Source organism: Bubalus bubalis, chromosome 2, assembly GCF_019923935.1.
Source record: "Bubalus bubalis isolate 160015118507 breed Murrah chromosome 2, NDDB_SH_1, whole genome shotgun sequence".
Taxonomy (NCBI): Eukaryota; Metazoa; Chordata; class Mammalia; order Artiodactyla; family Bovidae; genus Bubalus; species Bubalus bubalis.
The window spans coordinates 72,177,311-72,249,399 of NC_059158.1; the positions used below are offsets into that span (position 1 = coordinate 72,177,311).

General features: G+C 41.4%; 1 pseudogene; it reads left to right on the forward strand.

Moving 5' to 3' along the window:
- The first annotated feature begins 14,101 nt into the window (after positions 1 to 14,101).
- LOC123328107 lies at positions 14,102 to 44,021 on the forward strand (annotated as a pseudogene).
- The last annotated feature ends 28,068 nt before the right edge of the window (positions 44,022 to 72,089 follow it).

Consider the following 72,089-nt stretch of genomic DNA (forward strand, 5'->3'; position numbering starts at 1 on the left):
TTTGTTATCTGAGTGATATTAAGTCCTTGGAAAACTTTGGTATAAAAGGGATCATACCATGTTGTCGGTGGATGGCATGACCTCTGGGTGTGTGCACGCACGCAAGTGTATACACCCATGTGTATGCATTCCAGAAACTTCAAAAAGCACCTCCTGCTGCTTTCAAAACCAGGCAAATATGTTTGAGGCCTGGTGGTAATTTAAAATAGGAAGATATACACAGAACTGAAGGTGGCTACACAGGAAATGAAAAAAGTCGCGGACCTCTGAGCAACATCAATGTGCCATTGTATCACTAAATAATTGGAAGGGTGGGTCTGTGTGGTTGATGCTAAGCAGGTGTCCATAAATCATGTTTGTAATTAATTGTTACTAGTGCTAATAACAAAAGGTTTTAAGTACACTAACTTGCTTTTCCTCAGTTCAATCTTTTATTTACCACTTGTCATTTCAATCCTAGATGGATTGAGAAGCTAAAGTATTCTTGAAGATTTTGTGCTAGATCAGTCAAATATGATAATCTAGTATCTATTATCTTCTCTTTTCCCTCAATAGAGATCCTAACTTCATAGATTCCTGGTCTGAGCTAAGGAGTCCCACCTGCTGTTGGAACATCCACTTCAAAGGAGAAGCTTTTTAAAAAAGGAAACATCCAGTTTGTCCATCCTTGGGGGGAGTTTTGGGTCACGTTGTTATGTCATGTCTGCCTGATGCTCTGTTGGGCCTTCTGACTCCACACCTGATTCAGTGAAATAACTGTTAGGTGGACTCAGAACATCTGTTCTCTCTGCAAGCTCTTTCCCTCCAAAGACAGCTGTTAAAAGAACAGCAGAACACTCTAGATTCATTTCTCAGATTTGTGGGTAAGCCTGAGTCAGGCACTTTACACCCCCTCCCCTCCCTCACACACCTCGCCAAGCCCTCTGATGAGGAGTGTTATTGTTTAATCCATATACATTCCTGTGAAGCAGAATCTTAGAGGAAAAGATGGGCTACACATTCGCCAAAGGACAGGGAAGAGAGATCACAGAGAATAAATAGCCTAGCATTTATCCTGTGGCTGTAACCTGGAGCAGGAAGACAAGGGGAAGGAGGAGTCTTGAATCATGTGCAGATGAAACCGAGATATAGAATTTGTGGTGAGACTGCTTCATAAGTGACTATCTAAGGCTAATTGCCACAGACGGAGTTCAGAGATCTAGCAAATGCAAGGAGGCACTGATTCTAACTCAGCAAAGTCATAGCAAATTATTTTTGAGAATAGGGTGGCAGTCAGAAAGTGTTTCATTAGCTAGCCTGGATCAACGCCCATGAGGTGGGCCTGATGGGTTGAAAGGAAGCAGATTACATACTTTGTTTTCTGTTGTGCTCTGTTTTTTTTCTTGTTTGTTTGTTTTGTTTTAATGTGCTCCTGAATACCGTAGATATCAGTCATCTGGAGAAAGATGCTGTGTAGACCACACTACTGTTAGATGGGTGTTCGACCAGCTAACAGAATATAACCAGAGTGGTGATCCCAAGACCAGGTCAATATGACCCAGAAGGCAGAAAAAGGCAAGGTTTATGAGTATTGGGCTGAGTCCATTCTTGCTTAAATGCTTCAGGAATGATTTTCATGATGGAAAATAGAGATAGGAGAGGAAACTCATTTAACTTGCCAAACATGAGATGTAGCTGGGCTGGCTGCATGGAAGCAGGGCAGAAAAACATTTAGGGATTGTGATGCACTTAAAAACTGAGCTAGCAGCATAGCCCTAAAGTGAAGAAAACATGTGTTCTGTTAAAATATTGAAAAGACTTTTGCTGGGAAAGAAAATAAGGTTTAAGCTAGTAGCTTTAAGCTCATGCCCACGAGTTGTATGGGTTAACAGAACATAAAGGGCATGCAGAGAGGACCCCCTATTTCTCTACTCCTGATCTGATTTCACCAAGTTTATGTCAGAATGTTCTGAAGCTTCCTTCTCAGAATATTCTGATGGGCCAATTAGGCACTGGCCATCTCCCTCAGCCTGCGTCAGGGTGAGGATCTACACAGTGGCTCAGTGTTGCTTTGTACTGAAGATATTCCTGCAATAAAAATTACCTTTCTGGAAACATTTGGAAGAGTGAAATGCCGCATCTCCAATTTCTAGCAATATATTCGCCTGCCATCATTTGGCTTGGAAGCTTAAGTAGGAAGACCACTTGGAGCCAGACTTCAGAGTGATCTGTCTCTAAGGAATAACTTTCATACTGGACTGTTTAGCTTCGCAATTCTTGTTAAGCTACTGTGAATTCTCAGCATTAATCTGCAAAAAGACTTTATTGTCTACATCAAACCCTTATAAGGCTCTGTTTCTGCTCTTATTTCAGAATCTCCTTTCCAAAAGCTAGACGCAAACAGAGGCAAACCAAGAAGTCCAGACAGTGCACCAATGGGTTAAATCCTATGTTAAGGGTACAACCATAAGGTATTTTAAGCTTTTCATCACATAATACATCACTCAGGGAAAAAAAAAAATTTGGAGCAGCTTCTCTAATTCATCTTCCTGGTGTGAAATGAACACATCTCTGGTATTCGTGTCTTTCTGCTTCAATTAAAGTGGTCATGCTTACTCCTTTGGGAAGCTATTAAGGATTTCTTTAACCTTGTTGTTTCACTGCTCAAATTCAGTTTCTCTTCTTGATCTCCCCTTTGCAATACATCTTTAAATTTTTTAAAAAATTCTCTATTTAGTTTTGCTTCTCAGCACAAAATATAGTTTAAGCTGCTCTTTGATGAGATGGCTGCTGATAAGATATAACTTGTTTAGTGAACATCAACAAATGTTTATTGTCTCCTGTGTGCTAGATACATTGGGTGGGTGGGAGTGGGCAAAAGAAATATGAGGCAGCTCATGTTCCTAGTGGGGCTTTCTAGGTGGCCCAGCAGTAAAGAATCTGCCTGCCAATGGAGGAGACAAAAGAGATGTAGGTTCAACCCCTGGGTCAGGAAGATCCCCTGGTGAAGGAAATGGCAACTCATTCCAGTATTCTTGCCTGGAAAATTCTATGGATAGAGGAACCTTGGCGGGCTATATTTCATGGGGTTGCAAAGATTTGGACATGACTGAGCAACTATGCTTGCATACATGCTCACATGCATACATATTCCTAGTAGGAAGAGAAAATGTCAATACTGCAAACGGCTAGGAAATAATTCATATCACTACAGAGCCAGACACTTGATTTCTGTCTGGCCAAGTAATCAAGAAGTCTAAAATAAAAAGAGCAGCCTTCTTAGTTAAGAAAGTCTTCCTAGTATAAAACATTTCTTAGCAGAAGAGAGGGGAAAGAATTTGGGGTCTTAAAAAATGGCCTGAGCATAGAGGAAGAGTCAAGAAACATGGGTGGAAATGTAGATGGAGCCCATTTGACAAAAGGGAGGGACTTCTCTGCTGGGAAAGTCAGCTTCCGTCACTTACCCATGGGATCCCTGGACTGCAGAGCTGAAGGGCACGTATTTTAGGCAAGGATGCTGGAGTTTCTCTAACGGAGAAAAGTGCAAATGGAAGGAAGAATGTGTGGCTTTATCCAGCAGTGGTGTGCAGGACTCCCTGGAAGAGGAGACAGCAGGGGGACAGATGTCCATTAGCATTCTTTTCAATCCTGAAATCCTCTCAATCCTTTTCAAGCCTGGAGAAAACAATTATTTGATTCTATGATGAGAGAGGTAGAGAGACATACCTAACTTGAGGTATTTGTAAAGGTGTCATAGAAGAGATGTCATTTAAGTTGGTTTCATGGAGATGGTAGAGGAGACAATTCAGGCAGCAAGAATGGCATAAACAAAAACACAGAGGGATTGGAAAGCGTGGGGCCATGTGGAGAATAGCTAGAACTTCAGTTGATGTTCACCCTGGAGGAAGTGAGGCAGGTTTCTGGGTCTGGGGCTCTCCATGTTCTTTCCTTGTTGCAAGAACACTTCTTTCTCATCTGAGAGCTGATCAGTACATTCTCTGCCGCACCCCTCCCACATCTTCGAGATTGCTCAAGCAGGAAGTATCTGATGAGTTAATAGTTCTCTTTGAGGCACTGGAATCTACTATGTTTAGTAGTTGTCAAGACAGTAAATAACAAGAGTCCTGTGACTTGGGGCTTGACCCTCTCCCACTTCTGGGACCTCTTATTCTTAATCTATAAACCAAAGGCGTGCATGTTTACCTTCACCTGCCTCCTGAATTCATGAACTCGCTCTCTGTTTCTCTCTACCCACATGTGTGGATAAGGATGGAGGAAAAGAGGAAGAAAGGGTAAAATCCTCTGTGATCTGAGAAGACACTGTGAAAGTACTGTACTTGTGGAAGAACTACATGAAACCTTTACAAAGTAAATCTAGCTTTTAAATGTGATCTTTCAGCACAACATGGATTCCTACCTCAATTCTAACAACCTGTAAAATGTCACTATCCCCCTAAACCAAAATCCATCATTTTTTTTTAAATATGAAGGATCTGATTAGTCTCATTTCATTGTACATTAAAAAAATTTGAAACCAGATTTGTCCTAACAATAGCCTGTCATATTACAAAGCTATAGTCATTAAATAGTGAGATACTGGCGTCAAATCAGATAAATAGATCAATCAAAAAGACAGAGCCTATAAGCCGAGCCATGCATTGCATTAGAGTGTGCTGTGTGTTTAGTTACTCAGTTGTGTCCGACTCTTTGTGACTACATGGACTGTAGCCTGCCAGGCTCTTCTGTTCATGGGGATTCTCCAGGCAAGAATACTGGAGTAGCTTGCCATGTCCTCCTCCAGCAGATCTTCCCAACCCAGGGATTGAACCCAGGTCTCCCGCATTGCAGGTGGATTCTTTACCATCTTAGCACCAGGGAAGTCCATTGTATTGGAGATAACATTGCAAATCAATTAAGAAAGGGTACAGAATGGACCCACCCCATGGGGAAAAAAAAATGAGATCTCTACTTTATACCATATGCATAATTTGCATATGGTATAAAGTACAAGATTAAAGGCTTAAAATGTAAATCACATAGCTTTAAGCCTATGTGGAAAACAATTTTTTTCCTGGATTAGGAAAGATTTTCTTTAACAAGATACAAAAAACACACACTATAGAGAAAAATGTACTTAAATTTGATTATAGCAAAATTCCATATAAAATACTTTTATATGGCAACAAACAACTAAAACCCACTATAAATAAAGTTAAAATACAATTGAACAGAACAAATGACACTTTTTATTGAGATATAATTAATGTATTAATATAACATTATATTAGTTTCAGGTGTTCAACCTTTTAAGCTTGTATATAAACGATCATCATAATAAGTCTAGTTAGCATCCATTAGCGCATTTAGTTACAATTTTTTTTCTTGAGATGGGAATTTTAAGATCTACTGTATTAGCACCTTTCAAATATACCATACAGCATTGTAACTATAGACAGCATGCTGTATGTTATAGCAGTATGACTTATTTGTTTTATAACTAGAAGTTTGTAACTTTTGACCACCTTGACACTCTTTTCTTAAATAAATGGTGAGAAAACAAGAGGGAGAAGGGCTGTTAGAAACTAAGAGATTTAAGAGATGTAGCAACCAAATGAAATGTGTGGACCTTGTTTGAATTCTGATTCAAAGAAACCAAATGTATTATAGAAAGATATTAGTGGGTCGGTTGGGGGAAACTGTATCCTGACTGGTGATTAAATGATCATAAAAAATTATTGTAAATGTTTACAGCATGATAATGACGCTGTGGTTACTTTTTTAAAAATCCATATATCTTAGAGATGCTACTGAAATATTCATGAATGAAATGATACAGTGCTGACATTCACTTTAAAATAATCCAACAGGTATGAGAAAGAGAATGGGGGTGGGTGTATAGATAAAAGATTTGCCATATGTTCTTTTCTCATAGTTTTATTGAGACATAATTGACATATAGCACTGTGGATATGTTCTTAATTACTAAAGCTGGATGAAGGGTATATGAGAGCTCATTACATTCTTTTCTTTTATTCACATTTGACATTTTCCATAAAGATTTCTTAAAAATACAAGCAATGGATTTGGAACCATGCCTAGCCTATAAAAACACTCGATAAGTGTTATCTGTTATTATTCTAATAATCTTTAAACAAGATGAGTGACACATTGCTGGTAGAAGTGTGATTTGGCATGGCCTCTACAGAGGATAATTTGGTAATACCTATTAAAAATTTTAAAACACTTAGCTTTAAATAATGCTTCACTTCTGACAATTTGTACACGTGCATGCTCAGTTTCTCAGTCATGTCCAGCTCTGCGACCTCATGAACTGTAGCCCACCACGCTCCTCTGTCCATGGAATTTTCCAGGCAAGAATATTAGGGTGGGTTGCCATTTCCTACTCCAGAGGATCTTCCCAACCCAGGGATGAACCCACATCTCTTGTGTCGCCTACATTGGCAGGCAGATTCTTTACCACTGTTCCATCTATCTGTACATATATGAAATATGTACATATATAAGAGTAGCCATTGAAACACAATTTTTAATAATAAAAATGGGAAGAAACATAAAGGTCAATCAGTAGGAAACTAGTTAAATAAATTTTGGTCCATCAATAAAATAAAAGACTGCAGCCAAAAATAAATAAATAGAAAAGAGAAGAAATATAAACTGATTTAGGATGATCTCTAAGATAGCTTTAAGTGAAAAAAAGCAAGATACAGAATGAATGTATAGTATACTATTTTATGAATTTATAAAAAGTAATTGTAGAGGAAACTATAAACTATTATTTTTGCATATGCATAGAACTCTTTGGAAGGGTACACTAGAACATTACTTTTCTTCAAGGAAGTAAAATGAATGGAGAGAGGGTAATAGACCTAGAAAAATGCTTTTCATTATATACTCTTGTAACTCTTTAGGTTTTACCATGTATATGCATTCAGATCAGATTGTAACTCTTTAGGTTTTACCATGTATATGCATTACCAATTCAAAAATGAGAAATGAAGATTTTTTAAAAGATGTATATAATTTGCAAAAGATTACTATCCAAGGTACATGTAAACCCTTACAAACTATTAATAATAATAAAAATACAATAATCTAATAAAAATAAGTAAAGAATATGATAAAGGAAAACTGCTATTGCCAATAAACCTGTGAAAAGATAATTTAATTTACTAATAGTCATGGAAATGAGAAATAAAACCAATACTTAGCCATTATTTTTTAACCATTCAATTGGAAAACTATTAAATGTCCTATAATATTATGTATTGTCCAGTATGTATTGGTCCAATCACCTTCTGCTGGTGGAAATAAATGTAAATCAGTGGTCTCTTTCAGAGTCTTTTGGCAGAACCTAAGTAAAATAGAAATCATGCATATACTAGGAGCATAGATTCTGCTACTGAGTATATTTCCTACGAAAACTGTTGTTTGTGCACAAAGGGACTTGCACAAAAATTTTTGTTGCAGCCTGGCAGAAAATAGTGAAAAATTGGAAAGAATTTAAATATCCATCAGTGGTGAACTAGAAATGTGATATATACATAATGGAAAGAGTGAAACAGGTCTATGTACCTCAACATGGGTAGATGGCCAAAAACCTAATGCTACATAGTAGGGCAGGGGTGGGAAGCAAGTTTCAGAAACTAAAAATAATGATGTCATTCATTTAAATAGCAAAATACATATAGGAAGTAATACTATATATTGTTGCATGCAAAAACGTATCAGTTCAGTTCAGTTAGGTGGCTCAGTTGTGTCCAACTCTGTGCAACCCCAGGGACTGTAACACGCCAGACTTCCCTGTCCATCACCAACTCCCGGAGCTTGCTCAAACTCATGTCCAGCGAGTTGGTGATGCCATCCAACCATCTCATCCTCTGTCGTCCCCTTCTCCTCCTGCCTTCAATCTTTCCCAGCCTAAGGGTCTTTTCCAATGAGTCAGTTCTTCATATCAGGTGGCCAAAGGATTGGAGTTTCAACTGTAACATCAGTCCTTTCAATTAATATTCAGGACCGATTTCCTTTAGGATGGACTGGTTGGATCTCCTTGCAGTCCAAGGGACTCTCAAGAGTCTTCTCCACACCACAGTTCAAAAGAATCAATTCTTTGGTACTCAGCTTTCTTTATAGTCCAACTCTCATATCCATACAAGACTACTGGAAAAACCATAGCTTTGACTAGATGACCTTTGTCAGCAAAGTAACGTCTCTGCTTTTTAATATGCTGTCTAAGTTGGTCATAGCTTTTCTTCCAAGGAGTAAGCATCTTTTAATTTCATGGCTGCAGTCACCATCTGCAGTGATTTTGGAGCCCAAGAAGATAAAGTCTGTCACTGTTTCCATGTTTCTCCATCTATTTGCCATGGAATGATAGACAAGATGCCATGGACTAGATGCCATGATCTTTGTTTTTTGAATGTTGAGGTTTAAGCCAACTTTTTCACTCTACTCTTTCACTTTCATCAAGAGGATCTTTAGTTCCTCTTCACTTTCTGCCATAAGGGTGGTGTCATATGCATATCTGAAATTATTGATATTTCTCCCAGAAATCTTGATTCCAGTTTGTGCTTCATGCAGTCCAGCATTTCTCATGATGTACTCTGCATATAAATTAAATAAGCAGGGTGAAATGTACAGTCTTGACATACTCCTTTCCCAATTTGGAACCAGTCTGTTGTTCCATGTCCAGTTATAACTGTTGTTTCTTGACCTGCATATAGATTTCACAGAAGGCAGGTCAGGTGGTCTGGTATTCCCATCTCTTGAAGAATTTGTGGTCATCCACACAGTCAAAGGCTTTGGTGTAATCAATAAAACAGAAGTAGATGTTTTTCTGGAATTCTTTTGCCTTTTCTATGATCCAACAGATGTTGGCAATTTGATCTCTGGTTCCTCTGGCTTTTCTAAATCCAGTTTGAACATCTGGAAGTTCACAGTTCACATACTGTTGAAGCCTGGCTTGGAGAATTTTGAGCATTACTTTGCTAGTGTGTGAGATGAGTGCAATAATTGTATGGTAGTTTGAGCATTCTTTGGCATTGACCTTTTTGGGGATTGAAATGAAAACTGACCTTGTCCAGTCCTGTGGCCACTGCTGAGTTTTCCAGATTTGCTGGCATATTGAGTGCAGCACTTTCACAGCATCATCTTTCAGGATTTGAAAAAGCTCAATTGGAATTCCATCACCTCCACTAGCTTTGTTCATAGTGATGCTTCCTAAAGCCTATTTGACTGCATTCCAGGATGTTGGGCTTCCCTGATAGCTCAGTTGGTAAAGAATCCACCTGTAATGCAGGAGACCCTGGTTTGATTTCTGGGTTGGGAAGATCTCCTGGAGAAGGGATAGGCTACCCACTTCAGTATTCTGGTCTGGAGAATTCCATGGACTGTATAGTCCATGGGGTCACAAAGAGTCAGACATGACCGAGCAATTTTCACTTTTCACTTCACTTTCCAGAATGTCAGGCTCTAGGAAAGTGATCACACCATCTTGGTTATCTAGGTCATGAAGGTCTTTTTTTGTATAGTTCTTCTATGTATTATTGGCACCTCTTCTTAATATCTTCTGCTTCTGTTAGGTTCATGCCATTTCTGTCCTTTATTGAACCCATCTTTGCATGAAATATTCCCTTGGTATCTCTAATTTTCCTGAAGAGATCTCTAGTCTTTCCCATTCCATTGTTTTCCTTTCTTTGCAATGATCACTGAGGGAGATTTTCTTATCTCTCCTTGCTATTCTTTGGAACTCTGTATTCAAATGGGTATATCTTTCCTTTTCTCCTTTGCCTTTAGCTTCTCTTCTTTTCTCAGCTATTCGTAAGGCCTCCTCAGACAACCATTTTGCCTTTTTGCATTTCTTTTTCTTGGGGATGCTCTTGATCACTGCCTCCTGAACAATGTCACAAACCTCCATCCATAGTTCTTCAGGCACTCTGTCCATCAGATATAATCCATTGAATCTATTTCTCACTTCTACTTTATAATCATAAGGGATTTGATTTAGGTCATACCCTAATGGTCTAGTGCTTTTCCCTACTTTCTTCAATTTAAGTCTGAATTTGGCAATAAGGAGTTCATGATCTGAGCCATAGTCAGCTCCCGGTCTTGTTTTTGCTGACTGTATAGAGCTTCTTCATCTTTGTCTGCAGAGAATATAATCAATTTGATTTTGGTATTGACCATCTGGTGATGTCCATGTGTACAGTCTTCTCTTGTGTTGTTGGAAGAGGGTGTTTGCTATGACCAGTGCGTTCTCTTGGCACAATTCTGCTAGCCTTTGCCCTGCTTAATTTTGCACTCTAAGGCCAAGTTTGCCTATTACTCCAGGTATCTCTTGACTTCTTACATTTGCTTTCCAGTCCCCTATGGTGAAAAAGACTTCTCTTTTGGATGTTAGTTCTAGAAGGTCTTGTAGGTCTTCTTGCTGCTAAATCACTTCAGTCATGTCCGACTCTGTACGACCCCATAGACAGCAGCCCACCAGGCTCCCCCATCCCTGGGATTCTCCAAGCAAGAACATTGGAGTGGGTTGCCATTTCCTTCTCCAATGCATGAAAGTAAAAAATGAAAGTGAAGTCGCTCAGTCATGTCCGACTCTTAGTGACACCATGGACTGCAGCCTACCAGGCTCCTCTGTCCATGGGATTTTCCAGGCAAGAGTACTGGAGTGGGGTGCCATTGCCTTCTCCTAAGAGAAGTCTTCATAGAACCATTCAATTTCAGCTTCTTCAGCATTACTGATAGGGCCATCAGTTCAGTTCAGTTCAGTCACTCAGTCGTGTGTGACTCTTTGCAACCCCATGAATCGCAGCACGCCAGGCCTCCCTGTCCATCACCAACTCCCGGAGTTCACTGAGACTCACGTCCATTGAGTCAGTGATGCCATCCAGCCATCTCATCCTCTGTCGTGCCCTTCTCCTCCTGCCCCCAATCCCTCCCAGCATCAGAGTCTTTTCCAATGAGTCAACTCTTCGCATGAGGTGGCCAAAGTACTGGAGTTTCAGCTTTAGCATCATTCCTTCCAAAGAAATCCCAGGGCTGATCTCCTTTAGAAGGTACTGGTTGGATCTCTTTGCAGTCCAAGGGACTCTCAAGAGTCTTCTCCAACACCACAGTTCAAAAGCATCAATTCTTCGGCTCTCAGCTTTCTTCACAGTCCAACTCTCACATCCATACATGACCACTGGAAAAACCATAGCCTTGACTAGACGGACCTTTGTTGGCAAAGTAATGTCTCTGCTTTTCAATATGCTATCTAGGTTGGTCATAACTTTTCTTCCGAGGAGTAAGCATCTTAATTTCATGGCTGCAGTCACCATCTGCAGTGATTTTGGATAGGGGCATAGACTTGGACTATTGTGATATTGAATAGTCCTTAGAAACGAACAGAGATCATTCTGTCATTTTGAGACTGCACCCAAGTACTGCATTTCAGACTCTTTTGTTGACCATGATGGCTACTCCATTTCTTCTAAGGGATTCTTGACCACCGTAGTAGATAAAACAGTCATCTGAATTAAATTCGCCCATTCCAGTCCATTGTAGTTCACTGATTCCTAAAATGTTTATGTTCACTCTTGCCATCTCCTGTTTGACCACTTCTAATTTACCTTGATTCATGGACCTAACATTCCAGGTTCCTATGCAATATTGTTCTTTATAGCATCAGACTTTACTTCCATCACCGTCACATCCACAACTGGGTGTTGTTTTCACTTTGGCTCCATCCCTTCATTCTTTCTGGAGTTATTTCTCCACTGATCTCCAGTAGCATATTGGAGATCAACCAATATCAACCTACCAACCAACCTACCAACCTGGGGAGTTTATCTTTCAGTGTCATATCTTTTTGCCTTTTCATACTGTTCATGGGGTTCTCAAGGGAAGAGTACTGAAGTGGTTTGCCATTCCCTTCTTCAGTGGCCCACATTTTGTCAGAACTCTCCACCATGACCCGTCCATCTTGGGTGGCCTCACACGGCCTGGCTCATAGTTTCATTGAGTGAGGCAAGGCTGTGGTCCATGTGATCAGTTAGATTAGTTTTTTGTGGTTGTGGTTTTCATTCTGTCAGCCCTCTGATGGATGAGGATGTATATGTTTTATTTATATAAAACATATATTTTTAATAGACTGTAAAGATCCACACCCAACTCATGAAAGTGGTTTTGTTTCTATGGATGCTGGTATGGGAGGAGCAGACTGGCTAAAGAGGATGGAATTTGGAATCTGAAACATATTATTTCTTAAAAAAAAAAAAAAACCTGGAGGAAAGTATGACCAGATGTTAACAGTTGTTAACTCTGGGAAGGGTGAGTGTGAGAGTTTAACTTTTCTGTGTCTTTTAAATTTCCCAAGAAAAGGCGTTGGGGTGGGAGAAAAGTCTGTCAGGGGAAAAGAATTGTATAGATTTCCCTTTGAGCTTTGGCGGACCATAGCAATGTGCACTTCCCTTTGTGAAAGGAAGAAAAACTAAGTGGATGCTGGACTTTCCCTGGAAAAAGCTCTTTCTGATGACAGGCGATTTCCCTTCTCTTGACTTCTCACTGCACCCTGCACCACAGAGCACTCCCAGGAGACAGGCAGCTACTTTTAACATGGAGAGGTGAAGGCTCAGTTTGCCCACATGGAATAGTGTTTGTGAAGAACAAGTAATTTCCATGAACATGATTTGTGGGTTTCAAATTCAACTCAACAACTCTGTTGTGTGTATTATCATTTAGTATATAGTACTGGAAAACTCACTGTGTCATGGGGAATAAATAACAGAAAATGGCTGAAGATGTGAAACCCCAATCCCCAAAGATCATATACATTTTAAGTGAGGTTCTGAGAGAGTGAGAAATTGTCCCAGGTTTTCCAAAACAGAAAATTGCCAAAGATCATTCAGAAATTTTTCATAAAAGAAGACATTTCAGACAATGTGATATTGACAGATCAGTAGACATAGTTGATGTAAAAAGGTCTTCTATTTACATGGGTTCCTTGTATTGTACCTCTAAATAGGGCTGACTTTGAACATGGGGAAAATGACACCCCCAGCAATGTGGATGGGGAGTGGGTACAATTTGGGTGTCAGGATAGAAAGGCTATTGTCTGGACCCATCACTGATGTTATGCTTGAGCCCAGGTGTGAACATGAAAAGTATAGAGCCTTCTTGAAAGAGGATATTTTGAGGTTAGTAGGCAACAAATAACACCTTTTAAAAAAAAGATTTTAATAAAAATAGTAGTAGTTTATTGCACCAGTTGGTGGCCACTATACCCTGCTATGCTCTTCCCAGTTGGCCCAGTTGGTAAAGAATCCGCCTACCAATGCAGGAGACACAGGTTCGATCCCTGAGTTGGGAAGATCCCTTGGAGAAGGAAATGGCAACCCACTCCAGTATTCCTGCCTGGGAAATTCCATGGACAGAGGAGCCCAGGAAACTACAGTTCGTGGAATAGCAAAGAGTCGGACACAACTGAACAAGCACAGGCATAATACTGTGCTGTCCTTCCGTCAATGACAACGGCAGAGCTGTACATCAGTTCAGTAGGCAGGAATGAGACGTACTTGTTTTGACACCATTGTTTCTGTGAAAGAGAAAGGAACCAGACTGGCGAAGATAGTCATCAATTGGCAGAATTGGTTAAAAATAACAGCAGCCCCAGTGTGGCTCATTCGGGAGAGGTAAAAGCTTGACTAAGCACTGGGACTCATCAGGAAATGTTAGCCCAGCTCTTCCTCCTTTAGCTTGGACAACATCTGGTCTCATTTCCATGCCTTCTGTGTACCCAGTTGAAGGGAAACTCACTCCCGTCCACAAATCACTTAACCTCTTATGATGTCTGATACTAAAAAAATAGTATGTTAGCAACCATGGGGATTCCAATTTGTGGAGATAAGTATTTGTTTTTTTACTTAAGCCCTGATTTATTGTCTTTGGTTGTTTAGGGTAGGGGGTGGCTGATTTTTAACAGGAAGATAAACTTGCAGATGGAAATTCTTTTAAGCCATAAATACCACTAACTTGCCTGGTCCAGGGAAGTTCAAATAAAGACACTGGCATTTAGCGGCTCCTGAAATGTTTTCCTTCTTTGCTCATTGGCCAAGAGAAAGACATGTCCCACCATCAGCAGTATAGGCGCCAGACCCTGACCCAGGCCTGGATACTAAACCGTTCAGAGCTCGTCTTGCTAAGAAAGGAGGCAGAAGGTGACAAATTAGCCTATGCCAGTTAACCTCCAAAGAGGAAGCCTAACTTTACACAGCAATCTCTGATGGTTTCCTTATCTGCTTTCTTTAGTATAAACAGTCCTTCTTGAGTCCCCCCCTATTCTCCTAGCAGGCTCTAGGGTTTAATTCTGAGTCATTAGCTAAATTCACCTTCTTTGCTCTGCTCCCTAATACTGTTTGTATCTTCCCCCTTGGTCTTTTGCAGATCCTGGAAGATATCCACTCCTAGGGCTGGTGCAGTGTCTTATTCATTCCTGGAGTCTACCACTATGTGGAGCAGAGTCCCTACCACTGAGTAGGTAAGCAGTAGGCTTGTCCATTGGCCAATTCAGTGCTGTGTACACACTGAACCCCTGGGGGAGCTACAAACAACACACAAGAAATGCGGCTCTGGCCTCACAGACCAACTGAATCCTGATCTCTGGGTGTGCAGTCCCATCACTGGCACATTTGGAAGGCTCCACGGGTGATTCTGGTGTCTGAAGAAGGTTGACAATTACTGAGTTAATTAACTTGGCTTCACTCCGTATGTTTTGTTTGCTTCCAAGTTTGGAAGAAACCTGCTTGAATTCTTTCAAGGAAGAAAGGGGGCTCCTCTTTACTGCAGCGCACAGGCTTCTCACTGCAGTTGCTCCTCTTGTTGCAGAGCACCGGCTCTAGGCGCTCAGGCTTTAGTATGTTGCGGCATGTAGGCTCACTAGTTACAGTGCACGGGCTTAGTTGCTCAGCGGCGTGTGGGAACTTCCCAGGACCAGGGATCAAACCCATGTCCCTTGCTTTGGCACGAGGATTCTTAAGCACTGGATCACCAGAGAAGTCCCAACATTAATATGTTATGATTGAAAGTTACCAGCAACTCTGCAGCCATCCTAGGTGTAGCAATATGGAAATCCTTATTATTTCCAGACCACCTCCCTGGATCAGGCCTCTGCTCCCTTCCCTTCACCTTTGGAATGCTTGTTACCTGTCTCCAGGTGTCTGAATCCTATGAGTCCCAAAGGGCCATCTCCAAAAGCACTTCCTCTCTGACTTGGCATAAAAATCTCCCTTTAAGGCAGGGGCTCTCAAACTTTAGCAGCTATCTCATTCACCTGGAGGACTTCTTAAAATACTGATTTCTGGGCCCAGGCCTAAGATCCTAATTCAGTAGATCTAGGGTGGGAGTCAAGAATTTACACTTCCAACCAGTTCCGAGGTACTACAGATGTCAGTTGTTCACACCTTAAGTGGTGCTGTTTTAGGGCCCTGAACATCTTACAACTTCTATTGTAGTTATTTGAGTATAAATTTCTTTTTCAAGAGAACCAAGTTCTCAGCGGAAAGGCCAGCATCTATTAATACTTTCCCTTCTATCCAGAGAAGGAGCCCTTGGACTGGGCCTTGAAGGAGCTCAGGGTTGGGAGCCCTACAGCAAGGAACCTGGGACCAGGAACAGGAACAGTGGCATGGTCACGAGACAGCGAGTGGGTGGGACATGAAGGCACAGGGGAAGCCTTCAGCGATGTGTTAGGTTGCATTTTGAGAGGTGGGTATGACGGAGATCCTTGAAAAGCAGGCAGAAGACAGTTCATTTGAGCCTCTAACCTGCAAGAGCCAAGGGCTGAACTGCATGGTGTCATGACATGATCCCATCCCATTACCAGAGCTGTGTGGGGCTCTGACTTACTCTTGGCATTCCCAACTGTAGGTGCATATCCTAGATGTGCCGTAGGCATTTTGCTCTTCTAGCCCCCAGAGTCTGTTGTTCTGCTAATGACTCTTGTCCACGAGAACCCGACTGTAGCTCTGGGTATGTGAGCTGATCCTGGAAACCTGGACCGAACCAGAGCCTTGAAGTCACCGAGCCTGGTTCCTCCTCCCGCAAATTCTGGCTCATTCCTTCTCTGAACACTGCTTGTGCTGCTTTGTTTGAAAGTGGCTTGACCAAGAAGCCAGAAGCTTCATTGCCTCTAGAGATTGTCTTTTTTTTTTCACTTTCAGCATACACTTGGTTTAAGGAGATAATCATGAGAGACAGGAGGAGATGGAAGCCTGGAGGCAACAAGTCTGGTCTCAGTGAGAAGTCCTTGGTGCCATTCTGCAGGTTTTCTACTCTGCCTGCTTCACAGAGTACTGATGAGGTTAAATAATTAATGTCTGTGAATGTACTTTGTAAGCTTTAAAGCGCTGCAGGAATATAATTAATTATGTTTATAATTGCAGGTAATGTAATTATAATTATAATTACTTTGTGGGTAGACGTGGAATAGGTCTATCCCATACCCATTCTCTAGTAAAATATCCTTGGTGGATATCCTTGGTGAGGTCATCTAGTTGTAGATTTGAGCTTGACTCACTCCCTCTGACTATATTTTCAATATTGGGGATATATGTAAGACCTTGGCTCAAGGACTGTTGGCTGTGCTTTAGAAAATGGGAACAAATGCATGGAGTGAAGCTGGGAGACCTAATATATTGGTAGTAATATTCGTTGGCACTTATCTGTCAGGTAGATAAGGTTAAGGCAAATTATTTATGAATTTACATACATATAGGTGTATGTGAAGTAAAAGTCACTAAGTCGTGTCCGATTCTTTGTGACCCCAGTGGACTGTAGCTTGCCAGGCTTCTCTGTCCATGGAATTCTCCAGGCCAGAATACTAGAGTGGGTAGCCGTTCCCTTCTCTAGGGTATCTTCCCAACTCAGGGATCGAACCCAGGTCTCCTGCATTGCAGATGATTCTTCACCATCCAAGCCATGAGGGAAGCCCTTGTGTATATAGGTATAGATATATAAAATGATGCTCACCAGGATCCTATAGCTAAATATAAAAACACACATGTAATTTGTATAACTGATATACATTAATAATTACTCTAAGTGGCAGTTATTTCCAGAAATCCACTGGAATCCAATACATTCTAAAATGATCCCACTACTGCTAAATTGTAAGTCTGCTCTATCAAGCAATGTTTATCAATACTAAGCTGAAAAATGTCCTATGTTATAGTATTTTTTTTTTGTTCAGCAAAACCAGTATGCTTGATAGAAGTGCCAAGTAATTTACTTCCTTCTGTTAACATCATAATCTTAAAAAATAATGGTGTTTGAGCCCATGTTCTGGAGCAATGGGTGTATTTGTGCCCCAGAGATATATACCAAAGCTAGGAATTCTCAGAGTTTATTAGAGAAATCTGTACTGTTACAAGTGAGACTACTAGAAACTATTGTCTGTATTTCCCCCATTTGAAAGATCAGTATAATGGCAACATATTTAACACGGAAAATGCTTCTCTTTCATGAGAAGTGTGTCACTTCTTGACATGGCAAGATTCTACCCAAGAAGCTAAATTGTATTTCTTTGGAGTCTCTGACCTTCTGCCTTTGTTCCTATGCACTGTTAATTGTTGTTAATTTCTAACACCTCATTAATTATTTCCATTAAAGATGTGGGAGAGGGAAATGCCCTTCATTCATGGATGGTCACACAACTAAACCATTAATAATTTTTAAAAGTGTGTTACTTTAAAAGTGAAGAGTGAATTTGAGGCATTTGCGTTAGAGTTGGTGTGCTTCTGATGGCTGGACAATGACACTCTTAAATTCTGGCGCTGGCTGTGTGGGTGGGGACACCGAAAGGATGCAGTTCTGGCTGAAGAAGACGCCGAGTCTCCTTTCGCTTCCTTAATGACTGTGACATTATCCTCTAGTGCAGAATGTACTTTTCAGAGAACGTCTCTTTACAACTTTTTCTTGCTTTGCGAAAGAAGCCTAGAGGTGAAACAGCTTCCTCCAATGTCACAGCCCAAGTCAGTCGCACAGTTAGTACTTTACGTGGAGTTGCTGACTCCCACTCGTCTTCAGCCCACCAGACCATGCCGGGAGGTCAGCACTGGGGCTGTGATGACTTTCACTCCCACTTAAGGCTTTCACAGAGATGGATCCAAGGCCATTTCGCTGACCTTGGGCTGCCAATCTTAGAAAAACTCCTGGGACTGACGTTTAGTGTTGAGATTTTTATTTAGCACCTATCTTGAAAGCCCAGACAGAAGATCCTTCCCACTCCCACTAGTTTTTAGGAATGTTGAGAATCAAACATTATAAATGGAAAAGAAGGATTGAATATGGTCTGTAGGTTTCACCAACCAGTGGAAAATTGTAGGGCATGGACAAAAGATTTGGGAAAGTGGATAAAACACTGCCTTATAGGTGGAGATCTCAACAGTGAAATCTGGGCAGCTGGATTTTATAGCTAAAAGTGGATTCATTGCAGGGATAATATTTTGAACTTAAGGGTAGATATAATTCTTCTAGCTGAACTCTTTGTTTTGCTAATAAGACAATGGAGATCTGGAGAGGACCTGGAAACCCCTTACTATGAATGAGGGAAATGTGAGAACAGGTTATTTAGGGCTTTTTATGGCTTCCAATTTTGATTCTGCTTTTCATCTGGACTGTGACCGTAAGAGCAAGGGGAGGCAGCATTCTCCTCATTTTCCTTCCCTCTCCCTTTCTTTTCTTCTTCTGTGCTAGCATACTGGGGAGATGGGAAGGAACAACTTTCTGCTTCCTGGAATAGACTTAAAACTATACCAGACAACTTAGAGTATCAGATGACATCATGGACAAAAGGTGAGGTTGGAAGTCTAAACAACGGGCTGTTCTGTAAATGAGAAACCGTCTAACTTCAGGCCCCCTCTTCCTTCTCATCCATAAAATGAGGCACTTATATTTCAAGTCTTAAGGTTTATTGGGCAACTGGATTCTAAGGGCTGTTGCTCTTCAGTTGTCCAGTCATGTCCGACTCTTTGCAGCTCCTTGGACTGCAGGACACCAGACCTCCCTGTCCCTCACCATCTCCCAGGCTTTGCTCAAGTTCATGTCCATTGCATCAGTGATGCCATCCAGCCATCTCATCCTCTGACACCTTCTACTCCTTCTGCCCTCACTTATATTTCAAGTCTTAAAGCTTATCAGGCAGTTGGATTCTAAGGTCTAAATTCCCCTACCATTTCTTCCTGTTGTTCAGACAGTATCTTTTAATTGCTCTACAATAGTCTATGGATGCCACAAAATCCCACATTTAATTTATCCCTTCTTCTGTAAATGGCCATGTAAGTTGTCAGAAATTTTTTTTTCTCTTCAGAAGTCATGCTGCGATAAACATTTTTGTACAAATATCTTTACAGATATGTATAAAAATTTCTCCACAGTTTCAATTTTTTTTCAAATACTTCCAAATTAACCTCCAAAGTAACTATTATAATTTTCCAGTTTCACTCCTCCTACCTCTATTCCCAAAAACAACTACATGGTTTTTACCATCTTACCATCTGCAGTCAGCTGACAGGATCCAAGTTCTTATTCTAAGGGATGTAATTCCCCCCATCTCTGTTCCCTCAAAATCTTTGCTTCCCTTGCTTCCCTCCAATCTTCCTCCTCCATCAATAGTGGTGGTCTCTCCTTGGTTAGAGGTGAAGAGGAAGAGCCTAGCTTATACTCATGTTTGTGCCCTACTCTTTGGCTTCTGCCCTAATAATAATGTCATTATCCCCCCAAGAGGGTGACTTTTTGAAATCTGCAAGTTAGGAAGAAAATGCTGCTTCTCTTTAATGCTGTTTCAGCCCTTCCTTGAGCTAATGAGCAAGAGACATGGCCAACTGCTTGAATAGGAGAAAGGTCAAAGGGGAGACAAAGAAGTGCAAAAATAATCAGATAATATTTAAATTTTCTTGTCTTTAATCATGTATGTGCCTTTAACAAATTGCCTTTATTGAAAATAATAAGACTACATGAAACTGAATTATCTGGGAAATCTAGTACAGAGGGCCACTGTTACTAAAACACTCACCATTTCTGTTTTGGATTATAAGATAGTATTTCATTATTTGCATGTGGGTCTTATATTTCGAATAGGAAGAGAGATGATCCAGAATTAGGTAGACAAGCTAAGTATGTGCCCAGGCAGGAAGACGAAAAGAGGGAATCCAAGAAACATTTTAAAGGGGAAGAGATTGAATGAAGGGAAGAGCGAGGAGAAGAAGCTCATGATTTTGAGCCAAGGAAAGAAAAATGCTTGTGTCTTTGATAAGAAATGGGAGACAAGTGTAGCTCAAGATGGCAGGTAGAAGTTGATGAATTAGAATTTGGGTATACAGAATGTGTTCATCTCCAGGAGAAATTTCATCCCAACAGAACTTCCTTTTCTTTAAAGCTGCAGCCAACATGCTAACAGCCCTTTTGCGGCATTTTCCATGTGATTCACAGGATACCCTTTTACTGTGCGGAATGTTCTCTTGCCCACACCAGTCATCCTCCTGGAGCCTGCCATCTAGCAGCTTTCTGCTTCTTCAGCGCTTTCCATTCCTATCACAATTCCTAGACTTCTGAACTGTGCATGAGTGTGTGTGAGCCTGTGTGCATGCACAACACATACAACATGCACACACATGCACACAGATAAGCCCACAGACTGGAGACACTGGATTCATACTCCCCCCGAGGAAGGACTAACTTCCTTTCATGTCCTCAGAATGGGCTTCCTTGAATTTACCAGAGAACATCCTTGAATGGGGGCGGCCCTGCCACAGTCCTTGCACGCATCTCTGGAAAGCAAATTACTCCCAATTAGGTGAATATTCTACTGGAGGTTCCCACTTGGCAGTCAAGTGCCCCCCAGATCCACCTTCTTATTAACCCTCTGGTAATATTGCTATTCCTTGCCCCCTTTGAAGTTTTCTCAAAAATATTCAGCAAATTGTATTCCGTTTCCCTCCTGTCACCTTCCTTCCACAACATCAAGGCCATAGATACCTCAGTGCTGACTGTACCCTCAGTTCAGCTCAGCCAGAGGCAAGCAAAACAAGGACATTTCTAGCCAGTTTATTTGAAACACTTTGTGAAACAGACTGTTCTGAGTCATCAGTGATGTCCTGTTTCTAGGACAAAGAATAATTGCTCTGACCTCATAGTTGCTCTTTTCAAGGACTCAGGTTTAAAGGTTATAAAGAGCTATTCAAACTCAATTATTTCTAGTTCCTCTCTCACGTTTTCCACTGCCTTTCAATATATGATGGGAGGCTCATTCATAGTCATAGACCAGTTCAAGTAATACATGCTCCCAAGATTATAAAATGAAAATTCGTTCACTCCTTTATTTATGATTTCAACCAACATTTCTGGAGGACCCTGACATGCTAGGCACATACACGAGGTACCAAAGGTCAAAGATATCCTACGCGATACATTCTGGAGTGGAACACAACTATAGCAACTGGCTATAGCTAAAGTGAAATAAGTTGCCCATCTTTTGTGTTGTTGTCTTCTCTACTTTTCTTTTTTGTCTTTTCTATATTTCTTTACTTTTCATTCTTTATCTCTCTAGTTCTCTTTTTTCTCTATTTCCCCCTTCTTTTTCACCACCTCATTCTGCCATGGTATTTTCAAAAGGTGATCTTGTGTTCTGTCTCTCCCACTTGTTTCACAGTACTGATATTTATCAATGGACAAAAGACAAACCACCATTCTTTCCAAATATGGTCATTTTGCAATCTTAGTCATCTGAGATTTTTCCAAAAGGATGGGAAAAAAAAAATGTGTAAACCACTGAATCAGTGGATAAAGCTATTGGAAAAAAATTAAAGATCTTAAGACTTGGAAAGAAAGGCCACATTTTCTGAACAAAAAGTCAGCTCCTGAATTTTTCAGGATTGCCTTGGTTTTATTGTGGTAATAAACAGCTTCCAAATGTCAGTGACTTAATCTAAAGAGTTTGCTTCTTGCTGATGTCTACCATGGGCCTGTGGAGGACTCATCTCCACCAAGTCATTTAGGAATCCAGGATACTGGGCCTCCTGTCATCTCAACACAGGCTTCCAAGCTCACTTCTGCCCAGGAGGAGAGAGCTGGGGAGTCTTCTGAAAATAAAAAGCTTTGGCCCAGAAGTGACATGTAGTACCTCTGCTCACAACAAGAGAGCAGGCACACAGCAGTATCCACTGCTAAGGAGCCGAGCTGTGGCAGCCTCCATATGCCTGAGAGCAGAGGAGGCCTGCCTCTTTGTGACCCTAGTGGTGTCCAGCACAGCACTCGGTCAGCAAGTTTGAAATGAAGACCACGGGAGATCCCAAATGTCTGGCTGCTGTGCCTGAAAGGCAAGTAGAGAACAAAGAGCCAAGCTGTGTCCTTCAGCAACAGACCTCAGGCCTGTTCCTCTGGTTGCTGTTTTACAAGCACGTATCTCTGGCTACACAAACTCCTCACCACCTTAGGTAACCTCCTCCATAGATCCTTGTACCTGAAGGCAGAATAATAAACCCATGTGTGTCTTTTTATCCAATAAAGCATCCACCTCAAATTACTAAGAGAGTTCATCCCTGAGGTTGAATATTCCTTTTAATTTACCTCTTTAATTAAGGTGGGGTTTGTGAGACTTGAACCACTAAGAAGCGTAACCATTCTAAGACTGGGAGGCCGTCCCTTGCCTGTGACCATGTGATGGAGTGAGGCTGCCAGGGAGCCAGGCTTTCAAGAATGATGAGACAGCTCCATCTATTGTGGCCACCAACCTGAGTACGTAACTGAGTGTATCACTTCCCTCAGATACATTCTCTCAAAGTGAAATTAACTTTACGGTATACGCAATTGTAAAATCTTTTTGGATGGTTTTATGTAATGATCCAGGAGTTTGCAGATAAGTGACTGTTGAGTAGCTATAAACTAGAGTTTGCATATACTTCTGAACTTCCTGGAACACCAAAGATCGAGGTCCTTAAAATCATCCATGTAAGAGTGGGTACATGCTGATCCCTTAACAGAGCTCAGCCTAAAAGAGACAAAAGCTGAGAAAACCAACTCAACATGTGGCAAATAAGAGCTGAAACTCCAAACTAGGCTGATTCTTTGCATCCTGGGTGCCCAGTTATGAGCTTGTGTGACCTTGATCAAGTTACAGAATGTCTTTAAACTTCAGTTTCCCATAAAATGAGGATGAAAATAGTACTTGTCTAAGAGACTTGTAAGAATTAAATGAGGTGATGATACTTATTAGCAGAGTGCCTGGCACATACCAAGAGCTCAGATAATGTTACTAGTAGCTATTATATTATTAATATTGTTCTGTGTTGCAAGCATGTATGGAGTGTGACCTTAAGCAAAACACATGCTAGACACTGAAAGAAATGCTTGAATGAACAAGTCAGAGCCTCTGCCTTTCAGGGATTTGCAAACGTGTGTGTGTGTGTGTGTGTGAGAGAGAGAGAGAGAGAGAGAGAGAGGGAGGGAGAGATAATTGGAAGATATAAAGGTAGAATGAAGAGAGAAGAACCAGGAAAGGAAAATTACAAGATAAATAAATCTTTTAGTTGCGGGCTTACTCTGTACTTTTAAATAACTAATTTCATGTAATGTTCACACAACCCTCTGGGTAGGCATTACTAACATCCTCATCTTATTCTGAAATAAAGAAGCTTTAGAAGGAGGTCCGTAGCATCAGGTGACACATGGGGTTGGGGAAGCAGAGGGGCACAGGGCTGTGTGGTTGGCTTGACTGGAGCACAGGAGAGGGCCGGTCGAGTGGAACGTGAGGTACCTGGTGTCCCAGGGACGTCCTGCTCACAGGCACCGGCGGTCATTGCTCACACGGAGTCCAAGGCCATCTCTGATTTTGTCCAGACAATCATTAGTGTCTTGCTGTTCGACGCAGAAACAGTAGAGTGCCTTGGCGCAGTCACCACGTCTTTGAGAGGCTGGAAAACTAAAACATGTATTCGGGCCGTGCTTATCCTCAACTTCAAATCTTGCAACAAACCCAGGACATGCCAAAAGGGCCGCCAATGGCAAAATAGCCCCACGTGAGAGACATTCAGGCAAAAACTTCATGGTGATCCAAGGTTGACCACTAGATGTCGCCTGGCTGGGCTTGGTGATATACCTGAAGATGGTGGTTAGAACCGAAACCAGTCTCTGTATTTCTCCACCTCCTCCTGTTTGTCTTTCCAGCACTACAAGACCAAGACTATTATCAGTATCAGACTCTTTACTCCACCCACCCACCCCCACTAGTATGTTTTATTATGAATTAAGAGATAAAATATAAAGGTATAAAGAAACTTGGGAACTTCTGGATTCTTCTAGACTTCTGCCCCATTAAACACTTTGGAAAGAAAGGTAATCTCCATGCAAAACCTCCATTAAAATAACTTTGTGGGCTTCTCTGCAATTAGCACCTCCAGAATCTTGCTCTGACTCTTGGTTTAGTTGACTTACTTATGTCCTGATCTTATACTTGATAAGTTTCTCTAATCAGATGAGAAAACAGTTGAGCATTTCTGGACTATAGACCAACCGTAATGTTATTTGAAAATAGAAGCTGGGCTTGGGGGTTTAGGCTTTTCCCTTTTTATTTGTATATGATTTAGTGTTCATCCTACACTAGACACTAAAATGCATTGTTTAATTATCTGAGCTCAACACACCATTTTATAATTCATTAGTCAGTTGCTCTTTGCAAAAGCTTATTTCTTATGAAACAAAAGTGGGAATCATGCAACTGGACTATTTATCTCTCTTTAGGGGTTGGGGGTTAATATCTGATAGCTCATAACATCTTTATTATAATGCATTTATAATGATTTACTGAAATCATTCTATGGCTAAGTATCTAATGTCAAAACCGGGATCTGGCATGAAATAAAATGCTGTATCCTTGGGTAGCTCTAGGGAAAAAAAGGCCTCAGCCAATATTTTCTATGTAATTCTACAAACTGTAATAAGGGTAAGGGTAATTGCCTTAATGTCAATTAAGCTATTAATAATGCCCATCCTGTCATTTCTAAATATAGCAGTGTCTCAATCATACATTACTGTCCCCTGTAATTTCTGTCTACACAGAAATGAGATCACAGCTTCTGCAGGTCGGGAAGTCTGTCTTGCAGCCAGCCTTTCCTCCTTTACATACAAGAAAGTTTGGAGGTTGATTTACTTGTTTTCTTTTTTTTTTTTTTTGGCTTTTTAAAGCAACACAATTTTATTTTAGAGTTCTTTTTTTTTTTATTTTATTTTATTTTTAAACTTTACATAACTGTATTAGTTTTGCCAAATATCAAAATGAATCTGCCACAGGTATACATTGGGGAACACATTTTCTTTTATGAGATCTTTCTACTTAGACACACATATATAAATATTTGTAAGGGCAAGGCAATCCTGTGAACAGAGACAATCCAGCCTCAACATCTCTCTGTTTTCATTCTGCTTCTAGATGACTAGTGTGGTGTGCTCCTTATCAGGACCAATGATCCAGGGTCCAGGCCCCCAAATGATGGTCCAGATTGTCCCGTAATAGCCAGCTGGGCACTTTAGAGTTGGGAGCACTCACGCCAGCTGCCTGATGCTCTGCTGTGTGCGTGTTGTCCTCAGACAACCTGGATGCACACAAGTTCCTCAAGGATAGACAGACAGCAGGGTGAAACACAGTAGACTGAGACACTCGCAGAGTAGAGGGGCCCGTGGGCCCTTGGTGAATTTCAGCAGACACAGGGAAACGCGTATTCAGAATCGGGACTAGGAAGTGAACTGTAGGCTCTTGGTGAATAGAGATAATGTTGCCAACTCTCCCAGATGAGCTCTAAATCAGAGCCACTTATCTCACAGCGAAGAAGGACCTGGACAAGACCTCTTTCTGTAGTTGGCACTTATATTTCTCCTGGGCTAGGATTTCTGAGCAGTCACTTCCTCTTGCCCCCCTTGTTGGCCATCTTGGTGAAGTGAACTTCTACTTGATGATATTTAGAGCTCATTAATTTGTCCCAAGGAAGCTTACTGTATGGCAGTTTAATGACAGAAACCTGTTTTAATGCAAATGGACATGTAATCCCACTAAGGCACTCTGAGGGTGTAAATTTAAAACAATTGCTAGGAGCTGACACTGGAGTTTAATAAGATGGAGGGCTAGTTCCCAGATCCTGGTACGCCCCGGGGACCCTGCCTGGACACCCAGCCGTGGCAGTTTTAGTGCAGCTGGCGGTTTCCATGGCAATCAGAAGAGCGGGGCACTTCGGCAAGTCTCTCTGAGGTGATGGGGATCCAAGTTCTGGAAGGGTGGGTGGGAGTGCAGGGAGCAGGCAAGCTCTGTGCAGGGAGGAAATGAAGGGTGAGCAGGTGTGCTCTGCACATTATTCCTCAGGGCACAGGCTTGGGGAAGATGCCACTGAGACCCAGGAGGTGGCTTCTGCCCTGGCGTATTGTCAATGCCTGACCCGGGCAGATCACCACAGAAAGAGCACTGCCTGGGACCCCACTTCTGCCAGCAGGTAAAGGGGGAAGGCCGCCTCTTGAAAGGGGACAGAAATGAGGCTGAGGAAGGAATTGTTTGTGAATGTCTGCTAGATTATAATGCTGTTGGGTGCTACATCATTCTCCTGAGAGCCCTGAATAAGGTTATTCTGGGTGAAGTCATTTTTGTAATAAAGTTGGCTCTAACTCTGGGTCATAAATCATGGGTTCTGGTACTAAAAGAAATCACTAAACATGCCTCTGTTACCACATACTGTCCTCCTTTGAAATACTCTGGTTTTACTACAAATCCTCCATTGACTGAGATGGGGGAAATACACACAATGAGCAAACGATTCCTTCCGTCCCAGGCTGCAGCCCCGCAGGCATGTGGGCCTCCCGGAATGATTTCCTGAGGTGTGATGTTATTTATGGCGGGCTTTCTCTATCAAAAAGGCAAACAGCATCCTGAGTGACCCTGAAGTGTTTGCATCATTGCTTCTCTTGCTAATTGATTCATCCCCTGGCAGGGCCTGAGTCACGGGCTGTTAGCTGGACACTCTCTCCCCACTGCAGATCCTGTGGACTAAGGCGCACAACAAGCAAAGATGTTAATAAAATTGTTAAATGTCAAAACTGCAAAACCCACACCCATTCAGAGTCCATCAGCTCTCCTGGAATGATTCCGTAAAATACCATCTCCTCCCCTTGTCCTTTTCTCAGCCTAAACTTCATCACCTTCATTAAGGAAGAAGATTAAGAACTGTTATTAGCAACACATTGTTTGATTTCTTTCTTCACTTCCTCCTTTCAGAGAAGAGTCCAGCACAGAATGAAAAGGAATGTTATCATAGGAAGTGCATTTCAGACGTAGTAAAGCAGAAAGGAGAGGGTGGCCCCAGTGGCAGTTGTAAGAGGGACAGAGTGTGGATCTCTATAGCTCAGTGGCTGCAAAGCAGAAAATGAAGATTGTAAAAACGTCACATAAAGAAAAAATGCACAGTGGATTCGTTTTGCGATGCCCATAATTCAGTAATGCCTTTAAGTAGCTAGAAGAAATATAATAAATGTTTTTCCACAACATTGATCATACTGTATCAGAGGAAATATTAGCGTGCAGGGAGCCATGATTATACTGGTAGTAATTCTCGGTGCAGAAAACTAGTAGAAGATGGGACCCTTTATAGGCCCAACTTTTATTGGCTGCAGTTATTTACCTTTAAGAATACGCCTAATACATTGTCCTATAGCTAAATATTTTTGTGAAAATTCAAACCAGTAGTATCAGTAAATCAGAAATCTTGCCACCATTTTATAGAATTTATGTATATATTTTCCTGTAGATGCTCTGATACGTTCCAGAATACAAAACCAGCCAATTGACCATGTAAAAATTCTAGAATGTCTGTAAAACAGATTCTTCTGTATTCTGAACCTGGATAGGAGCAGACAGGTTTATGGCATGTGATTCCACCCAAATGCCACCTGTATATATATAACATCTCTCTAAAGAAATTAAATGGATTATTAGATTATATACTGCAGTAAAACTATACCGGAAGCTGTAAGCCAGGAGAGGATATGCATGTTGGCAACTGCCTTTTTTAGGGAATCTTGAAACATCAAAGGAAGCTTTGCAAGACAGGATTTTTCTTGAGGAAGAAAAGAAGGGAACGGATCCCTCATGCCAGCCTCTTGCTCTTCATACTGGCAGGACCTGGTAATGTGGTGGCCATGGCCACCTTGATGTAGGAGGTTCCAGCCTGTCAAGGGAAGGTTCTACCCTTGCTCTCGAGGGACCCTGGGGTTTGATTCTAGAAATAAATTATCAAATGGGAGTTACAGGGTGCTCTGGATAAGAACCACCTGGCCAGACTCCTGCGGAACTAAAAGGAGAGGTGACACCTGGGTGTGCCAATTCTCCATATATTCCCCACAAAGAAGCAATAAGCCAGAGGGATCTCTGAGTGAAGATCCTGAGAGAGCAGTGCTAGGAATGTGTTCTTTTGCTTTAGAATCTGGATAATCCCTCTTGCAGTTCAAAGGCCTTGTAAAAGCAAACAAAGCTGGCTAAAACCTGTGGATTCACCTGCTCTGTGTCAACACACGTCTCCCAGAACTCTCACTGCCACAGGTCGTTCCCCAGGCACTCCTGGGACCCTCCCCATGTCTCTGGCTGGCGCTCTCTGCAGAGTGCTCACTGCAGGCCTCCTGTGCACCCGCTCCTTTCAATCCAACCGCTTCTGAGCAGTGCTTTCTCCTCCATTAGGGCACAACAGAGAGGTACGTGAGCTGAATGGTATTTGGAGCTTTTTATGGAATTATGTCTTGATTATCTTGTTGGATAGATGTGAAACTTGTTTATTTCTCTCTTCTAACAAGCAGGTTTTGAGAGGGTGCCTGTAAATTCTTCCCAACTTGAGAAATTTAAAGAGGCAGACAGATGAAGGGAAAGAACCCCAATAGGAGGGGTACATCTAAAATTGAGAAAAGCTTGGCACACGATGATGGTTTTTCCGGGAGTGCCACCCAGGAAGTTGGTAAGCTGTCACCTGACATACTCAGCGTTGACATGGACATACATAATTTACAGGTCAGGTGACTTAACAGGCTTCTGTTGAGAGTTCTTTCCCAGGGTCACTGAGGGGGCCACCTTGCCAGCATCCTCCTACAACTGGCAGTGGTCTAGGTACAGCAGCAGCAGCTGTTTTCAGATTTTTTTTTTAATGAAAATTATTATTTTTTAACTTAGTTAATTGGTTGGTTATTGAAGGAATGCAATTTAAAACAAGAAGTTGAGGGGGGAGCTAATTATCCGTTTGAATTCCCTCTTCAGATATATTATCCTACATGGACTTATTACCAAAACTTGTTGAAGATTAATGAGTAGTCCTGTTCTTTCTTCTCTCGCCTCCCTTCCCTCTCCCTCCCTTCCCCCATTTATCCCTTCTTCCCTCCCTCCTTCCCTCCCAATCTTCCTTCCTTTTTTCTTTCCTTCCTTCTCTCCTTTATTTTCCATTCCTTTTCTTCTCTTACCCTTCTTCTTTCTCTTCATCTTAAATGACTTGGTAAAAATCATAATGAACTTCTTAGAGCAATTCCACAACCATGAAAATGTTCAGGGTCACGGATGTTTTCCCTGGAGTATTTAACAGAGGAGTCAAGTATAGCTTTCATTTCTGCTGTGTCTGCAGCATGCACGCAGTCTCATTTGTCCTTGCAAAAATGTCTAAGTGTGCTTAGGAGGGTCAGGGAGACCCTTGGAACACTATAATTTTAGTAAATTAAAAAACATCAAAATAACACTTAACAAAACAGATTTTCGAAACTACTTAGGAAGTAGAGTGAACTTTGTTTCACTTGGCATCCAGCCTGAATTATTGACTTACATTGTGGCCAGATGAAGAATCTAGACAACATTTGACCATACAGAATATTTTATTATAATTTAAAACATTTTATATTTTAAAATGAGATTCACTTGTAATTATCTCCACAACCGCTGGATGTCACTGTTGCATACGCCTGGGCAGTAAAAGCTTCCCGCTTGGGCAAGCAGAAACTGGTATTTTAAGGGCTTTCATGCTTCCTTCTTGGCACTCTACCTTTTGGTTGAACACATGCTATCATGCTAAGACGACTGTCTTCTCCACTCAGTGCACTCAGCCCTATTCTCAATTATGGCACTCTACTGGGAATTCTAATTTATACAGGATGAGATTTCTCAAACACAATTATCTTCCTCACTATTTAAAAAGAGTATGGTACATTTATAATAGTTCCCAACATTGTGTATTAATTATAACTAGCACATTCTGGATACCAAATGGAGTGAACACATAACCATAAAATATCCTGGATTTATAAAGTGGCTTCCCGCCGCCCCCCCTCCAAAGTGCTTACGACAGTTTCATATCTATTTGCTCATCTGTCTTCCCAACACCCCTAGGGGGTTACCTGCTTTAATGCTTTTATGAGTCAAAGTTGACCTGTGAAATAAATTGAATGAAGTAATTATTTGCACTGGGATCCCAGGAGTAAAGCAAAAGCAAACACTGAAAACTGTTCCAGACAGCTAATTATAGTTTGCAAAAGTAACTCGTTGAAATTTGGGTAGTTTTGGGTTTTTTCAATTACTTTAAAAATTTCTTAATCCCTGGACCCCTTTACCTCTTCTTTTAAATATGCATTTAAAAAAAAAATCTAGGCCATCTTGTATAGCTGACGTTATACAGAAATTAGATATTTTTTTAAATTTTATTTTATTTTTAAACTTTACATAATTGTATTAGTTTTGCCAAATATAAACCTGAAAAAATCCTGGCCCCTAGAAGTGCTAGACTAGAATATGACCCATGGGAAGAAATGGGAGGACCAACTGGAACCGTTGTTAGCTTTCCCTACAGTTAGAAATGACCATGAGCTTCACTTCAGCTGTTTAGTTGAGTCTCTTTTTTCCTAAAACCTTGGACTTGTTTTCTTTAGCTTCCTCTCGTGCCTTTGCACTAGGGAAGTCAGAGCTGTTCCTGGAGGGACTACAGGCCTAGATCTTAGCCGGGGGAGGTGGGGAGGGGAGATCCCCTCTGTTCTAGTGAATAATCAGAGAGTTGTGTTGCCTGTCATCTATAAGATGCTTTGATCCAAAATTTCAGTCATTGTTTCCACATTTAGGGGCTGGAATGAACATCAAAGAAGTGGGTGTACGGAATTTACTGAATGCCAAAAAGTACAATAACATACAGAGGATATAAGCAAACCCCAGTGGCAAAATTTGCTGCCAAATGTCACACATAATAAAGGCCCCTGAAGTGAGAGTCTGCCTTTGACAAATGCATAATGATATCAATGCCAAGGGAAGGAACTAGCATGCTGAAAGGTGAATAAAAGAGCCGGGAACAGTTCACTGGACTTAACAAATTTCCTTCGTGCATTTTCACACAACAGGGAAAGCAGGTGGCACAAATGCATTAGGTGATCACTGGACAGGGCTGCAAACTCACCAGCAGTTTTAAATTGATCTGGCTTTTTTGGGGTGCAGCTCTAAAGATGAAAATAAAATGTGATTAGTAATTACTCATCTTCTGGAGGGAAAAAAGGGGGGGAACAAGGAAAGTGAAAATAGCTTTCTTGTTCTGTCTTGGATAGTTCCAGATTTGAAAGCCCATATGTTGTTTGCTATAACTTCTTCTCCTCCCAGGGCCAATGCATTCCAAACATTTCAGCTAGCGTAGTACACCGAGGAGCTAGGAAGTTAGGGCTCGTTTGTATCCACAGTCTTTGTTCAAATATGGATTAATTTTGGTTAATTTCAGTGGGTGCACATAAAGTAAAATGCACAGAACTGAAACCACTGAAATCAGGCCATCATGTGATCATCTAAAAACCTACTTTTCAAGCTCCTTTAAGTTTTATTTTTGAAATAAAAACAATAAAATGACTGTAAAAAGTTTCCAAAAGCATTGACATTATGAGCAATTGCTAACCAAGGCTATTCCCAGAATGATGGAGAATATTTGGATATAATTCTAGAAAAGCTAACTGCCCTGCAGTGCCAACTATAAATATGTCATTCAGAAGGTGATTTGATAAGGCTCCTGTGGTAGGTGGCTCTTGCCTCCAGGGCCAGATATCGATAGAGAAGCATATTGTGCTGCTACCACCAAGGTCAGCCTTGGAGGGCGCAGCAGATTCTTGCCCAAAGCTCCCATCCTTTTACTATGGAGATGAATACTTTAAAAAAAAAAACAAAAACAAAACCAGACTGAGTGTGGATGTTTAAAGGAAAGAGTCTCAAAAATGCCACAGTACCTGGTAACAGCTTACCAGGTTCATGAGCATAGTCTGGTAATGAATTAAGTACAAGTAAAACCAAGATGTGTGTGTTTATTTGAAACCCTCCAGGGTTGAGCAAAAAATTGTGCCAGTTGCAAATGGAGTCAGCATTTCTATCCTATGCATTACGCAATCAGAGCTTGTTTGCTTGTATTTACCAAAACCATTTTCAACACAATCCCTACAGTTCTTCCTACAAAATTTCTTCTGCAGGCTTGCACTGCCTAATAACGGAGCTCATAGATGGGTCCTGCTTTGTTTATTGTGCATGTTAAGTAAATGCAATGATTTTCATTATTTCAGACTCTATAATGAAATGACTGAGTGCCATTAGAAAATGGACAAACAAGTATTCAACTGGCTGGATGAACCGTAGCTTTCTGGCATTAAAGGTGTAATATTTATGAGTTAATTTAATCATAGAAGAAAATATTGAGAAGGTGACTGAGTAAAATGATTACTGTGTATGATGTTTTTGCCATGCAGCTGGATAAACATATTCTATGACAGACCTTGGCAAGAACTGCAAAGATGCTCTTACAATGGCATGAATAAATATTAGGTGCTGCCTAGAAGTCACTGCATTTGAAGTCTTGAGCAAAGCCAGATGAGCTTTAGCAGGAAAATATGAAGAAGCCATGTATGCACATTAGGATTATGTAAACACTGAGTTCTTTCTCTGCTGCCTGGGAATTGCTCTAACATTCATTTTCATCTACATCACTGACAGATTTTTTTTTTCTTTTACACATTATCTTTGCACTTCTAGGAGTGCACTTAAGCATCAAGACCCAGTTTGGGGGCAGCCCAGGTAAGTTTTTCAACAATATGGACTTGCAGAGAAAAGAAATACTTTGCCTAGGCTACAGGGAGCTGACAAAAAAGATTGTATTTTATAGTGACCCAATCCCAGGTGGCTCAATGGGTAAAGAATCCTCCTGCAATGCAGGAGACTTAGGCGATGTGTGGATGTGTGTTTGATCCCTGGGTCAGGAAGATCCCCTGGAGAAGGAAATGGCAACCTGCTCCAGTATTCTTGCCTGGAGAATTCCATGGACAGAGGAGCCTGGCAGACTGTGGTCCATGGGGTCTCAAAGAGCCAGACATGACTGAAGCGACTGAGCATGCAAGCATGCAATCCAGTCTATGTAAAACAGTAAATTTAAAAATTCCTTTTCATGAATGTCCTTAGAACATAGGGTTTCAGATTCCAAGAAGGACCGTAAGATAAAGTGATAGTTGGGTATATATTTTAAAGTCAGGAGATCAGCAATAATATTATAACAGTCATTTAATGAAGCATTTGATTCAGGGCAGCAAGAACCAGTGTACAGTACATGATCACAGAAATATATTTTTGTGGGTTTTTCCCCCCACAGGTTGTTATTTTACCAATAAAGAAAGTATCTTTTTTTTCAGTTTTATTGAAACATAATTGATATAAAATACTGTGCAAGTTTTAGATGTGCAGTGTGTTGATTTGATACACATATATTGTGAAATAATCACCACTACAGTGTGAGCCAACACCTCCATCACCTTACACAATTATCATTTCTTTTTTGTGGTGAGAACATTTAAGATCTACTCCCAGCAACTTTCAAGTTAACTATAATTACCATGCTGCACATTAGATCCTCCAGAGTTTTTCATTTTATAACTAAAAGTTTGATCAACACCTTCCCATTTACCTCACCCCCCAGCCCCTGGTAACCACCATTCTACTCTTTGTTTCTATGAGTTTGGCTTTTTTAAATTTCACATGTAAGTGATACCAGACAGTATCCATGTTTCTCTGTTAATTTCACTTAGCATGCCCCCAAGTTTCATCCATCTTGTCACAAATGGCACAATTTACTTTTTTCTCATGACTGAATAATATTCAATTGTATATATGTACCCTATATTCTTCTTTCATTGAAGTATAGCTGATATACTCTCAGTATAGCTGAGAATTGGACCATAAAGAAACCTGAGCACTAAAGAATTGATGCTTTTGAACTGTGGTACTGGAGAAGACTCTTCAGAGTTGCTTGAACAGCAAGGAGATCAAACCAATCAATCCTAAAGGAAATTGACCCTGAATATTCATTGGAAGGACTGATGCTAAAGCTGAAACTCCAATACTTGGGCCACATCATGCGAAGAGTTGACTCATTGGAAAAGACTCTGATGCTGGGAGGGATTGGGGGCAGGAGGAGAAGGGGACAACAGAGGATGAGATGGCTGGATGGCATCACTGACTCCATGGACATGAGTTTGGGTGAACTCCAGGAGTTGGTGATGAACAGGGAGGCCTGGCGTGCTGCGATTCATGGGGTCGCAAAGAGTCGGACACGACTGAGCGACTGAACTGAACTGATGCTGAAGCTAAACTTCCAATACTTTGGCCACTTCATGTGAAGAGCCAATTCACTGCAAAAGACCCTGATGCTGGGAAAGACTGAGGCCAGGAGAAGGGGACAACAGAGAATAAGATGGTTGGATGGCATCACTGAACCAATGGACATGAGTTTGAGCAAACTCTGGGAGAGAGGACAGAGAAGCCTGAAGTGCTGCAGTCTATGGGGTCGCAAAGAGTCAGATATGACTTAGCGACTGAACAACAACAATAGTTGATTTACAGTATTATATTAGTTTCAGGTATACAGCATAATGGTTCAGTATTTTTACTGATTATACTAGAACACAGATTATAGCCAACATAATGGCTATAATTCCTTGCATATCACATTTTCCTTTTCCACTCATCTGTTGTTGGGCACCTAGGTTGTCTCTGTATCCTGGCTCTTGTGAATGATGCTACAGTGAACATGGGAGTACAGGCATTGCTTCAAGATCCTGATTTTATTTCCATTGGATATATACCCAGAAGCAGAATTTTTAGATCATATGATCGTTTTAATTGTTTGAGGAACCTCTATCACTATTTTCCATAGGCTGTGCCCCAATTTACATTCCTACCAACAATGTACAAGGATTCCATGTTATCCACATCCTTGCCAAAGCTTACCTCTTATCTTTTTGATAATAGCAACACTCTCTTCCAACAACACAAAAGAAGACTCTATACATGGACATCACCAGATAGTTAACACTGAAATCAGATCGATTATATTCTTTGCAGCCAAAGATGGAGAAGCTCTATACAGTCAGCAAAAACAAGACCAGGAGCTGACTGTGGCTCACATCATGAACTCCTTATTGCCAAATTCAGACTTAATTTGAAGAAAGTGGGGAAAACCACTAGACCATTCAGGTATGACCTAAATCAAATCCCTTATGATTATACAGTGGAAGTGAGAAATAGACTGAGGGGACTAGATCTGATAGATAGAGTGCCTGATGAACTATGGACTGAGGTTCATGACATTGTACAGGAGATAGGGATCAAGACCATCCCCATGGAAAAGAAATGCAAAAAAGCAAAATGGCTGTCTGGGGAGGCCTTACAAATAGCTGTGAAAAGAAGAGAAGCGAAAAGCAAAGGAGAAAAGAAAAGATATAAGCATCTGAATGCAGAGTTCCAAAGAAGGGCAAGGAAAGATAAGAAAGCCTTCCTCAGCAATCAATGCAAAGAAATAGAGGAAAACAACAGAATGGGAAAGACTAGAGATCTCTTCAAGAAAATGAGATAGACCAAGGGAACATTTCATGCAAAGATGGGCTCAATAAAGGACAGAAATGGTATGGACCTAAGAGAAGCAGAAGATATTAAGAAGATGTGGCAAGAATACAAAGAAGAACTGTACAAAAAAGATCTTCACAACCCAGATAATCACGATGGTGTGATCACTCACCTAGAGCCAGACATCCTGGAATGTGAAGTCAAGTGGGCCTTAGGAAGCATCACTACGAACAAAGCTAGTGGAGGTGATGGAATTCCAGCTGAGCTATTTCAAATCCTGAAAGATGATGCTGTGAAAGTGCTGCACTCAATATGCCAGCAAATTTGGAAAACTCAGTAGTGGCCACAGGACTGGTAAAGGTCAGTTTTCATTCTAATCCTAAAGAAAGGCAATGCCAAAGAATGCTCAAACTACCACACAATTGCACTCATCTCACACACTAGTAAATTAATGCTCAAAATTCTCCAAGCCAGGCTTCAGCAATACGTGAACCATGAACTTCCAGAAGTTCAAGCTGGTTTTAGAAAAGGCAGAGGAACCAGAGATCAAATTGCCAACATCCACTGGATTATCAAAAAAGCGAGAGAGTTCCAGAAAAACATCTATTTCTGCTTTATTGACTATGCCAAAGCCTTTGACTGTGTGGATCACAATAACGGTGGAAAATTCTGAAAGAGATGGAAATACCAGACCACCTGACCTGCCTCTCGAGAAACCTACATGCAGGTCAGGAAGCAACAGTTAGAACTGGACATGGAACAACAGACTGGTTCCAAATAGGAAAAGGAGTACGTCAAGGCTGTATATTGTCATCATGCTTATTTAACTTCTATGCAGAGTACATCATGAGAAACGTTGGGCTGGAAGAAACACAAGCTGGAATCAAGATTGCCGGGAGAAATATCAATAACCTCAGATATGCAGATGACACCACCGTTATGGCAGGAGGTGAAGAGGAACTAAAAATCCTCTTGATGAAAGTGAAAGTGGAGAGTGAAAAAGTTGGCTTAAAGCTCAACATTCAGCAAACTAAGATCATGGCATCTGGTCCCATCACTTCATGGGAAATAGATGGGGAAATAGTGGAAACAGTGTCAGACTATTTTTTTGGGGCTCCAAAATCAATGCAGATGGTGATTGCAGCCGTGAAATTAAAAGAAGCTTACTCCTTGGAAGGAAAGTTATGACCAACCTAGATAGTATATTCAAAAGTAGAGATATTACTTTGCCAACAAAGGTCCATCTAGTCAAGGCTATGGTTTTTCCTGTGGTCATGTATGGATGTGAGAGTTGGACTGTGAAGAAAGCTGAGCGCCAAAGAATTGATGCTTTTGAACTGAGGTGTTGGAGAAGACTCTTGAGAGTCCCTTGGACTGCAAGGAGATCCAACCAGTCCATCCTAAAGGAGATCAGTCCTGGGTGTTCATTGGAAGGACTGATGCTGAAGCTGAAACTCCAATACTTTGGCCACCTCATGTGAAAAGTTGACTCATTGGAAAAGACTCTGATGCTGGGAGGGATTGGAGGCAGGAGGAGAAGGGGACAACAGAGGATGAGATGGCTGGATGGCATCACTGACTCGATGGACATGAGTTTGAGTGAACTGTGGGTGTTGGTGATGGACAGGGAGGTCTGTGATTCATGGGGTCACAAAGAGTCAGACACAACTGAGCAACTGAACTGAACTGAACTGAATGATTAGTTATGTTAAGCATCTTTTCATGCACCAAGTCTTCTGTGAAAAGGATTTGTCTATTCAGAAGGTCCTTTGCTTATTTTTTAATCGAATTCTTTGGTTTATTTGCTACTGAGTTGTATGAGTTCTTTATATATTTTGGATATTAACTTCTTAGCAGATACATGATTGGCCAATATTTCTTGCTGCCTCACAGGCTGGCTTTTAATTTTGTTGATGGTTTCTTTTGCTGCTCAGAAGTTTTTTAATTTAATATAGTCCCACTTATTAATTTTTGCTTTTGTTGTTTGTGCTTCTGATGTCAAATCTAAAGAAATATTTTCAAGACCAATTTCAAAGTTTTTTCCACCTATGTTGTCTTCTAAGAATTATAAGGCTTCATGTCTCATGTTTAAGTCTTTAATCCATTTTGAGTTAATTTTTGTGAGTGGTTATGAGAGGGGTCCAATTTTCTTCTCTATGTGCCAACCCAGTTTCTCAACATCATTTATTGAAGAGACTATCCTTTCTTCAATGAGTATTCTTGGCTCACTTATCAAATACTTGTTGACTGTACATGCAAGGGTTTATTTCTCGGGTCTTTATTCTGCTCCATTGGTGTCTGTGTCTATTTTTTATGTCAGTATAATACTGTTCTGATTACTACAGATTTGTGCTATAGTTTGAAATCAGGAAATGATGGCTTCTGCTTTGTTTTCTCAGATTGAGATCTTTTGTGATTCCATACAAACTTTAGGATTTTTTCCTATTTCTGTGAAAAATGGCATTGCGGTTTAACAGAAATTGCATTGAATCTATAGCTGAGTTGAGTGGTATGGACATTTAAACAATATCAACAAAGAATATCTTTCCATTTATTTGTGTCTTCAATTTCTCTCATCAAAGTCTTATAGTTTTCAGTGCACAGATCTTTTACCTCCTTGGTTAAATTTATTTCTAAGTATTTTATTGTCGTGATGCTATTGTAATGGAATTGTTTTCTTAATTTATTTTTGAAATTTTTCATTGTTAGTGTGTAGAAACACAACGGATTTCTGTATGTTAATTTTATGTCCTGCAACTTTACTGAATTCACTGATTCATTTTAACAGTTTTTTGATGGAGTTTTTAGGATTATCTATATAGAAGATCATATCATCTGAAGAAAAGACTGTTTTAGTTCTAACCTTCCAATTTGGATGGCTTTTATATCATTTTCTTACCTGATTGCTCTGGCTAGGATTTTTAGTACTATGTTGAATAGGAGTGATGAGAGTGGGCATTCTTCACTTTTTCCTGATCTTAGAGAAAAAAGATGTGTTAACTGTGAGTTTGTCATATACAGCCTTTATTATATTGAAATATGTTCTTTCTATATCCAGTTTCTGCATCTATTGAGATGATCATCTGATCTTTATCTTCCGTTCTTTTAATGTTGTGTATCACATTTATTGATGTGTGTGTGCTGAACTACTCCCAGGGATAGATCCAGTTTGATCATGGTATATGATCCCTTTAACATGCTATTGAATTTGGTTTGCTAGTATTTTGTTGAGAATTTATGTACCAATATTCGACTGAGTGACTGAACTGAACTGAACTGATTCATCAAGGATATTGGTCTGTAGTTTTCTTATAGTATCCTTATCTGGCTTGGTTATCCGGATAATACTAACCTCATAAAACAAGTTTTTGAGAGTGCTCCTTCCTCTTAATTTTTTGGAAGAGTTTGAGAAGCTGTTGTTCAGTCACGCAATTGTGTCTGACTCTTTGCGACGCCACGGACTTCAGTGCAGCAGGCTTCTCTGTCCTTCACTATCTCTCAGAGCTTGTTCAAATTCATGTCCACTGAGTCAGTGATGCCATCCAACCATATTCTCTGTCGCCCCTTCTCCTCCTGCCTTCAATCTTTCCCAGCATCAGGGTCTGGGAAGTTTGAGAAGAATTGGCATTCTTCTTCAAATGTTGGGTGTAATTCACCATCTGATCTTAGACTTTTCTTTGTGTGGAGGTTTTTCAATCTCCTTACTTGTTACTGGTCAGTACAGATTTTCTGTTTCCTCATGATTCAGTCTTGGTAGGTCATCTATTTCTAGGAATATATCTTTTTCTTCTAAGTTATCCAATTTGTTGGCATATAACAGTGATAGTCTCTTGTGATCCCTTGTATTTGCATAGTAAGAGTTGTAATGTCTCCTCTTTCATTTATGGTCTTATTTATTTGAGTCTTTTCTATTTAGTTTATCTAAAGGTTTACAAAATTTTTATTTATCTTTTCAAAAAATCAGCCAGGTTGTGGGGAGAAAAGTTGCAGGTGGAAGACTTCATCTTGGCTGTCTCTATGCTCTGATGTGAGTTGGCTTATATTGTCTTTGCTTCTTCCATTTATATTTTTATTTCCATTTCATGCCTGAGAACTTCCAAATGGAACAACAAAAAAGGAAAATGTAGTTCAAAATATCCTTGTATTTTTCTAAAACTGAATGCTGTTTCAGTATTAAATTTTTTTCCAGCTATGCACTATGCCCAATATCTGAACACAAAACTCTTACTTCCTGGGCATTATGTTTCTAGTCTTTAATAATTGTCTCTAGCATACATGGCATCATGTCTTGAAATACCTAAAAAAGAGGTCAGTCGTTAGCAAATTTTCATAGCTGTACAAGGAATCATTGTAAACAGACTTGATGCTATACTTCTTTTGGTACATGTATAGGTGAGACTGTATATTACTCCAGAGAGAGAGAAGCGATTTGATATTTTGTATATATAAAGTATTTAGGACAGTATCTGCATCATGGTAAGTCTTTTGTAAATCTTAGCTGCTGCTACTCTTTCTACTACTACTATTACTAATATTATTGAAAAGCCTAAGGATTATGTTCTGACAGGGGATCAGTTGGGCTGGTTTCATTAGGAATACCAACCTTTGGCATGGACCTAACACATGTACTAGATTAGATACGTGTTTCTCACTTATGAGGGACTGTTTGATCCTTTGGGAGACCGTCTTTTTAAATCCACTTTTTTTTTTTTTTTTTTTTTTTTGCCATTGGCTGCCCCTTGGGGACAGAGTGTCAGAGTGTCAAAGTGAAACCCTGGGATGTAGCATGCATGTGGGTTTTTGCTCTGAAGCAATCCTTCTCAAACTATGTGTGGTGAAAAATCTGTTTCTTTTTTCATTTCCAGTCTGTTACAGCCTAATATTTTATAAAAAGCAATAAAAATAACTTAAAATGGAATAAAAATCAATGTACACAAAATTCAGGTCCCATTTTTTAATTAGATTTGACAGAAATAAACTTAAGCTGCCACATGGTTGCCAACAGTTCTAAACGCTGTGCTGTGCTCAGTCGCTTCAGTTGTGTCTGACTCTTTTGACACATGAGCTGTAGCCTTCCAGCCTCCTCTGTCCATGGGATTCTCCAGGAAAAAATACTAGACTGGGTTGCCATACCCTCCTCCAGGAGATCTTCCCAACCCAGGATCGAACCCACGTCTCCTGCATCTCCTGCATTGCAGGCGAGTTCTTTACTGTGAGCCCCCAAGGAAGCCCAGCAGTTCTAAATGCTTCCTCTCAATTCTGTTCTCGTCTCGTCTCTGAACAGTAGCTAACAAATCCCTGACAGTAGGCCTCATTTTGAGCAGCAATCTCACAGAGAACAATGAGGATCCCCAAAGTCTGTCGTGTCCCTACTACTTTCCTTCTGTAATGCTCAAAGGGCTCTCATCAAAACAGGTTTTAGGCCGGGTCGGCAGGGTTCAGGCCCCACCTTTATTGGCGTGAAGCTGGTGTCCGGGGGGTAACTGAGACATCACAAGAAAAAGCCACTTCTGCCGGGCACTGGCCATTGTCTCAGTTGGGAATTTCCACACAGCTAAGCGGTGGGCTGTTTAGTGTGAATGCACAGGTGTGGAGACAGCCTGTGATAGACAGCTTTATGGCAAATAAACACAGTGTATGATATACTGTAATCAACTATATAAACAACTTTAAAATTGTCTTTACTTCATATTTCCAGCATTTGCTTTTGTTAATCGTATGTCTTCTTGACAGCAATTAAATAACCTTGAGAGGAAATGTACACCTGCTGTCTCCCCTGGGGAAACTACATCTCTTTTGTGAATGACATAAGTTCTCCATAAAACATAAGCAAAGATAGGAGAATTGAATTTGGAGATATGTCTCCTTCCTCTCTTGTTTTATCTCTAGTTGAATTGGAGGGCAGTTTAATATAGCTAAGCTTTTCCCAGGTCCCTATGCTGGCGTTCTTTCAAACCCCACTATTTCCCAGACGGCCAAACTGGAGACCCTAGCTAATGACGTTCTGACAGGTATCAATTAGCGGGGAAGATGTCACGACTGCCTCGCTTGGCCTGTACTTTCACCCTCCCTGACTTCTGGGCCCTGGTGCTCTCAATACTTCCTGATTTCTGCAGCTCACCTCATCTACTTTCCATGAACACTATACTGGTCCTGTTTTCCTTAAAACAGAACATAACAACGTTTCCTTTGCTTGAGACAGGTTCCAAACAAGCTCCGTTCATTAGGATCGGTGAAGTAAAAGTCAATTTTAATAGACAGGTGTCCCCACTCTCAAGATGGGGTGGCGGGACAGTGGCTGCTGCTGGGAAGGCCAGGTGGGTGCTCGGGGCTCAGTGCAGGCTGCTCGTTGCTGCACCTCTGGTGGACTGAGTTTCAGCTCCAGGCTGGTTAGACAAGCAACATTTGGGGTGAGTGGCCTGGGGCACTGCGTGCTTCTGGAGACACTGGAAGGGTGAGCAGCTGCCCTAGTACCAGTGCTTCGTGCGTAATAACCACCCCCCGGCTTCAGCTATGCGGATTCAGGATAATGGTTCAGCACACCTTCTTCCACCAGAAGTGGGCTCGCCTCTTCCAGGCTCCATATATAGTCTTTTTTTTTTTTTTTTAATAGTTTTCATTTATTTATTTTTGGCTATCTAGATCTTTGTTGCTGCAATGGCTTTCTATAGGTGAGGTAAGCAGGGGCTGCTCTCTAGTTGCGGGACAGGGGCTTCTCATGCAGTGGCTTCTCTTGTTCTGGAGCACGGGCTCTAGGGCACGCAGGCTGCAGTAGATGTGGCACGTGGTCTCCATAGTCATGGCTCCCAAGCTGTAGAGCACAGATTCAATAGTTGTAGCATATGGGTTTAGCTGTTCTGTGGCATGTGTGAGCGTCCTGGATCAGGGATCAAACCCAAGTCTCCTGCACTGGCTGGTGGATTCTTTACCTCTGAGCCACCAGGGAAGCCCCATATACAGTTCTGACCACAAAACATCACCAAGGTTTCAAAAACTGGCTGAGTCCTTTGTCTTGGAGCTAGAACTTGGAGAACCTGAGCCTCCATTGTGTTTTGTGAGTTGAGTTGGGAGCAGCTGTCCTGAAGAGGAGCATGCAGGTATGGACTGCATCACACTCTTAGAATGGTTCCATCCACTCTACCTACTTTTAAGAAAAATGGCTTCAAAATGACAGCATTTTTCAGTGTGAGAACAATGCCAGAGTTGTATGATCTGGTTAACAGGTAGAAACCTGACCTGATTCAGTCTGATGGAGAGTAAGAATGTCCTGATACCTACAGGAATTCTACAGATTTTCTTTCTTGGCTCTACAGTGATAGCCCTGTCAAGGGTAAAGTGGTAGTAACTGACGATGGGGTCAGAAATATCATGGAGGATACTGCGAGGATCAAGGTAAATTCAGACCAGGGAGGTTGCTAGATCACAAGTAGGAGATGTGCACCACCATGGACAGGGCACCCAGAACTGTCACCGGGACATGGGACATCACAAGTGAGTCCAAAATCATTCCCGAACTGGTTCAGACATGAGTTTGGGAGGTAACGATCTTCTCTACATTAGACCAGCTAAAGAGGTACTAATAGTTATCTCTTCCAAGGCAGGCATCTTGCTGCTGGGAAGTGGCTGAACATAATGGGGAGGCTATCTGTGTATCTAAATCATGGAGGGTGAAATGGGAAAAGAACAAGGTAATTGTAAGGTATACCTTAAAAAGATCGGCTATTTATATCATTTTACTGAAAAAATAGGGTCTTAAACCTTCAATACCCCATAACTCTTCAACTACAAACGTAAGGATGCTGGGATCCAGGAAGCTCTGAAGTGTGCTCCACAAATCCAGGAAAAGGTCCCCTCTTTCTTTGAGCTCACCCTCTGCTCTCCCAGTTGAGTTGACCTGGACTATAAAGCTGACACGAGTGGAGTGATCATTGGGGTTCAAGAGGAAAGGGTCACTGTCTGCTGCTTACTGCTTTAATTTTCCTTGTATAGTATCATCATTATAATAAACTAACTACTCCATCCAAAGATGACTTTTCCAACACATTTTAGTCAAAGGTACTGAGTGCATTATATCAATGACTCAGTGGACCAAGGATCTGAGCTCCATTGCAAGCATACTTCACTCTGGACAGCAAAAGAAAGGGGTGAATAATTAAGCTCGGGGTTTCATTCATTTTTACCTTTGGAAATTATCTATAATGGAAGCCTCCCTCCATTCTCTGTGTTTGATAAACTTAACTTGCTTACTAAATGACTTTAGTTAAAGAATAAGCCAAGTCCTCCTGTTGCCTATGGGAGGAGGTGGAAAGTGTTTGGCAAGTTCAACCATATGTTATTTATTTAGCATCAGTTATCACCAGTTCCTCCCCAAGCAGCATACCCCCTCAGCACATCCCCACCTCCAAGTTCAGAAGAACCTGGAGGGGAAGGAAAAAGCTTGCTAAGTTGCTTATGTTCACACTTCAGAAGTTTGTAAAGCAAACTAAGAGCTCTGAAATTCAGTCTGTTTACAGTGGTACTATAAGAAAAAGGATTTATTCTACCCTGCCTTTTAAGAAATGATCAAATAAATACATTTGCAAGTTAACAACATTTATAGGTCTCCCCACCATTGCTTTCTCTGTTTTTGTTCCTTGCACTTTTGCTCATGTGGCTGTTTGTTATTGTTGAAGAGACTGGCTGTTTGTCCTGGGGTTTCCAAAAATTTGAATTTTGTTGATCATGTCCCTGTGATGTTGTTTAATATGTTCCTTTGCCATTGTAGGCTGTAAGTTGGTAGTTAGATCTAGAGGCTTGATAAGATTCAGGTTCAATTATTTTGTCAAGAGTATTTTACACATAGAGTTTTGCACTTCTATTAGGAGGTATATAATGCCTGATTGTCTCTTTGGTGATGTCAACAGCCAGTGGTGGTCATTGCCCAGATCCATTAATTCATTAAGAGGCTGCAAATGGCAAGATCCTAGTTCTGTCACTCCTTATTTGTTTATTAGTTGAAAAAAATTCTGCAAAGAGAAAGTTCCCCTTGATTTTTCCATTACTTGGAGATCTTTTTTTTTTTTTTTTTTTTTTTTAACACATTGAATAGTTTCCCTTAGCATCCTCTAAAAGTGATTAATGGGTTTAGTTTTTTTTGGTATCCTACTGATTTAAATATACCTGATATGTTTCAATTCATTGCATTTATCATCCTACTCATGCTCAGATGATTCCATCTCTAGTCAGCTGAATCTTCTTTAAGCTGGCACCCAAATTCTTTGGACAGAATCCTAGTAGTTTTCCATCATTTCCTTGCTACTGATATGACAAGATAGTCCCGACTCATTTAATAAACTTCCTGCCTCACACCCAGAATCAGTTGTCTTTCCAAGAGGTTTGTTTTTTTTTGGTGGGAAATAGAATTTACAGACACAGTCAGGGTTCTGGAAGTGCTCATTGCTATTGGGCTAGTCCTTGTTTACAGGCTTTTACAGTGGACAGAACTAGAAAATGAGTACTTTTAAAACATAAAACATATAATGAGTTAGTATTGCTACCTCATTCATTTTCAGAACTACAGGATTTTTACTTACTCTCATTGATCTAACATCTGTGCCTGCTCTCACCAAAGCTACAAATCCCAGTTCTCAGTGACACACGCACACACATTTTTGTTACTAATACATACACAAACATTTCAGAACAACGTTTGTATTAGTATTAGTAGTATTAATACTACTACAGTATGATTATTGAATCAAGAGACACAAACAAAAACCAGTTAGACATAATGGAAGAAAAGACTGAATGTCTGGTAGTTATAAACAAAATAAAATACTGTTTAACAAGAAGTATTCAAAACTTATATTAAGAAAGTTATAAGCAGTCATGAAGACATAAAATTAAACTTAGTTAAAAAGATGAACTGTGTTCATAGAAAAATTCAACATTGTAATAGGATCTTAGTTTTTCTTATATTTATTTAAACAATTTCATAAAATTCCAGTAAAAATGCTGTTAAGTTTTTTCCTAGAGCCAAATATGTTGATTTTATAGTATGTTTGGAAGAATAAACATGCAAGAATAGCCAGGAAACTCCTCAAAAATAAAAAAAAAATGCATAATATTAAAATATATCATAAACTTATATAATTAACTCAGTTTGGTATTAATGCATGAATAGATAGACAGATGAGCATAAAATTCAGAAATAGACCTACCTGCATATAAATATTTAGTGTAAAGTAAAAGGGCATCCCTAATTAGTGAGGACAAGATATACTTTTTAATAAGTGGTATTAGGATAACTGGATAGTCATAAGCAAAGCGATATTTCTGTGTATACCAGGACAACTTTTGAATGACTGGGAAATTTACAGGTAAAAAATAATATGTAAAAAAAAACCTGGGTGAATTTCTCTAAAATCTGGCATAGGAATAACTCTCTATATTACAACTGAAAGTCGAAAAGTAGTAAGTACAAAATTTGACATGTACAATTACGTGAAAACAGGTGCTTTACATCTAATCCACAGGAGTTACATCAGGCTCATTTTATAGATGAGAAATCTGAGACTCAGAGAAATTAATATCTTGGCAAAGTTTGCAGTTAGTAAGTGGCAGAGATAGGATTTGAACACAATAAAATGGTCACTTACGGCACACTGTCACCGAGACTTCTATTCACCCTAAGCACATTGAAAAAATCAGAATATAGATATTTTCTGGATCCTAATTACAATTGGAGAATAAAATCTTATTAATATTAGTAGGCTAGCTCCGTTGTTTGATATAGACTTCTTGTTGAGTTGAGAAGAGCTTTAAAAGGCATAGGCGCCTGGGGAGAGAGACTTCAGTGCATTTTGAAGACAAACTGTAAATATGATATGATACCTCATATGGAAATCTGTGCCTCTCAGTTCTTATTGTGTCAGAAACTCTTGCATTGCTGCAGCAACCTCATCTCATGCTTCCTTTTATCTCTACACTGTGAAACATCGTATCATCCCCCAAGAATCCTGTCTTAAATGTAAGAAAGTTGAAGGAATATTCAGATCTTTTAATTTACTATCAGCAAAGACAGTGTCTTGGTTAAGTTATTTTAATGGGAATAACTCAAACTGGTTGTTGGATTTATAAAGAAAGTGCCAACTAATTGAAGGTTTCACTTCCCGGTTGATATTTTGTGTTTGTGCAAACTAAGCAATTAGTACCAGCCTTTGTTTCTGCTCTTCCTGTCATTTAACTTGTTCACATTTTAATTTTTCATTTCCTTCCAGTGCATCTCATACTTAGCCAACAAATACTGAATTTTTATTTTCTGTTTCTACAGGAAACTTTACAGCCAATTGTGCTTTCTCTCAGTTAAGAACATAGTTAAAGGGGCTGGTGAGAACAATGCAATTCATTCTTTGGTTCCATAAAGGTTTGTTAAGCACTAACTAATATGTCAGGCATTGTTCTAGGTGTTCGAGATATAAGGAGGATAAGGCAGCAAGTTTCCATTCTCAAGGATCTTACCTTCTATAGAAAGAGACAGAGGAAAAGCAATGAACAAACACAAAGCCAAATAATAATCAGAGTGATTTGTTTTGTGAATAAAACATTAAACAATGATGTGAGAGGGACTGGGGTAAGGATCTTCCTTAGCTTGGATGGCCAGAGAAGTCCCTGAGATTTGAGTCACATGAAACCTAGGCAGAAAGATGTCTAGACAGAAGGAATAAGTGCAAAGACCCTGATGCAGGAATGCACTTGGTGTGTATAAAGACAAGGAGGAGAGCCTGTAACTGGAGGGGAATGAACTATCAGTTCAGTTCAGTCATTCAGTTTTGTCCGACTCTTTGTGACCCCATGGACTGCAACATGCCAGGCTTCCCTGTCCATCACCAACTCCCAGAGCTTACTCAAACTCATGTCCATAGAGTCAGTGATGCTATCCAACCATCTCAACCTCTGTCGTTCCCTTCTCCTCCTGACTTCAATCTTCTCCAGAATCAAGGTTTTTTCCAAAGAGGCAGTTCTTCGCATCAGGTATGCGAAGGTACAGGGCTTCTCTTGTGGCTCAGCTGGTAAAGAATTTGCCTGCAATGTGGAAGACCTGGGTTTGATCTCTGGGTTGGGAAGATCCCCTGGAGAAGGGAAAGGCTACGCACTCCAATATTCTGGCATTGAGAAGTCCATAGACTGTATAGTCCATGGGGTTGCAAAGAGTTGGATAAGATTGAGCAACTTTCACATACATACATAGGAATGAACTATACTGAACTGTAACTGACCTCCAAGTAATTAAGGATTTGCTTATTTGTTAGTTTATTCATTTATACACTCTACCTTCTTCCCCCCCAAAAAGGATTAAAAATTGCTCTTTGAATGTTGCTGTTTCTTAGAGTGCTCCAGGCACACTTTTTATTTGAGAAAAATAAAAGCAAGTCCTTTAGCAGGTAAAATCCAACAGATAGATCTAGGACAGGCATAAAGACTATGGATGCAGGATGTTCACTCTTTTTAAAGGCTCACACACCTTGAAATGTCATTTAAGAAATTATTTTTAGAGAAGATTGTTGCATTTAATTTAATTTCAAATCAACAGACCCATTATATCCTCTAATTAATTATGGCACATGCTATTTACCAAACTCCTGTAAAAACAAATTTCTTTTGTACACATTACAAAGAAATGTTACATAAAATTAAGCACCAAGTAATGACTTTAATTTGCGGTTAGTTAATAATACACAGATGATCACGCGGCTGTAAAGGAAGCCACTTGGGACATTAACAGATATGCTGGTACAGGGGAATTAGACACAGGCAGACTGTGAGCTCTGGGAATAAAGAGGACCCAAGAGTTAGTGGACATTAGATGTTCTGGCTCCAGTAACAGGCAGAAACCTGTGAAAGGCCTTTGTCTAGAAAAGCCTGTCTGAATGAATTTTAGGTTTTTCCATTGGTTTCTATTTTTTTACTTCTTGCCAAGCAAACAGATTTTACAAAACTTAATGGAATTTTCATTTTACCTGAAATTTGCTGAATGGTCTTGACTCAAAAGCTTTTCCTTTCAGCTTTGCAAGAAGCTCTAATTGTCCCAAGTTCTATGAGCCATGTTTCTGGGCTAATTTTTTGCCACTTAATAATCCAAAGCTAAGATACTCAGACTACATTTTTGGAAGTCAAAACAAAATACAGTAAAGCTCTAATATTTGAAAGAAACCAATGCTTCATTTCTCTGTGGTCTGCAGGCTACATAAGTGATCATATAAACCGACATACAAAAATGAAAATTCCCCATCCCATGGTGTAGCAGATGGGCTGGAAAACCAGTGGGCCAGATTTGTGATTAAAATTTGTTTAATCTCTTAGGAGGGGAGGAATGGAAAATTGGTAGGAGACTGAAGTGGCTCATCTTTCTCTTACAGAACAGAACTTTTCTGATACTTTCTCAATTCCACTTCTTGCTCCTATCTAAAAGCCACGTAAAAGGGGATTTGTGCAGTGAAAGAGTCATGGTGCCAAGTCTCATGGCAACCCACTTCAGTACGCTTGTCTGGAAAATCTCATGGGCGGAGGAGCCTGGTGGGTTACAGTCCATGGGGATCGCAAAGAGTCAGACACGACTTCACTTTCACTTTCACTTTTCACTTTCCTGCATTGGAGAAGGAAATGGCAACCCACTCCAGTGTTCTTGCCTGGAGAATCCCAGGGACAGGGGAGCCTGGTGGGCTGCCGTCTATAGGGTTGCACAGAGTCGGACACGACTGAAGCGACTTAGCAGCCGCAGCAGCCAAGTCTCAAAAGAGGAGTTCAGTGCTTTGAGAAGCAGAGACTCCTAAAGTTCATTTAAAGTTCCCACTAATTCAGTGTGACTCTCTTTTGTTATTTAGTCTATCCACGTGCCTCCTTTTCTTTGTACATGAAATGGATACCAAAGAGCTATTTACTTCATGGTGATGTTTAGCTTTCACTTTTAAACAGGTGACAAACATCCTCCTCATCCTGAGTGCAGATTACATCAGTACCAATATGGCTTCTCTTAGCCATCTATGGCTGCTTTCTATTTCCCAAGGATGCGGGATTAAGTCACTGTTATTATTCTTCCTGGAACAAGATGGGAAGGAGGAAGTCTACACCCAGAATAAATATTCACTATAGTCTTTACCAGGCTTTAGGGCAACAAGATAATGTACTCACACAAACTGGTACACACCCCATTACGGGACTAATGATGAGCTGAAAATAAAAAAGAAACTTAAAGAAGAGAAGCCTCAGAAAGGGATTAATCAACAACTCCAAGGCAGTATCATGCTGTGCTTATGTGTTTTTTTGCAAATATTGACTTGGAAGAATTAAACATGTGACTAAACTCTATGTCATTGTTCTTCTAAAAGAAAGCGTCTCTGTGACTCTTTGAGGGCAAAGGTAAAATGCAGAACAATAAAGGCCAGAAGGGCCCCTGCATAGTGCTGGAAACTTCCCCCACTGAAGGAGGGCAAGTGCCGTGCATGTGGTTACTGCACATGGTGTATCATATACAGAGAGAGATCTCCCCCAACACATGTCCTTTGAACTGGAAGAAGGAGGGAGTTAGGAAGGGACCTCTGTTTCTTCTTCCTTTGAGTTTACAAAGCCATCACAGGCTTCTCCAGAAGTAGTCTGGGACAAGGAGAAAAGTAGGAAAACAGGGGAGTTGAAAATGGGCCTGGGATGGGGAGACAGAAAATAAACAGGAGGTTCTGGAGCCCAGGCAATTCAAATAGCATGCAATACTAAATCAGAGAAAGAAGGTATGACTTCTTTAGAGACAAGACTGCATTGGTTCTAGAAACCAGGGTCCCTCGCTGGGCAAGTCGTGACTGTTTCAAGCAAGATCATCCAGTCGCTGACCAAGATGTCAAGTGGCAGCGCTTTGATTGAACCATTCGCACCGTATAAGAGGTGCATGTGTTCTTTCACACAACCTTCTTAGAGTATACTGACTCAGGCCAAATCTTGACTTCCTCCTAATGGCATGTTTACTGCCCCTGTGCATTTAGATGTGGGTGTGTGGTACATTAGGTGATTATTCATCATATATTCACTCCTGCCCCCAAATCCTGGCCCTCCGTACCTTCACACGGGGCTGTACCTTCCCGCTCCACTGATGCTGGGTTTGGCCACGTGACCTGCTTTGCTCAATGGGCTGGTAGCAGACATGACAGAAGCAAAGACTGGAAAGCTGCTAGTACAGTCGGGCTGGCCCTTCTCATGTTTCTGCCATGAGAAGAAAATGCCATGGCCAGCCTTGTGATTGAATGAGGATGACAACCAGCATGGACAGCAGATCTCGATCCAATCTGTAGACTGAGATCAAGGCCAGCTGAATCAAGCCTGGACCAGACAAACCCCATGTATGAGTGAGAAGAAACAGTTGTTCTTTAAGCTACCAACATTGGGGGTGGTTTGTTATGTAACATTTGCAGCTGTAGGTAACAGACATAAGCAAAACTGCTGACTGAGCAGGCAAAGGAGACAAGGAATATGCATTGTATAGTGTTTGTAGGACACAGAGAGTTAGTGGCATGGTGGTGTCCCTGAGTAATTAATGGTGGGGCTCTCATATGGAGCAGACCTTTGGTGCCTGGTAGCATGATGCTATAGCTGAAAATAGAGCAAGGGTCAGATTTTGGTAGCTTGTGGAACAGGAGAGGCTACTCTGGGCCTCCAAGTATATACATATACCAGCATGTACCAGTGACTATTCTGGGTACAACTTTGTATGCGTTGGAATCCAGGAGGGCTCTTGTTTTTGGAGCAAGGAAACAGAGTGTGCTAGTGTTGTTCTTGGTGGTGGTTTCTTTGCTTCGTTTTGTTTTGTTTTGTGTTGCATGGCTTTGAGAGGGGCACGGAGGAGCCTGGTGGGCTGCTGTCTATGGGGTCGCACAGAGTCAGACACGACTGAAGCGACTTAACAGCAGCAGCAGCAGCAGCAGAGACATGGAGAACTGAAGACATGGTTTAGACTCTGCCTGCAACTGATTCCCTGGGCTGGGTTGTTGGTTGATGGGAGAAGCTGAAGGAGCTAATTTCGTGAGAGACTTTGTTATTTGGACCCCAAAGTGGCCCCTCCTGGGCACACTGAATGAGGCATAGAACCTGGGTGAGGACCCTCATGCTCAGGAGCCCAGAGAGCTTTTTTGGCTCCTTGCAGACTGGTGAGTGAGAGAGCTATCACCTGGGTTACAAACGCTGTGTTCCATCATGGGCTTCATCCATTGCTACCATGGTGAGTTTCCCTCCAGCTTTGTCATGAGCGGAGGAATAGAAGATACTGGAGTGTTAGGGGACTTGCATGAAAGTTGTGCGAGCTAGGCCATACTCTCTTTGGGGATGCCCAGGAATCTATTGGGAAGGTTGGCAGAGGTTGGAGCAGGGAGGGCTGAGAGAAAGTCATTTGAGATAATGTTAATGGGACCTCATTTGAATGCACGTATTGATGGGCTGCAGAGACATTCTACTTTATGCAGGTGCTTCAGAGTTCTAGTTGGCCCAGTGCCCACTGTAAGCACCCATAAAACTATCTTGATGATGCTGAGGGGAGGGGTCTTTTTTTCAATGGCTTCAACAAATGACCCAGCCCTGCTGGAAGAAGAACACAGCTAAGCTATTACTTCTATGGAAATTCCACTGTATCATTTTAGGATGATAATAGCACAAAGGGAAGTGGAGGAAAGAAATAAAAAATGAATGAGAAAGGGTGATGTCGTCGGTAGATCAGTACATTTAGAAGGTATCTTAACACACATTCAGTTGAGGATCTATCAAGTTCTAAAATAGGAAGTAGTTCCAGACCACACCCAAGAAAATAGCTTTTCTCTTGGGTGCAGACCCCCTGAGTCCCCTGTATTGCTTTCTGTGGCTAGACTCCAAATTCCTGATAAAACTGTCATATATTTAGAAGAGTATAGATGTGCTTAAGCAAGTGGATATTGAATCCCAGCTCTGTCACTCACTAGCTCTATGAGCTTGAGCAAGACAACTTAATTTCTTCCTTTCAATTATATTCATTCACTCACTCATTCATTCAGGCATCCATTCATCTAACACTTTCTGAAATCATATTGTGTGTCCAGGTACTCTGCTAGGCAGTAAAACCAAAGATAAACAACCTCTAGCCACATGCAGCATAACATTCTAGTGAGAGAGATGGCAAAAAATCCAATAAATGAACAAATAAATTAAAAAATGTGTAGAGCATTATAAATAAAAAACCAGGAGCTAAGATGGAGAAAAAGGTACTTGCATTAGATAAAGTAACTAGGGAGTACCTTTTTAGAGAGGTGCCATAATCTTGGGAATATGCTTAAGCATAAAGTTGGGATAACAATAAAGCCTGCATTGGATCAGAGTGTTGTGGTTGTTCAATCACCTAGTTGTGTCCAACTCTTTGCAAGCCCATAGACTTCAGCACGCCAGGCTTCCCTGTCCCTCACCATCTCCCAGAGTTTGCCCAAGTTCATTTTCATCGCATCAGTGATGCCGTCCAGCCTTCTTCTCCTGCTCTTAATCTTTTCCCATCATCAGGGACTTTACCAATGAGTCGTCTATTCACATCAGATAATCAAAATACTGGGCTTCTACTTCAGCATCACTCCTTCTGGTGAATACTCAGGGTTGATCTCCCTTAAGATTGACTGATTTGATCTCCTTGCTGTGCAAGGGACTCTCAGGAGTCTTCTCCAGCACCACAGTTCAAATGCATCAGTTCTTTGGCATTCTGCCTTCTTTACAGTCCAGCTCTTACAACCGTACATGACCACTGGGAAGGCCATAGCCTTGACTATATGGACCTTTGTGCGCAGAGTAATGTCTCTGCTTTTCAATACCTTGTCTAGGTTTGTCATTGCTTTCCTGCCAAGACCATCTTACCTGTCTCCTGAGAAACATGTATGCAGGTCAAGAAGCAACAGTTAGAACCCTGTATGGAACAACTGATTGGTTCAAGATCGAGAAAGGACTACAACAGGGATGTCTTGTGTCACCCTGTTTGTTTAACCTACATGCTGAGCCCATCATGAGAAATGTCGGCCTGGACGAATTACAAGCTGGAATCAAGATAGGTGGGAGAAAGATCAACAACCTCGGATATATGGATGACACCTCTCTAATGGCGGAAAGGAAAGAGGAACTAAAGAGCTTCTTGATGAGGGTGAAGGAGGAGCATGAAAGAGCCAGCTTAAGACTAAATATTAAAAAAACTAAGGTCATGGCATCTGGCCCCGTTACTGCATGGCAAATAGAAGGGGGAAAGGTGGAAGTAGTGACAGATTTCCTCTTCTAGGGCTCCAGAATCACTGCGGATGGTGGCTGCAGTCATGAAATCAGAAAGCAATTGCTTCTTGGCAGGAAAGCGATGACAAACCTAGATAGGGTGTTGAAAAGCAGAGACATTACTCTGCCAGCAAAGGATCATAGTGAGGGAGGCCTAATTAGACAATGCATGCATAACACATTTGATTTAGTGCTTGGCACATAGGAAATGCTCAACAAATATTGAATATTTCTTCTATTCTTAGCACATATACTTAGTACACCCCATGGACTGTAGCCTGTCAGACTTCTCTGTCCATGGGATTTTCTAGGCAAGAATACTGGAGTGGGTTGCCATTTCCTCCTCCAGGGGATCCTTCTGATTCAGGAATCAAACCTGCATCTCCTTTGTTGCAGGCATATTCTTTACCGCTTGAGCCAAGGGGAAAGCCCACTTAGTACACAGTGCTTGGTACATAAACTTAGGAGATAGAATCGTACACAGTAGGCACTAGATAAATGTGTGCTGTTGATGGCTTATGAAAAGAATATGGTGGCACGGTGCCACCCCATCACTGTCCAGTGCTTCTGGCAGCGTCAGAGGGGCTAAAATTGCTCTCTTAGGCACATACATATGACAGTAAGGAATATATCAGCCTCTGGACCCCCAGAGTGGGTCCCTGCAGGATAATATTGTTCCAGGCAGAAATCAAGAGAAACTTGGTACTGATTTGTGCCGCAGTTGCTCACAGTATAAACAGAAGCCACCAGGGCTGTCCACTCAGCACTTCTTACCAGACACAGAAAAAAAGATGTGTTTTGTTTTTTTTTTTTTTAAAGAAAGATGGAAGAAGGGCATTTTTAGTGCAGGCTGCAGCTCTTTACAACATAAACTGCTCAGCCAAGGGGAATTGAAATGGATGGAGCATATGCAAAGTCAGCTAATGAATGGAGTTTGGGTGAAAAAAATGATAAAAGAAATTGCTTGATTTTATTTTTCTATAAAAAAATAGAAAAGTGGTCAGTGATGCAGTTCTCATTGACATTGAGCATTCAGGGGAAGGAAGCAGTAGTACTTCTGTGATCACACAGTGGGTATAATAGGATTAAGTATAATAATTTATTTGTAAAATAAAATTTCAATTATATCCTGATTGTATGAATTTCCAGAACCATCATTTATTAGGCAGGAGACATAAACCTACCACATTTGCTGGTCCAGCAGCAGAACTGGAGAGAAATTACCTTCAGCTAAAGGATGGTATATTGGCCAGTATATTGGATGGTAGGTATAGTGGCATATTATTAATGGAAAATACACCCTGGAAAGGGGGGAGAGTGCGGATTGACTGGTGGACAGTTCCTTTCTGGTCTTGGCCTGTTACTTGCAGACCCGGGCTGCATTGGTACCTCTCTGGGCTTCCTGATTGCTGTGCTCAAAGAGGTTACAGGTATACTGTGATCTAGTGAACATCCAACCCCTATGCTCTGGGGTAACTGAGGTCCCCAGGTGGTTGTCAGTCCAGGACTAACCCAGGCAACATGAGGGTTCTGACAGCATCCCCATAGTCCCTGGAGATGGCGGACTCCGTGAGCTTCTCCGCAGGGCACTGAGCGCTCCCAAGAAGGTGCTCTTTACTGAATACCTTAGGTGTCCACTGCAGAGCATACGGCCGCCCACTGTGGACAGAGGGCTGAAGAGATGCTTGGGTTATGTTCCCGGAGAGTGATGTGCAGCCCAAGCCTGGCCTGAGAGTGGAGAATGGGCTCTATGATCCAGGGGCTTCAGCAGTTGTGGCATGTAAGCTCAGTAGTTGTGGCTTACAGGCTCTAGAGCACGGGCTCCATAGTTGTGGTGCATGGGCTTAGTTGCTCCATGGAACGTGGAATCTTCCTCGACCAGGGATCGAACCTGTGTCTCCTGCATTGGGAGGTGGATTCTTTACCACTGAGCCACCAAAGAAGCCCTGATCATGATTTTTAAACAACTTTTATACAAAATAGTTTGCTATAAACCAAAGAAACTTGTATGCATAGAACAGATAATGGAATTGGATACGACTTTGTGACCAAAATATTTATTAGCAAGGAAAATCTAGCCATTGCCTTGACTCCAAAGAACTTAAGGTGCTATGCTAACACCACAAGCCCTTTTGCACAAGTTAAAATTTCTGCAAGCATTTACCTGTTCAAGTTTGGAAACACAGATCAATTTGAAGGAAGCCCTGGTATCCTTTCCCTCTGCAATCAGAGGCTGCTGATGTGGACTGCGCCCACATTGATCACTTTTACATTCCCAAAAGGCCTGCGCATTGATTTCTAGCCATCCCTTTCACTTTTGAAAACAACTATCTCAGATGGAGAGTGAGGCTGAGGATCTCAAAGGTAATCACTACTTTTAAATCAGCTTGCTTTGAACCAGAATTCTACCTTACCTACCTTCTTGTCCCCAGCCTCTTGCCCCTCTACAAGCAGACAAAGAATGTTTTAAAAAAATAAATAAGTGAGCAAGATACAACCAAGAGCAGATAAAAGCTCTACTGCAGACCCTAACATCCATGTACTTTAGGAAGAGGTCTGGAAAAGTATATCACTGAATATCAGGGAACTTTGAAGTATTAAAGCATTCATTTCAAAGGAAAGGGTTCAGAATAACCACGAATGTGCTCTCTGATCACCCATACCATTGAATATGTAAGTGCATGTCTCCTGACTGTTCACAGGCACTCTTAGAATTAGAAATATGTACAGCCTGGAGAAGTCTGAGTAGCAGAAAAAGTTATAGGTATGTATCGTGGCGACTTATACTCCCTCTGAGACATGTAGTCATTTTTCTAGGAAGATTGAACATCAAAAGCTATATGAAGAAATGATCTAACATTGTCAGCTCATTTATTCTAAGGATTAGTGTCAACATCACAGAGAACAGGTATTATAGAGTGGAAGCGTGAGTTCAGGGTTTGGTCTTTGGGTGAAGAAGATAAAGTAAAAGTCAGAAATTAGTAAGGTTTTAAAAACAATGGGGTCTCTTGGGTGTCAGCAGGAACTCAAGTTACATAAAAGGAGCATTTAGTAAAGATGAAAGACATCATAGAAAACCATCTGTAAAATTCAAGAGCCTATATTGTAAAGCCATGGGAAGGAAAGAACATTTATTTAAGCACCATATGTAGGGCACTGTGATAGGTGCTTTCAAATCTTTCAAGTTGAGTATAACTATAGCATCATTCCCTTTCTAACTCGTGACGAAACCAGGACTAATAAAAAGGTTGTGAAATTTGTTACAGCTAGATGATCAAAACCTGCTAAGCTCAGACTTGGGGTTGGGTTTACACATACATCTGATGGATGTGCCTATTTTTCTGCTTAATTAAGGGGAAATTCTCCAGCCTCACATTATCTTCCCTTCTGGTTCCATGAAGTCCCACAATTGCAGCTATGTTCCTTCAAGTCTTTTGTTTTAAGTGTTTCTCAACTAAATTTAGTTACTCAAGGGTTAGCTGGTTAGATGGGGTTAGATGGTTCCCAGGTTCCCAGGCATTTATTTGAAAGGAAAACATTTCTTAATGACCTCTTCTAGGAAGCCAAGAATAAGTCCCCATAGGGTTGGGAGTATCTCATGGGTGGAGGTATGTCTAATGGCTCTGGGGCTGCTGAGGGGCCATACCACCACAATACATCTTTTCTGCACTCTTTTTAGTTGCATACTCTGATTCACTCTTCATATGACAGTTTTGTAATATTTACTACCAAGAGAACAGGAAGTTAGTTGAGTATTTCCTCTAACAAAATTGATCACAATTTGATAGTTTCTTATTGGTAGGTTAGAAAACTTTTGAACTTCGAAACTTAATACTGTAAACACACTATCTGTGACTTTCCACTGCAGTTACATTCCAAAACCAGGAAATGCTTCAAGGAGAAAACTAGGCTCTGAAAGCAAGCCTTCTATTTCGTACTGCGCTGTGTGCTATGCTGTGCTTAGTCACTCAGTCATGTCCAACTCTTTTCGACCCCATGATTGTAGCCTGCCAGGCTCCTCTGTCCATGGGGATTCTCCAGGCAAGAATACTGGAGTGGGTTGCCATGCCCTCCTCAAGGGGATCTTCCCAACCCAGGGATCAAGCCCAGGTATCTCGCGTTGCAGGCAGACTCTTTACCCTCTGAGCCACCAGGGAAGCCCAATTTCCTACTGTGGCTGGGGCAAATTAGAGACGGATTCACAGCATAGCTGGAGAAGCTGAAAATTCAAGGTCTTTTCCAAGGATCCAGCCCACAGGGCAGAATAGTCACCTGTGCCAGAGGACAAAGAGCAATGCTTCTGCCTGGGGGCATCACTGCTTTTGCCTGCAGTGGTCCCGGGGCTGCTAGCTGCATTGGCAGGCTAAGCACAACCTCTCCATCTGCCTGGCCCCATAATGACAGCTTCTTCTGACAAGAAACTTGAGCAGCCTGACCCATCTCTGCCTTCAGTGGGAAAGTACTCGAACCAGCCACAGCTCATTACCACTTTGATGTGGGCTTCATGGCCCACCTGGTGTCTTGACCTTTTTCTTCAGGTCAGACTTGGAGAGAAAGAGAAGGTGAGGACCTAAGACTGGGGGTAGTGGAGGGGGTGAGGCTCCCAGCTCCATTAGAGGGCTACAGTCTCCAAATCTATGGCCTCAGGTAAGAAACACTTTTCAAGCAAGAAATTGATGAAGACTTTACAGATGTGGCATTGCCAATAAAAGACTCAAGCAAAAAGTCACTTTTTGAAACTATAGTAATAAATGCATTTTGATCAACCATGCTAGAGGAAAGACTGAATTACTTGTCCATCTCCTTTCTAGGAAATATTAAAAGATTGTCATCACAGAAAGAGACAATCAAAGAGTATGAAGGCAAAAAAAAAAAATAAGGTAGAGGAACAAGCATTATAGATCTATATCAGACAATAAAAATATAGTGTTATTTTTCTGAAGTTTTTGGAAATCTGTGATATTTGTCAGTTTTAGAAAATTTCTGATTTGATGCCATTTCTTTACTCATTCAAATTAATTTTCTCATTCAAACGTGACTTTACATTCATATTTTAAAATTCTTTTAAGAAAAGGAACTTCTTACTGTGAAAATTCCACACTGTGAAAGAGTGCCCCATGAGTTAAGCTTCAGGTGCTACAAATGAGGATCTGTTCCTAAAACTTCTGCTGGGATACAAAAGGCTGTGCCCAGCATCTCTGTGTTCTCAGGGGATCTCTGCCAACAGGGATGTTAGGAATTGGTGCCTAGTTCAGTTTCATAGCAACAACAGTGGGCTGGAGTGGACTTCAACTCTATTTCTGGATTAACTTTGATCTAATTATGTGCCCCTGGGCAGGAGACTATAAAGTTCATGACTGTATTTTCCCATTAATAAACTGGGATTCTAAATAAGAACGCCTCCTCATCCTTCCTGCATGTAGTATTGCAACATACATGTTAAAACTTTTGTAGAAGATGACCCACCAAAAGGAAAAAGGTGGTGCAGCAGTAATAAAGAATCTGCCTGCCAATACAGGAGATGCAGGAGACATGGGTATGATTCCTGGGTCAGGAAGAACCTCTGGAGTAAAAAATGGCAACCCACTTCAGTTTTCATGCCTGGAGAATTTCATCAACAGAGGAGCCTGGCAGGCTACAGTCCATAGGTTTGCAAAGAGTCAGACACGACTGAGTGACTGAGCACACACGCACGCTCACTCCTTGCACGTTCCTCTGGTTGGCAGGAAACTGAGATTACTGGTAGCATCTTGGTCAAGCTTTACCACCTAAACATGCTGTCCCCACATCGCCCTTGAGACCAACTGAAAATCGTCACATGTCTCTTTCTAAACTTCCCCAGAGTGGCAGTGTTGGTTGTGGTGGTAGGTTTCCTTTTTTCTTTTTATATATATGGAAGAAGTGGAAACACTCATTTCCCTCCTGTTTTCCATTTCTCTGTCTTTTTATGTTACTCAGCCCTTCTTTTCCATATCCTCATTAGCCTCCCACCCCATCATTAGCCCAATACCACTTCCCTCGTGGTCCAGAGGGTAAAGAATCTGCCTGCCAATGCAGGAGACACAGGAGAAGGACTACAGTCCATGGGGTTGAAAAGAGTTGGACACGACTGAGCACATGGCACACAGCCCTTCCTTTCCGTATCCTCATTAGCCTCCCACCCCATCATTAGCCCAGTGCCACTGCCCTCTACTTCCTGTTGGATTTCTGACCTGGCTATTTCCCTCTTCCAGTTCTTCCAAAGGCTTGTGAAGCATCCCAGAATTTAGGCTGATATTCCACGCCCCGAGAAGGGCCACGAGACAGTGGATGAGTAACAGAGGGTTGGCTTTGTTCAGATTTGGGGAGGGTGGTCTAGTGACGGAGCTGTCAGTGCTTTGTGGTCCTCACTGGTTACCCAGTGGTGTCCCTCAGGGTCCTCTGGTGCCTGAAGCAGAAACCCCTGACCTGTATTCCCTTTCCCGTTACTCCCTCACCCCACCCAAAGCTACTTTTGGCTTCTGAAATGTGCAGGAAATGAGCAAATGAAAACAGAGGGAAATAATCCCTAAAGTCAACAACTAGGCATCTACACTTAAATACCTAAGAAAGGAGAATGACACCCTCAAAGGTTTCATCAACCCATGAGCTGGGCAATGAGCTGGTCTCATTTGGAAATCTTCTGTGTCTCTATAGATTTGTTTCTCAAGGTAAATCACCACTTTGCCTAGCCACATTTGTTAACAATGCATGTAACTCTTAACGGCATCTCAAAAGCATACTTACTCTCAATTTCGCTTCTCATTCGTTTTTATGATGCTAGAGAAATTCAGATTATATAGGCTTTCTTTGTGCTGAGATGGTAATTTTATATCACTGTAGATTAATAGCATTTTTAGTGATATTTGGTATCACTCATTTGTCTCCCAGGGTCGTAAAGATATATATTTTTTCTAATTTGGCTTTGCCAACAAATAAAAAATAAGAGTCTTTTTCTGTTGAATGAGCGAAAAAGTCATTCTGATCATGAAGAATTATTCCCTTTTAACATGCCCACAATCCACCATCTAATTGTTTTCGTTATGGCAGCAATACAGTTTCCACAGGAATGCGCGCATGCGTCCCTGCGTGCACGCGTACAGCTTGGCCTGCAGAGGATTTTCTTCTGGTTGCTCCTTGATCTTCACTTTGAGTTCCGATTAGTGAGCCTCCAGTTTTTCTGTTTAGAACCTATTCATCCAGGCGCCTCTACTCAGGAAGACCAAGACCTCCCACTGCTCCATTTCCTCTCCCTCCCTCCTGGAGTTTTGCAAATGCGTGGCTTTTGTAAGCCTATTGAGATGTCTGGAACCCTGTTCAGAGAACTGGTCCTGCAGTGCTCCCTTGGAGCAAGTACCCATTCCAAGGACGGTTATTATGGAACAGAAAGACAGACTCGGCTTAGCTATCAGCTTTTAAGACCTTCCTCCATCTGCTGAAATGTGCACTGCAAAGTTTCACATAAAATGCTGATTAGTACCTCTGCAGATTCGTAGAACGAGCCACTCTCTCTCTCGGTTTGCATCCCACTCTCCTAACTACCTACTCACCTGTTCTATTGGAAAATTTTAATCATCTCTCTGACATTAGCTTGGCAATTTCAGCGGCCACTTCCCATTCCTTCAAAGTCTTTCTGCTCCATTTCATTCCTATTTCTTTTCTGCTTGTGTTAATTATTTTTGCAGCCAGCATACGTGTTTGTCAATAATGCATTACATTTTCCATGTGTCAGTTCCTCAGCCCATCAGAGAACCCTGCTTTTACATTCTGAATCCATTTTCCCCTTTCCCAACTCAGCTCATTTTGCTCTGTGTCTGTCTCTACTCCTCAGTCCAAATCCATCGGAAGTTGCAAGAAACTTGACATTCGCACAACCGTCCCCCTGCTTAATGCAGTCTAGTTCTCCACAGAGCCTTAGGTTTGGGCCTGCAATGGGCTGCACGTTGTCTGAAAGCCCCATGACTTCTTCCTTACCTGAGATGCCCTCACCTTCTGAAATGCTGGCTTCTGGAATGTACAGAAAACAGTTTTCCCGCCTCACGTCAAGGACTGAGACATAAATTCCCAAGTAAGCTCGGTGTGGTTTGGTGGCCAAGTTGTGTCTGACTCTTGAAAACCGCTCCTGACCCCACTAGCTCCATCCCGTGTGATGACTTTGGTAGTGAAAGAAGCCTTCCCTTAACGGTCATGCAGAAGCAGACCTAGCAGAGTCCTAGGCGTGCACCAAGGCTCTGTAAATGCTCACACAGTCGAATGTGTTGCTTTAAAAAGCTTGAGACCCACAGGCTGCATTTTACGGGTGGTGCAAAGGGTAGGCATTTAGCTCCTTTTAAAAAAATGAATACTGTTCTTCCGTCTGTCCCAGTATAACCTATTTTGGGGAATTTTCTAATGGTTGACATTTCCTTTCATGGTTAATACCAAAGATACCTACAAGTTGTCATAATCCCAAGACTCTTCTTTTATCATGGCTTCTGAGGATTCACTAACTAGTTCCCTCTCACAGGCCAAGGAAACGCCATTTTAAAAGAACTCTCTCTGTTTCTCAGAATGAACGCCCTTCTGGTGAAGGGCACACGAAGGGAAGTTTGTTTTCTTGTTTTGCTTTTGTTTCAGATTCCCTTGGGGGTTACACATATCCTGTTCTAATTCCCCGATTCCTTGGGGAAGCACTCAGCCTGTGACGGACGGGAAGAGGAGGGGTGCAGGCCCCAAGCCCCATAGACAGGGAGGAGATGGGCTGAGGCTCCTCTGTGTCTGGGCTGCCCACTTCGTCTTCTCTTCTGCCCAAGTCCATCACTCACGTGCACCGGAATCCCCCGAGTGCCACACACTGACCCTTGGTAAGATTCCATTTTTTACTTCCCTGCACCATGACCTTCCTTGGCCAGCTCCTCATCCTTTTATCTGCCTTCGACCGCCTGGGGGTCGGTCCTTCATGCCCACGCTGCCAGAGAATGCTGGCAATAGAAAATGCTGGAAAATTGGAGTGCTAGGAAGGGAAAACAACAAGCTCCTGCAGGCTTTGTGATTTTAGGTCATCAGAAACGTCTTTCACCGTTAGCCCTTTTTCTAATAATCACAACAAATGATCATTTTCTGCTAATTGTCCCACAAGGAATATTGCTGTTCAAGTTTTCTTCCATGTACTCTCTGGCAGTCATGCTAATCAGTGGCGAGGATACAACCCAAGGCCGACTGAGGGAGAAGGGGACAGGGATGAGGAAGTCCCATCATTCTGACCCCCGACTGCTCACACAGAAAGAGAGACCTTTCCAGTCAGCATCTGCTTTTCTTTATTCCTACATCTTCTTGGAAATACCTGTCTTGAACTTGAAGACTCCCTCGAGACATTATTTTCCAGATGAAGGACTTCTGCTGGAGTCTTTAATTCACAATAACAAGAAGATGAAACATTGCCATGCCACCTCTGGGCTCAGTGCCCTTGTGTTGGAAGTTGGCTCAAGACAGGCACTGTGTAGCTCACTTCTTTCGCTCCATGTTCAGCTCCAGTAAATAGCTAATTCAGGCTAAACATTGTCTCCTCTGGTCACTCCCTGCTCTGCCCAGGTAACCTGTGAAGACAATGAAAATGGAGTTGGCGTTGCTAAGAGAGCTCTCTGACATGGAGCTGGGCAACCACTGAGCAAGTGGGACCTCAGCCTGTATGAAGTCTGACTTTTGACCATTTCTTGTCCTACTCAAGATATCTATTGGACTCTTCCCCTAAAATAATGTGACACCCTAACTATTTATCAAACCCTTACCCTAAAACAACTTGTGATTCCTTAAAGAACAAATATTTCCAGACTTGCGTCAGAGTCTATCACTATTCTCATCTGGCAACTTTAACAAACTTTGTTAAAGACTTCTTCTCTTTCCCAGGATACTCTTTCAGTTTTCCCTGAATCTGAATCTGAATCAGTGTCTCCTGAATTGCAATTCTTAAGACCCCCAAATAAAGTTCTTTGTTTTTTTCAGCCTCGATACTGATTATTGTTTGACAAAATGAAAATGAATTGTTAGTTCTTTTTCGTTTACTAACTCCATGAGTCAGGGCAAGCTAAAGAAAAGTATGAGAGGAAATGTGAACAAATTTTCCATCTTTATGTACAGGCAATATCTACAACTAATCATGCTTTAAGAAAATATTTCCTTGGAACAGTCACAGAGAAGGGCTTTGTTAAGAAAAGTTGAGAGCAGGGGAATTCTACATTACACTCTGCTGAATTAAAAAAATGAAAGCTTCTATAAAATTCAGATAACTTTAGCCAGTGATAATCTCACCCAGTTTCCACATGTGTAAAATGGGGATTATGAAATTAGCTGTCTCGTGGGCTTCTTGGGACTACTTCATATAATTTTTAGAATAGTATCTAGTACATAGTAAGTATTCTATAAATGTTAACAATTATCATTATTATCAGCTAATAAAATTCCCAGTTGCTGTTATACTAGATGATCCATTAGGGAGAGGTTGCAAACTAGTGGTCTATGAATAGGATGCCATCTACACGAAGAGAGTTTTAGAAATCTGTTTTCATTGCTGCGTTTTAAAATTGAGAGATTTCTCATACACACAAAAGGTATTTCCAATTTTGCTTTAAAACAGGGGAACCTGTGACATCAGGCCTGTATCCTGCAAGGCAACCCTGGGCAAGAGCCGAAGGGCCCTTTCCAGGGACATGTATCACCAGTTTGCAAAATCCCGCTGTGCCCTCCTGTGGTCTGCTGAACCGTTTGCATTTTCCCTCTCCTGTCTTACGAGCCACCAAGCACTTTCCAGGAGGCTTTTCTGTTTTGTTTTGCACAGACTGTAAGATGGGAGGGTAAGCAACACTATCCACATTTTATAGTTGGGGAAACTAATGAAAGGCTAGGTTAAGTGAATTGAGAACTTCCGCATGGTGAGTCAATTGGGAGGCCACCCTCTTCTCCAACAGCATGCTGCTTCCCAGACCACGTGGACAAACTCTGTCCTCGCATTTCCTCAGAATGTTCTTTGCTGTGATTTGTAAGCAGCAGGGTGACTTGATGTGCCCGTTTCAAATGATAAGTTAAAGAGTGACCTAAGGTGTCTGAGTAATGTCCTCTCCACTCTGCTAATAAACAGGGCAGTCTCTAATTATTTGCATGGAGTTTGGCTCCCAAGATAATTCAGTGTCCGTGTGGCTCCGTTTCACCTCTGCTTATTTCCATTACCTTGCATATTAGCTGTGTCAACTTGATGGGCCTGCTGTTCCCCAGGGTGGCTATTATAAATACTCTCGCTACAGTGAAATGCTTCCAGTCTTCTGGAACCCCATTTGAACTAAGCAAGTTCTCTATAACAATCATTAATGATGTATTGCTTGCATATAAATGTTGGGTATTAATCTTTTGTTTACTTTTTCTATGCCATCAGACTTTTTAGAGTTTCTTCATAATGTACTCTTAACTGATGACCAGAAGCAGCGTCTCCATTTGTGACTGAATGACTTTTTTAGCTGCCAATTCACAGTGGCAGGTGAAAGCTTGATCTTGGAGCCCTGGCTGATAGACTCGCTTCCCTTGGCAGACACCGTGACCTAGTGCTCATCAAGGTTGCATATTATTAGTGCCCGGGCACAAAATCTCACCTGAGCCTTTTTGTAAGTGTGTCAAACAGTCTACTGGTTTATGAGTTTTATGAATTGAGTCCACACCAAGAAGTTCCTGCAAGGTGACTGGAATGAGTTTAATGATCAACCCTGGAAGGAGGGACATTGTGGGTGCTGGACACATTCCATTCCTTTTTAACAGGAAGGGTTGGACCCACACTATAGTGGGTTTGAGGGTTCATCTGGTCTGGATTCTTTGATAAATGCCCTTCTACCAAGGTCCAGGTTCCAAGTACTGGATTAAATCTAAGAGAATCTCTCATGACTTGAGGCAGACTCTTCTTCCTATATTGAATCAGATGGGAAGAAATTCCTGCTGGTTGGTTTAGTTTGACCTTACTCCGTGAAAGTGAAAGTCACTCAGTCATGTCCGACTCTTTAAAAGCCCATGGACTATATAGTTCACGGAATTCTCCAGGCCAGAATACTGAAGAGGGTAGCCTTTCCTTTCTCCAGGGAATCTTCCCACCCCAGGAATTGAACCCAGGTTTCCTGCATTGCATTTGGATTCTTTACCAGCTGAGCCACAAGGGAAGCCCAAGAATACTAGAGAGGGTAGCCTATCCCTTCTCCAGTGGATCTTCCCAACCCAGGAATTGAACTGGGGTCTCCTGCATTGTAGGTGGATTCTTTGCCAACTGAACTATCAGGGGCTCCCCTTGTGGCTCAGCTGGTAAAGAATCTGCCTGCAACGCAGGAGACCTGGGTTTGATCCTTGGGTTGGGAAGAACCCCTGGAGAAGGGAAAGACTACCCACTCCAGTATTCTGGCCTCGAGAATTCCATGGACTGTATAGTCCATGGGGTCACAAAGAGTCGGACACAACTGAGCGACTTTCACTTACACCATGGGGTTGTACAGAAATAGATTAGCATCTGTGCAGGCAACAACAAGGTGTCCGTGTCTTCATGACACAAGGTCATGGAGCTTGAGCTCAGGAATCAGACCTGGATTTGAACCTCTGCTCTGCCAGGTTCAATCCCTGGGTTGGGAAGATCCCCTGGAGAAGGAAAAGGCAACCCACTCCAGTATTCTTGCCTGGAAAATCCCATGGACGGAGGAGCCTGGTAGGCTACAGTCCACGGGGTGGCCAAGAGTCAGACACAACTGAGCCACTTCACTTTCACTTTCTTTCTGCCAACATACTACCTATGAAATTTTAAGCTTTGTTTTTTGGCTTGTGTGTGCCCTAGACTCTGTATTTTTTCCCAGTTATATTGGGATATAATTGACATGTAACAATGTACACATTTAATGCGTATTTAGGGTTTCTTAAATTCCACTTAAGCCTTGGTTTTTCTCTTTGTTTAATAAGAATACTGACTACCCACTTCACAGGGGCTTTGTGAGAAATAAATGAAAATACATATACAAAACACAGCCCAGAGTCTAGTACAAAGCAAGTGCTGGGTATAAAGCTGTAATAATTATCTGCTCACTATTCTGTGAGTCCACACTGATTTTAGCTGTGGAGTCCCCTCCTGACCTTACTCATCCCAAAAGAGAAAGGCTGTTTACTGGGCTGTCACCATGTACCCATCCTTGCCCTACCTGTCTTTGTCATCAGAAGTTAAATGTGATAGATTCTTCTGGGTTTAATTACAAGCAGGATGAGGAAATGGCCCTGTGCCAAAACCATAAATTCACCACAAGTCTCTTATGGTAAGGAATGCCCATCAAAACCTATTAGAGGCAGACATGCTTATGACATGTAGACTCATGTTTGAGGAAGGGGTGGAAGATCCCATGGGAGAAAGTAGGCATAGATCTGAGGCCATTAAGATGGGCATAACACGGTCATGTGGAGGGGTTTTTTTAGGCCCATGGTTTCTCTTAACACCAATAACTGTAGTCATGGGTGGGCTAGTGTGAGTGCCACTGTCCTTCTTCAAATATTCATCATTTCTCACTTGAAGGATATGAAAAACTCTGACTCTGCTCCCTGCCATCATCCTCTTCCTGCTCCAATTCCATCCTCTACACTGCGGCCAGAGTGATCTTTCTAGAACACAGTTCCACGCATGCCCCTTCTCTGCTCAGTGGTCTTTGCTGGTGTCCATTGCTTACCCAAGTAAGTCTAGTGGCCAGAAGCAAAGGATAACACCTTAGACCTAAGCACACCATTGCCAATCACTTGAGCCCTGAATCCAGGTGGAGTTGGTGGTTGCACTAGAATATAGTACTAGCAAGAGCCTGGAAAACTTGAGGAAGGCTTTTCATCACTCCCTGTAAGCCTTCACCCAGTCATCTGGATTAAAGGCAGTTTAAAGAGTTAGAGAAAGCCACATGAGTTTCTCCCCTTGCCTGGGGATCAGATGTCTTCACAACCAAGGAAATGTTTATAGCTTCATAGACCTGAAAAGCTGTTCAGTTCCTAACATTGATTCTAGAGTCTCCCTGAAGATCCACTCTAGAGGACTTAGAATTCAGCTTTGAAAATTGATTCTTTTTTCCCTTTGGAACCACGTCTTCATCTCTGCTGCCCCAGTGCCTCTAATGTGCCAGTCTTCTACTTTTCTTTAAATGTTTGCTAGTATATATGGTTGGAATTCTATGTAATTCCTAGGGGAGCCTCCATTACATATGGCTTTTTAGTGTTCTCTGAATAGTCAATTATATCACATATAAATGGAAGTTGAGTTTGCTCATCTTCAGAAAGGCTGGGTTTTTCTTTAATAGGTAAAGTAACAAACCAGGAAGACTTGACTCGAAGGCAAGATGGGTCCCTCTGGCAGAGGCAGAAGGTCCAACTCCCCCGTCGACCCTCCAGTTTTCAATCTCCTAGTTCTCACGATAGCAAACTAGAGAACTCTGCCTGCTACCTGGGATCTGGGAGACTGCCTGGAGGGCAGAGGTGGCGCTGGCAGTAGCCGGCCCCAGGCCCTCTGACTTTGCTTCAGACTTTGCTCCAGAGTTGTATGAGATGCTCCCAAGTCAATCCCCTAAAACAAGGGAAAGACATTATATCCCGCCCTTTCTCAACACTGATCTCACAAGAAGTATAGACTGAGAAAGCATTTTCTAAAAGAAATGATCCTTGTGGACCCATATTTACCACTCTGACACAAATCAGGAAACCTTTGGGTCCCTGGTTTTAAGTAAGCCAAAGTGCTTGCCTTCTGGCATACAGAATACCTGGGGAGCCTGAACGTCCTCTGGGGAAGTCAACTTTAGTACCAACAACTGGTACAATTTTAGTGCCAACTTCTTATGGAAAAGCCTTATTTATAAAATAAGTATTTTGTTTCAAACACTGAATGAAAGGGAGTACTTTAATTCCATATCATGGCAAGCATTTCATAAAGATACAGAGAATAACGATTTTTCTCCATATCCAAGGAGAAGACTTGTAAAATAGCAAAAATGTTTTGCAACTACTTGCTGGGAATGGGAGAACTCAATGATTCAATAGGCAGGATTTCCATTTGCACAATGATTCGTTTGTAGATCCCATCAATTAAGAGTCTAGCAAAATGGTTCCTAAGACTATCGACCTATGTCCCAAGTCAGTTTTTCTCCTTAATACAGTACAGTTGTGCTCCTGTCATCCCTGTTTGTTGCTAGAGATATGACCTAAGAAATGCTTGTCATAAAAACTTGTACTCAGCAACGTATTTCTTATTAAGTTAGCCATATGAAAAACAAAAAAGAAGTTAGCGATTTCCTATAGCCCCAAGCTGCTTTGTTCATCCAATAGAAGTATAGCAGCACTTTCCTCCAAAATGTAGACTAGGACCCTTGAGTATTTCACAAGTGAACAATGGCTGAGTCATTTAATTGAAGAACACAGCTAGCTAAGCACTCATTTATTTGTGCAAAAACAAAAAAAATTTAGAGGGCTTTTATCATGCTTGCACAAGATCCCGATATCTGAAGACTGTAAATCCATAAATATCCTCTGACATGATGGGCCATTACAGCTCTTAAAGACTCATTGCTGTCTGTTGGATCAAACTAGTGCTTCACATTGAAGCCTGGGAAGAAGATTTATATGTTCATCATTCCAAATCATATCTCTATTTAAAACTCACTACCTTGGGAATGAACTTTAAACTCTTTTTGCCTGCCGGTATGAAGCATTACGTTCCCCAGCCAAGAGAGTTCTAGAAACTTTTCAGTTCTCTTGGCTTACATCTGTACACACCTGTAACCAAAACCTTTTCCCCCTTTCTCCTCCCTGGAGGATGGAACTCAGCTTGGTAGATAAGTTGCAGGGTCTCAGACCTAGCACTTAACTCCAACTTGACCTGAGTCACATAAATCACTTAATCTTTTAGAGAGATGAGTGTTGGAATGAAAGGCCAAGTGTCTTACAAAAGGTCATTTATCAAATTTTTGCTCATAACCAGAAGGAGAAGCGAGATAGCGCTGCCTCATTAAATGAAGCAGAAGAGAGCGTCAAGAAGTCCACCGTAGTGAACAGTGTTATGGGGGAAAGGTTAAAGAGAATGAGGGCTCAGAAAAGAATCTTGTGTTCCAACCTCTTCCTCACTCCCCACATCCCACAGGTCATTCCGTCTTGTTGATTCCACCCCCACAGCATTTCAAACATGACCCCTCAACTCCACTCCCTCTGCCACAATTTCCTTTCAAGCTGCTGTCGTCTCCTCCCAAGCCTACTGGTCTCTCTTTTGCCCACATTGCCGAGAGCAATCCCTTTGTATTATGTAGAACTAGTCCTGTGGCAAACGGAGCCTTGGGTAACTGAATGGTGCTTCTTCTACTCTCCTGAACTCTCCACTTCCTGTCACTTCCTGAAATCATCTTGGCTCATTCCTGTCTCTCTCACATCCTTGAATACCCTCTCACAATCCTGCTCTCCTTGTTAAAATCCTAAAATCTGAAAATGCATAGTTCCTGCCTCATATGCCATATCTCAAAACACGGTCTTTACAGAACTCCTATTTACTAATCTGTGTACCGCTGCCTTTTATATAGATTGTAAGCTTTCTGAAGGTAGGGATCATGCCACTCAATGTCTAGTGTAGGGCCTTAGATGTAACCGATGCTTGGTAAAGATGCATTGAAGAAATGAGTATATGGATAGAAGTAAGTGAATTTGGTAACTGATCTTTCAAACAGGAGAGTTAATGGAGTCAAAGAGACAGAACTAGAATTCAAGACTGTAAGCTGAAAAAGGGTAGTGAGAAAACAGAAGTCTGTAAAAAATTATATTACAAAAATATTATGTACATGTATGGAGTTTTTATTCATGGAGATTGTTCTCATAAACTTCTAGCCTCTCTCTTCCTATTTCTCTTCTGTCTATAGCCTAGAGAAATCCCATTTGTCATTCCCCTGTTCAGCACTGAACAGGCAGCTATATATATAGTAAGGCCTTTGTTGGTGGTTGCCAGAGGAGAGGAGGATGGGGGATAGGCAAAATAGGGAAAGGGGATTAATTGGTACAGACTTCCAGTTATAAAATAAGTCACAGAGATATAATGTACAGCATAGGGAATATAGTCGGTAATACTGTAGTAACTTTGTTTGGTGGCAGACAGTAACTAGACTTATCATGGTGATCATTTCATAATGTATAAAAATACTGAATCACTATACGGTACCACTGAAATTAATACAATATTTTAAGTCAATTATATATCAACAGCAAACGAACAAACAGCTAAACAACAAAGTCTTGGTCCTTAGGCCTTACACATCTCAGATTTGTTTAATTGATGGGATCGACATGCAAATATTTCTACAATCTAGTTTCAGTTTTGCTTCATCCAACATTACTGCTGATGCATTTTGACACATCAGCTATTTTTTTCAATCCTTTTCATCTTCAGTACAGTTTGGAATTATCTCTGTGCTGTGTGTGCTTAGTCGCTCAGTTGTGTCTGACTCTTTGTGACCCCCATGGACTGTGGCCCGCCAGGCTCTCTAGGTTAATTCAATTCCCAATATTTCATTACATTTCTTATTTTTCCTGCAAATTAAAATGCATTTTACTCTGTTACCTTAAGAATAAATGAAAGCCGGCATCTAATACCATTTACATTCATTCTCCTATTCTCAATGTCACCAATTTCCTGCAAGCACAAAATCTTTCCATTGCATCACCTTCATCTACATATTGAGACTCTGTAGGTCCTATCGTCTCTAAGGAGCTTCAAATGGCATTGGCAATAACGCTGTGATGATAAGTTGTCCTCACTTTTCTTCTTAATAGCCAACAATTACCCTCAGAGGCCATCTCCCCTTTCTCCAGC